The sequence below is a fragment of the Panicum hallii genome, chromosome 5, assembly GCF_002211085.1.
Source record: "Panicum hallii strain FIL2 chromosome 5, PHallii_v3.1, whole genome shotgun sequence".
Classification (NCBI taxonomy): Eukaryota; Viridiplantae; Streptophyta; class Magnoliopsida; order Poales; family Poaceae; genus Panicum; species Panicum hallii.
This window is the reverse complement of record NC_038046.1, coordinates 49550702-49621046: the sequence shown is the minus strand read 5'-3', so window position 1 is coordinate 49621046 and position 70345 is coordinate 49550702. Positions and strand designations below refer to the sequence as shown.

At 45.7% G+C, this 70345-nt stretch overlaps 6 protein-coding genes, 1 long non-coding RNA gene and 1 pseudogene across 9 annotated transcripts; 5 read left to right on the top strand and 3 right to left on the bottom strand.

Moving 5' to 3' along the window:
- The first annotated feature begins 4535 nt into the window (after positions 1-4535).
- LOC112895420 (WAT1-related protein At1g09380) lies at positions 4536-7462 on the top strand. Its single transcript, XM_025963370.1, has 5 exons — positions 4536-4711; positions 5154-5216; positions 5955-6495; positions 6611-6762; positions 6878-7462. The coding sequence occupies exons 1-5, from the start codon at positions 4536-4538 to the stop codon at positions 7107-7109; spliced, it is 1164 nt and encodes a 387-aa protein (XP_025819155.1). The 3' UTR covers positions 7110-7462.
- Positions 7463-26969: 19507 nt separating this feature from the next.
- On the top strand, positions 26970-28147 carry LOC112893960 (transcription factor JAMYB-like). Its single transcript, XM_025961499.1, has one exon. The coding sequence runs from the start codon at positions 27103-27105 to the stop codon at positions 28021-28023; it is 921 nt and encodes a 306-aa protein (XP_025817284.1). The 5' UTR covers positions 26970-27102; the 3' UTR covers positions 28024-28147.
- Positions 28148-31318: 3171 nt separating this feature from the next.
- On the top strand, positions 31319-35421 carry LOC112891793 (putative pentatricopeptide repeat-containing protein At1g56570). Of its 3 annotated transcripts, none has more exons than XR_003228609.1 (3): positions 31319-31808; positions 32388-33708; positions 34993-35421. XR_003228609.1 is itself a non-coding variant. In XM_025958753.1 (2 exons), the coding sequence occupies exons 1-2, from the start codon at positions 31323-31325 to the stop codon at positions 33573-33575; spliced, it is 1674 nt and encodes a 557-aa protein (XP_025814538.1). In that variant the 5' UTR covers positions 31319-31322; the 3' UTR covers positions 33576-34034. The 3 variants fall into 3 exon arrangements, 1 of the variants encoding a protein (XP_025814538.1); XR_003228608.1 differs by lacking the exon at positions 34993-35421 and adding an exon at positions 33850-34034; XM_025958753.1 differs by lacking the exon at positions 34993-35421 and having other exon boundaries at positions 32388-34034.
- Positions 35422-35986: 565 nt separating this feature from the next.
- Positions 35987-39643, bottom strand: LOC112891795 (probable glycerol-3-phosphate acyltransferase 3). Its single transcript, XM_025958754.1, has 2 exons — positions 38862-39643; positions 35987-37197 (listed from the first exon to the last, which is right to left on the bottom strand). Exons 1-2 carry the CDS (start codon positions 39573-39575, stop codon positions 36292-36294), a joined length of 1620 nt encoding a protein of 539 aa, XP_025814539.1. The 5' UTR covers positions 39576-39643; the 3' UTR covers positions 35987-36291.
- Positions 39644-39808: 165 nt separating this feature from the next.
- On the top strand, positions 39809-41078 carry LOC112891796. The gene is made up of 3 exons (XR_003228610.1): positions 39809-40231; positions 40308-40392; positions 40477-41078. It is a non-coding gene; the product is annotated as an uncharacterized LOC112891796 (long non-coding RNA).
- Positions 41079-44714: 3636 nt separating this feature from the next.
- On the top strand, positions 44715-47403 carry LOC112891765. The gene is made up of 3 exons (XM_025958716.1): positions 44715-44968; positions 45049-45200; positions 46979-47403. Exons 1-3 carry the CDS (start codon positions 44878-44880, stop codon positions 47057-47059), a joined length of 324 nt encoding a protein of 107 aa, XP_025814501.1. The 5' UTR covers positions 44715-44877; the 3' UTR covers positions 47060-47403.
- Positions 47404-47835: 432 nt separating this feature from the next.
- Positions 47836-50117, bottom strand: LOC112895130 (annotated as a pseudogene).
- Positions 50118-66977: 16860 nt separating this feature from the next.
- Positions 66978-68923, bottom strand: LOC112894404 (S-norcoclaurine synthase 1-like). The gene is made up of 4 exons (XM_025962103.1): positions 68623-68923; positions 68292-68539; positions 67847-68174; positions 66978-67509 (listed from the first exon to the last, which is right to left on the bottom strand). Exons 1-4 carry the CDS (start codon positions 68872-68874, stop codon positions 67258-67260), a joined length of 1080 nt encoding a protein of 359 aa, XP_025817888.1. The 5' UTR covers positions 68875-68923; the 3' UTR covers positions 66978-67257.
- Between the last annotated feature and the right edge of the window lie 1422 nt (positions 68924-70345).

The window sequence follows — 70345 nt, the reverse complement described above, 5'->3', positions numbered from 1 at the left end:
CCATCTATTAGTCACTAGTCTTTTCAAAGAAATATCGCTCACTATTTTTCCCTCTGTTTGATTTAGATCTCGATTTATGTTTTGGGGCATGTGAATTGCTATCCTCGCTATCTATCCATTTCACCAGATGTGGCACCCTATCTCACAGATAAGTGCTCTAACCTCAAGTGCCAAATTCCTCTGATTTTACATCACAACTATTTCTTGGGGTCCGTTGATGATAGTTCACTGAAATTAGAACTTATATACTTGAAAATTGACATATAAGGCAACTATTCTAGTTAGCTGCGTATATTTTTGGAGTTCAGAAATATGCCTGCTACTACGTACTATGCAAATAGCCAAACATAATATCTATCACACTTGCTCGTTACCAGTAGTATTAAGAGTGGGATTTAGGAAGACTAGCAGTAGCATAAAGTAGAAGTAGCAGACTACAAATCAATAGTAGCTGTCGTCATATTGTATGAATTTGCTATTGTTCTGAACATGAGTATCCAGTGGTATTGTTCTAAACATGGATATGGCACGCACTAAAAGTGCAGCTAGCGATGCGCTCCTCTTTAGAGGTGAGCGGTAGAAGCTAGGCTAAGTTCTTATGAAATTATATACTTCTACATTCAAGATCTTGTGAAGTTTATTAAGAAGTGAACAAAGAGTTTTGGATTGTTGGAATTGTGATAATTGGCTTATTAGGCTATGAATGGAGAAACTGATTGCGTTGATCTATATACGCTAGGTTGTAGACTTCCTTTATGGCTATAAGATATGGGATTCAAGCTCCATACATGGTTGTTTCGGATAGGGATATGGAGGCTTTGCCGTTTGGTTCAGGATAGAGACATGGACATGGTGATTTTAGTTCAGGACAAGACACAAAGGAAAGAATTCAGTGATGGTCTCAAAGTAAGTTGCTTCAGTTCATTTCCAATATTGATAGCACTTTAGAATTGGCTATGTTCTTCATGCTCAGTTTTCCCTTGCAACCTTTATTTTTCCAATTGTTTCTGCAACAAATATGCATTTCTTTACAATTATGATAGCACTTCGGAATTTGCATGTTCTTAGAAGTCAAAGAAGTTGGAGAGAAAATGAGAATAGGATTTCTTGGACTTGGCTTTCAGCTGAAATGGGCATCGAGTGATATGTTGTCTTATTTTCATTTCTGCACAAGATAATAGTGGATTTGTATAAGTTTAATAGATTAGAACTGCATTTGCAATGTATATAGTGGATAAAGCATATGAATTTGTGATGTAAAAAATGGATAAAACATGTGTACATGTGATGTATATAAGGGTATATTATGTCCTTTTTCTTTTTTTTTGTTTTTTTTAATTCATCATAGGAGACGCTGGTTCCAACCAGTATCTCCTATGTGAAGTCATAGGAGATGCGGGTTAACAACCCATATCTACTATGAGGAGACATGGGTCGGGTTATAGGAGACATGGGTTGTTAACCCGCGTCTCTTATGTGAGGGTCATTGGAGGTAGGTTTACAAACCTACCTCCAATGACCCCTCTCATAGAAGACGCGGAAAACCGCGTCTCCTATAACTTCACATCAAAGAAGTAATTTGGAGACGCGAAAAAACGCGTCTCGTATGTGAGTTAACCCGTGTCTCCTACGAGGCTGTCTTATATAGTGCCGGATGACTGTTCCATTGACCAACTAAGCAGGCTATATGAGTTGCCACATCAAAATGCTAAGGTGGAGGAGAGAGAAGAAGCGGGCTGCAAGCTTACAGCCAGCTGAGACATATGTTCCAAGATATTTTATGAGAAGATGATCGAGGTGGGCTATATAATAATCATAGAATCTATATCAACAACGAACTATTATACGAGTTAACTGTTGGATGGACTGCAAGTGATGTGGCACTAGTATAAAGCCAGTAGCACTAGTATAAAGCCAGCAGCAAACTAAATTATTAGCTTTGCTCTCAGAACGTAGTAAGAGCGAGCCCGCTTCGAAATATAATGAAAGACTGAACATAAACAAACTAAACAGCACGATATAGACAACTTAACAATCAGATCTTAAGGCAGCAGTAGAATCAATTTTCCTAAAGGGGAAAGTAAATGTAAATAGATCGTGCCAACCTCTGCCTAATTAACAAGTTATTTCAGGCATAGAACTAACCGCTGCTATTATAAGGAAGGGGATCCTGAACAGGGAGATGATTGCCTTGACGGGTGATGATGGTAAGGTGTACCAATGATATCTCCTCAAAAAAGGTGTACCAATGATAGCGTATACTAGTACAGTAGTACAGTAAGTCATAGAAATAGTTTTGGGAAGACAAATCAAAACAAACCATTTTGTCGTATGTTCCTTTTGGACTCTACAAGCATTGACAGGTGGTGAGATTAAAAGCAAATTATGGACACAACTAACATTGGTCAAGAAATGGCCTCAAGATGGAATAGGTAGGTCCGTAACTTCCTTCTGCATCTGGAAATACATTTATTTCTGATGTACAAATCTAGTTTACGTGATGATAAATAAAATTAAATTTCATACACGATTCAATAATGGCCATAATGGAAGCTAGCTAAACTTATGTACCGTTGTAGTAATTACTATTTTTTTTGAAAGGAAAGGCAAGAGATTTGCCGTAATTTTTATTAGAAGAAGAAGCTACAAACAACTCCAAACCCCCGTATGGCCACACAGCTGAAGCCATTTCAGGCTTAAGACGACTACAAAAGAATAAGAAAAATGGGTGCGGAGAAAAAAATAACAAAAAAGAGCTCCAGCAACAACTATGCTAAAAAACTACAACAAATAAAAAAATTAGGGCGATGGTCCCGTGCTCCTTCTCACACTGGTGGCCGCTTGATAAAGATGGATATCTTCTTTGATTAGGTACGCCATGTCTACAATTTTTTTGGACTCTTGTTGAAAAATTCGTCAATTATGCTCCTTTCAGATATTCCACCAAAAATACATCAAAACCATCAAATGTGAGTTTTTTTTCCTTACTAAAATCCTTTCGGCACCTTTTCCGCCATCGGTAAATTGTGCTTGTCGAATTACTGGGCTGCATTTGTTGAAGGTAGTAATTACTATACAAGTACTATAAATGAAACAATTTCTGGTACTAGAGTTTTTCCATGATTTTCCTGATTTAAGGCCATATGTTCGGTACCCCCCCCCCCAGCCGTCAAGAAACCAAACCTGGCGCACTAGCTACTTAGTTACGTGAAAATGATAGGTCAAACGGCCGTCCAACTAGGATCCAACTCAAATTTGTTTGGACACACAATCTACTTCTATACGCCACCGATGCATTACTGCTAAAACGAAAAAAAATCGTATACGTTATCGGAATAATATCGCAGGCGCAAAACAGAATCCACGATGCCTCTTTGGTTCCAGCTTTCCCTCTGGCGTTCAGGTCGAAAGGGAGATCGCAGCAACGGCATGATCAGCCCGGCTAGCTGTCCTGACCTATTCCTGAACTGCAGCGCAGTTGGATCGTCTAGGCCATTTGAAGGAACCAGCTGCTTCCAAATCGAGAGCTCAGGATCGGCGCCGGTAGATGCGTGGGTGAAGTACTAGTGGTGGCAGGTAGTGCGTTCCATCCCTCGTTCAGGATGGAGAGCGGTTTCAGAGGAGGGGGAAGAATCTTATGTCACACGCGCATGGTGGTAGCAAGGAAGAAGAGAACGAACCCGTGGCCGTGCCGGCCTCTTGGCTTCCCGAACGGTTTCGGTTGCCGCGAGAGCTGATGCTGATGATCGGGGACGTGGCAAAAGGGCTTTGCCTTGACCCTGACACAGCAGGCGCGCGCGTTCGTTTGGATGGGCGCGCAGTGGGAGAGCCGAGCAAGAAACCTGAAGATGTGTGTACGATATGCAGGAAGCAAACTTAGCAGAAGGAATGACGCTTCTGGTGTATCTTTCCGGCCATGGTACCTGACTACCTGCGCACGCGGCGGCGGCGGCATCACTGACACTGGCTGCTGGTGGTCGCCACAGCTCGCACGGGTGGATCGGCCGCACACGTTTGCTTGTTGCTTGTGACAATTAAGCGGGGCCAGCTGCGCGCCTATCGACCACTACCAGCACGCAGGCTCGCTAGCTAGCTGACGGCCCTTTCCTTCGCTTGCGGGCTCGTCCCTTCTTCGGTTACCACCTGCCAGGTTTCACTGCGGCAAGTCATCGCCACCACCACCACCACCACCTCTCTCTCCAACGCTTCGGCCCGCTCTCTCTCTCTCTCTCCCCCCGATCCCTCTGGGCTCTGGCCACCACCTATATATACGCACGCGTTCTCTCCCCTCCCCTGCACTTCACTGCGCCTATCTCCCTCGTGCTGGTAGCACCACTAGCTGGCCGGCCTCCCGGTCTCTAGCTCGTCAGTGATCAATACCACCACCGCCCCCCAAATCCCTCCTCTCAAGAACAGCTACTGTACGTTGGCGCAGCGTAGCACAGGTAGTTCGTCAGTGAGCTAGCAGGAATCTAAATAGAGGGAGAAGAGAGAAGGAGAAGGAGCGAGCTCAATTGATTGATCGGTCAGCGGCCATGGGGAAGGACTGCGTGCCCCCCGTCGCCATGGTGCTCGTGCAGCTGGGCTTCGCCGGCATGAATGTGGTGTCCAAGCTGGCGCTGGACGCCGGCATGAGCCCCTACGTGCTCATCGCCTACCGCAACCTCATCGCCGCCGCCTTCATCGCCCCCGTCGCCTACCTGCTCGAGAGGTGTGTAACAACGATTATATTCCCTCTGCATGCCGCCGATCGTTTTGGTTTGAGTGACAGTGTCAGTGTCAAGATGCATGCATGCACGCTTACCTGTTAGTTGAGGCCTTGAGCAGATCTCTAGTGGTGCTTCGGTTCAGTTCACTGGACGTTTCAGTGCTTTCTCGGATCGAGCCGTTCTCCTTTCCTTTTAGGAAAAAAAAAGTTGCTTGCTCAGTCCACTGATCAGCTGTTCTGTTTGGTGCTACTTGAGAAACAGTTATTGATCTCATCAGCATTCACTGGAGAACAATATAATCGGTGGCTTCTCGATCTAGACATTCCATGAATGGATTGCTTGCTTCTCTTTCTGCACACTGCTGTGAATGCGAGTCCTAGCTAGCTAGCTGTCCTGCCGCTCGCCACTAACTGTGCCTTGTCGTCTCGAACCCACTGCGTGCAGGAGAAGCGGGGCGACCGTCACCAAGAAAGTGCTCCTCCAGATCTTCGTCTCCTCCATCTTCGGGTACGTACGTCCTCCGCGCTCGCCCCTCTCCTCCATTCCGTATCGCTCGCTGCAGGTTCAGGCCGCGCACGGTGGCCACTTGCAGCCGCGACCTCCTGGAATTGGGTAGGCAAGGCCCTGCAAGTGTCAGCCTCACACGCCCCTGCTGCCATGCTCCAGCGGCCTAGCCGAACGAGTCCGTTTCGTGAGGGAGAAGGCCAGTTGCTTTGCTTGCAACTCCTTCGGTTCTCTGTTGCTCCCGTCTGCCACATTTGTGCGGTACACGGGCTTCGCTCTGCTTCCGGAGAAAAGGGACAGGCCTGCTTTCGGTGTCGCGCTGGCTTTGCCGTTGCCACGCTCAGCCACGACCGAATGCTGATTGTCAATACAGTCCCAGCCGGCTCATCAGCCAAAACCTAGGGGAAACTATTGCAGAGATTGCAGGTAAACAAAGCGCTTTTCAGATGAAACGGGTGTCTGCAAATTTCTGGGGGTGTTTCCGGATGTGACGTGCCACTTGATCGATCCACCACACATAACTAACACAGGGCGTCGTAGTAGTGCAGAGTCTTACCAGTGCGTAACCCATCGAAACATAGTCAGACCTGGTCGAGACAGCCCAGATTTAGAGCATGGCACTTGCAAGTTCAGTCTGAAAATCCAGGCACAGTTTTTTTTATATTTGTCGGGTCCAAATGTCCAATTATCTGTCATGTCACTGCTGACCTCGCTCGATCGCCGTGCTTCGTGCGTCCGCAGGGCGACGCTGAACCAGGTGCTCTACTTCGTGGGGCTCAAGTCCACCACCCCGACCGTGGCGTGCGCGCTCACCAACACGCTGCCGGCGCTCACCTTCGTCATGGCGGCCGCGCTCAAGATGGAGACGGTGCGGCCCGGCACGCCGGCGGGGCAGGCCAAGCTGGTCGGCACGGCGGTTTGCGTGGGCGGCTCCATGATCATACCCTTCTACAAGGGCCCCGTGCTCCGGCTCTGGGCGTCCCCGATCCACTGGAGCTTCGCCGAGCACACGTCCTCCGCGTCCGCGCCCGCGGCAGCGGCGGGCGGCCACTCCGGGGCCGTCGCCGGCGACGTCCTCATCATCGGCAGCTGCGTCGCATGGGCCGTCTGGTTCATCCTGCAGTCCAGGATGGCGGAGGGCTTCTCGGCGCCCTACACCAGCACGGCCATCATGTGCGTCATGGCGGGCGCGCAGTGCGCCGGCGTCAGCGCCGCCATGGACCGGAGCCTCGCCGTCTGGAAGCTCGGGTTCGACATCAGGCTCTACTCCGTGCTCTACATCGTAAGCTCGATCTTACTTGCCCTCCTTCTTCTTCTTGGATTAAAGCACAGAAACGAAAATTCTGCGTTGGATTCTCACACGCTGCGTGCATCCATGTACGAACAACAAAATACAGGGGATCGTGGGGTCCGGGATCGGGTTCGCGGTCATGTCGTGGTGCATCCAGGTGCGCGGGCCGCTGTACGTGTCCATGTTCAGCCCGCTGCTGCTCGTCGTCGTCGCCATCGTCGGCTGGGCCATCCTCGGCGAGAAGATCCACGTCGGAAGGTGATCAAAAGTCAAAACTTGCTCTCCTTGAAAATCGACGATCTCTGATGCGGTCGGACAGAAATTAATCGTGACGTCCCGTTGCTCATCGACGCTTTGTTCACTACTGCCGCAGTGCGATCGGGTCCGCGCTCATCGTTGCCGGGCTGTACATGGTGCTCTGGGGCAAGGGGAGGGAGATGGACAAGCCGGGCCTCGACAACGACAAGGGCGACGAGGAGGCCGCCGTTGGGCTGGCCTTCAACGGGAAGGCCGCGGTTGCAAGCAACCGGGTCGAGGCCGTCAGCCTGCCTGTGTTCTCCGCGACCAACCCCAAGCAGGAGGCGCCCCGGAACGGCAGCAACTGACCGGCGCGCGCGACGGGCGACGGCGACGCTCAAGCTGACGTCGCCCCACCTGGGCTCGGCCAACGGCGTGTCAGTTGGACGCGTCAGAGATCTCGGAGGAGGGGCGTGGGGAAAATAAGGCGAAGTAGTTTAGTGGAAGAACCGGGAGACGCCGGCGGCGATGATCGGAGGACATATAGCATACATGTATACGGCTGCAGTTTCGGCAGCCTGATCAGACTGTCAGAAAACGGAATAGGAGACCGCACTTGTGGGAGGATTGCTAGCTTGGGTCTCGTGGTGCTAGTGCTCATGGGCTTGTGCTACTTGGGTGATCTCTGATCTGATTTTGTTGCTCTTGCTCCATTCGAAGTCTTACCTCAAATTTTCACTGAATTTGGAAATTTCCCAAGAAATCCTCCTGGTTGAAGCACACGATTCTGAAGAAACAAATCATACCGAAAGCGAATCATCAGCAATTAGGAAGTAGTAGAACGGGAAGTGGTAAGTATACTTCAGCCTAGTTTCTGTGGGCCCATGAAGCACACTTAAGGAGGTTGGGCCCATGTAGGTAGAGGACCCTTTCGAGACAGCCCACGCTGGCAGCCATTCGGCCGGGTGATAAAAGAGAGAGAAGGGGTCAACACGCAAGTACGTCACTGATACGACGTCATTTAAATCGTAGCTTCACTTTGTCCAACTCTATCAAAATTTTCTAGGTGGCCTTTTTCCATTAGAGGCTTGAATTTTGTATAATCCGCTCAAAATACAGAGCCTTTTAGTTTACTCCTAGGTCTATTTTTTAAAAAATTAACTAAATTTATAGAAAAATATACTAACATCTATATCATCAAATTAGTTTCGTAAAAACAATCACAAAATAAATCTTGACAGTGCATTATTTTGGTTATAGAAACTTTAAATCAAACTGATTTAAAACTAAAATTAAAACGGCCTATGTTTCGAGACGAGGAGATTAGTATAGTACTCATCTTCATACTGCTAGACGATGAGTGAAAGCAATAGGTGCCGAGGATATCACCATCAACGATGCATCCACATCTACACTAGCGTCTGCTTCGCCAACACCACTTGATTATATTACTCGCGCTCATGCTCATTGGCTTACCATAAAGTAAGTTCACTCTTAAACTCAGATACATCATATTTAGACAATGGAGACACGTGCACTTTTATTTTACTCAGGAACAATGGATAGAAAAAGAGAAGAGGCATCGCGTAGGCTGGATTCGGACTGCAGGATAGATACGAGTTGCGACGGTCGCCACGACTTCTTCCGAACTCCGTTTTGGGCGTTCAAGTACTTCCTGAAAAGCTTATCAAATCTACTTTCCAAGGGATCTAGAATCACCTCCATATCTATTCGGAGTCAATCGCAATCGTCGATTTACTACAGTCCTTTCCAGCCCACGGTGTTGCGTCACTCTATTTTGGCCAATAGGCCGTGTATCAAGTTGAGTCTAATTCGGACGCGTCCTAAGGTTGGGATATGACCCCAGCACCCTTGTGGTCATTCTTCCACTTCCTTATAATCCTTAGCCGCCGCCAAGAACACTTGCGTTTTGTTAGATAGAAGTTTAGCTTTTGCTACTTTCTTGTAGGCGCACGTGCTGATCTAGCTGCCCGTCTACTTATTTTCGGAACCCCACGATATTTGAGATTCAGTTTGAGACCTTCAATTACATCTTATATTTTGTTCTTTTTTGATTGCTTGCAGGATAAGTGCCCTAGTGGCCGGGTGTCGTGCTCTAAAAGATCGCGGTAACCATAGAAGGTGGTGTATCGGTTGCTAAGGCGTAGAATCCTGAAGGCTGTAGTCGGGCCGTGAACGCCGTCTCCTCCATCAATCAAGTTATCTCACGTCTCTCATCGAAAGATCAGAAACAAACCCTAACGGGTTCACAGGTAAGACAACTCATATGGTATAGGCATACATCTTTCCATGCCACGCATTGAGCGAGTTGTAGGCTACTCTTCTGGGACAGGAATTGGTATCTAAAAGGTTGGAACTTAGTCGCAAAATCAATTATTATGAAGGATTTTAACTCTTTACTCATGCTCACAATTTGGAAAATTTAACTTTATTGGAATAATATAGTGTCTTCAAAGCAAAGGCCCTTAGCCCTCGTCTGATTAAGGATTTTATCCATGAAGCAAGGTGCTGGATCACGACAGGCATAGTTGATCCGTCGCTCTTTGTATCTCCAAATGGCTAGATTGTTTCCTGATATTCTGTTTGGATCAAGTGCTAATGGGTGAAAGTGCTAAACTTTAGCACCAGCCCATCCAAACAGGAGTGTGTTGATACCAAAATTTGATAAGATTCTTATAGGATTCGGTTAAGGAAAAAAGTCAATCAACTGATGGAAGTTTATCCAAAAGAGACCAAGTTAAAGAAGTAATCGCGAAGACCACATCACGACAGTTTAGATTTATCTATTAATTAGGCAGAGTAAGTTGTTTTTCCTTTTATCTTTAGAAAAGTTTGAGTCGTGTCTAATAAGTACTAGTATCCATCCATAGGTATAAATATGTACACCTAGGGTCATTGTAATTTATCTTCCGATTAATACAACACAACTTTTCGGCGCATGGCCACCCTTTTTTCCGATGTTTTCTTCATCGGCGAACCTTGGCACCTGACACGGGGTTGCATCGCTTTGATCTCCAGCGAAGGGGTAAGCCCTAAGTTCCGCCGACCCTGGCAATTGTATCGGCTATATTGGCGTAGTTGAAGGCTGCATCGCCTCGATATCTTGGATTGCTCTCATTGAGTTGGTATATTTGCCTACCAGTTATCGATTCCTATCAAGTCTTTGTAAAGGCTGCATCATTTGACCTCTTGCTAGATCTGATAGAATCAAAGTTATCTTGACTGGCTTTGTTTAGATCTATCGCCTTATAAATCTGTTGCTCAACTCCTAGCAAAAGATTGATTTCTTTATTAAAAGCATCGGATTAGTTCTTATTAGCAGATAGTTTCTTATTTTGGTCTTATTTGAGCATTTATTGAAACTGTGTCTTGTCGTAACTAGATTTATCAGTTTGTAGCCTTTAGCTTATCGCTCTGCTGTCAACACTGTTTCAGTTAGATCCGATCCGATTGGTGGTGATGGTAGATTAATTGTTATCGGTTTTGTGATTCTTTTACGACAAGGTAGTGTTCAATAATCGCTTCATCCTCATCGAACTGCTAGCCGATGGTTTTTATCGGGGAACTGGCCGATAAGTCATTTTTACATCAGATTCCCAGCCGATGTACGCTTAAACATCGAGTCTAGATTTAATATTATGTATCAATATCAGCCAATTGGTTCATATCTGTCGGTTCCGGACATGGCCAGTGCTAAACCAACTCAAAGTGTGAATTGCGCGTCGTGATCGGAGGTGGCTTAGCACACAATAACTTAAGATTTATACTGGTTCAAGCAATCGTGCCCTACGTCCAATCGGGGGTCAGTCGGTTGTATTGCTTAAGCTCAGGTGCTCTGAGAGTTTGGGAAGTTACAAGCTTGTGAGTGGTTGATATGGTATGATCGAGATCTGTCGAGGTGTCTTTCTTAGGCGGATGACCCTCCCTTTTATAGTCCAAAGGGAGGTCTCCGTTATAGGAAAATCAAAGGTAGAAAGAGTGAGGTGGAAAGAGAGAGTGTTCTTTGTCAGACGCGAGGCCACGGGACTATGTACATAATGTAGTTTAAACATGCTTAGGAGATAAAGCCTGTCTTATCTCTTATTTATGTTGTTCTCTACTCGTATGAGTAGGAGATAAATCTAGTCGGTACAGAAGAAAACTACTCGAGTTATACTCGAGTACGATTCCTTGGCTAGCAATGGGCTAGGATTCATGTAACTCTATTCTCCCGGATATATAAGTGGGGGCAGGGACCCCCTCAAAACACAACATTCTACACCCAAGGCAATACAAACCACCATACAGGACATAGAGTATTACGCATCTCGCGGTCCGAATCTGGCTAAGTCTTGTGTTCCTTGCACCTTCGAGTTCCTGATCTCGGCGTCTCCTCAGCTAAACTTACCACCTTGGGTATACCCCTCGGTGGGCAGTCGGTAAAATACCGACAGCTAGCGCGCCAGATAGGGGAGCGCATCGAAGATCCACCGGCGAACTCGATGGTATCTTTCTAGTTCACCAGGTAAGTACCCTCTCAGGGCACGATGTTTGTTTTTGGCTCGTGGGTTTGCGTCGCAGATGGTGCGGGCAGTTTCTATCGATTCCTCGTCGACATGAAGCCGAAAACTCCTGCGGCGGGTTCTCATAGCGACCTCGACAAGTCCGTTGATGATCTCGACGACTTGTCAATCCATGGATCCGCTACGAGGACCGAGGAGGAGTCTGCTACAGCACGACTTCATCCAGCGCTGCAACAACCTTCCTTAGGTTGGACTCATTCCAATCTGAGGACTCGCGTAGCCAATCACGACTTGGTCTACGCAATTTGGCCACTGATCTTTAGGAGGCCGACATATCCGAGTCCCTTTCCACATTGGAGGAGAACTTGGACACTCTACTCCAACTCGGAAAGCCCGAAGCCACCGCACGTCGGGGGGCTTCGGGTTGTTTTGGTGCCAATGGTCTGATGATCACCTCCACCCCGGAGGGGCGTTTCGTGCATCGGAAGGGCATGAAATTTTCTGATCTACTCGAGGCCGAAGACCAACTTGTGGCACACCTCGAGCCTTTGCCTTTTCAGGAGGGCAGGCCATTAGCCACCGTGGCGAAGGAGTCGACCGAGCTAGTCGACGCGAGCTCTGATGAGCTCATCTCACGCCAGGTGCTGATGGCGGAAGAAGGCGAGGACGATGGCGACCTGCCCATCATCGAATTTGATGCGGTATCTGACGATGAGGCCACAGCCAACACCGGCGATGAAAATGATGCCAATCGTGAGGCACGGAGGAGCAGGAACAGAGCTCGCGCAGCCCGCCGAAAGAGGGTCAATGAGCGTATGCGATCTATGCATCGTGAGCTTGACGCCGAATTCGTTGCCGTAAGCGAGCGAGGCTTCAGGACTCCGGTGGCCAACATCGCCAGGGTTTCGGCTATACTCGAGCGCAGTAATGATCCAAACCAGCGTCAAGCACTTCGTTACGCACAGAGGGCTTGGATTCAGCTTGATCAACAAAACCCAGCGTCTACCCTCAGGGAGGAGCGCGTGGGCGAAAGCTGAAGCCAGGCTCACAGTCGAACGGCAGGCGGCCATCCTCGACCTCAGCTCAGCAACAACGACAACGCTCACGGGAGTCAGGCCCCTGGCGGGAGGCAGCAGCCACCTCCAGGGGGTAACCCGCGACAGGCCAATCACCGGCCTCCTCCAGAAGACCTGCGCCAGCGAATCAATGAAGGACACGATGCACGGTTCGTGATCGATTCCAGGCGCAGAGAGCGCGAAGTAGTCGAGACAGAGGGCACTGACTGCAGCGACCGTTTTCCAGCTTTCTCTGCACGGTTTAGCAGTTACAAGTACCCTGAGGGTTTCAAGCCGATCGGCATCACCAAGTATGATGGCAAGCAAGCTCCTCAGCAATGGCTACGTTGCTACTCCACCGCCATTGAACTCGCAGGGGGCTCCAACATCACCAAGGTCGTCTACTTCCCGATGGCTTTGGACCCTGCGCTGCTCACGAAGCTGGAGAGCCTCAGCAACAACTCAATCGACTCCAGGGTGCGTCTCAAGAAGGTCTTCATCGACAACTTCTAGGGGGCGATCACTCGTGTAGGTACTTATCACGATCTTGCTCAATGTAAACAGGAACGTAACGAGCTCCTACGATCCTATACACGTCGTTTCGTCGACGTTCGTGCCACCATTGCGAATATCTCGAAGGAAGACATCATCGACTGCTTCTACAATGGCATCACCGACCCAGGCATCTACAGAGACTTTGGGTGGAACAGACCAAAAACTGTTGCAGAGCTTCGTGATATGATGCACGACTGGTCCGAGCAGGAACAGAAGATGCGGGAGCGGTTCCCGAGGCGCAATGATAGCAACCTGAGGTGTCCAAATGACAACCGCAGTGACAAGAGCCAGCGGCACTATTCGGGTCCATCCCGAAAGTGCAAGCCAGATGATCTCATCGTGGCTGTGGATCGTCCCTCGCAAGGCAAGAAGTCAATGATGCAGGAAGAGTTCGAGAAGCTCCTGCAGAAGAAATGTCCATGGCATCCAGATGCCAATCATGCGGCAATTGATTGCTACCACCTCTGGAGGACATTTAGCAATCCTGGTGGTGGCAAGAAGAACAAGAAGCCAGTGGATAAACAACCCAAAGACGACGACCGAGGGGACCAAGCGCACAACGCGAAGTTCCAGGATGCTTCAAAGACCGTCAATGTCATCTTCGGGGGAGATGGAGACTTCGGTTCCAGGCAAGAACAAAAACTGCTTCTCCGGGAGATCATGTCCGTCGAGCTGGAGGCACCGCGACCACTCCGCTGGTCAGAGGTTCCAATCTCATTCTCTCGCGACGATCAGTGGACAAGTTTCTCTGAGCCCGGTAAGTTCCCCCTGGTCCTGGATCCGGTGGTGGCAGAAGTCAGGCTCATCAAGGTGCTCATCGACGGCGAGAGTGGTCTTAACCTCATCTTCGCCGGCACTTTGAAAAAGATGGGACTGGACTTCACGGACATGCTAGTTCCAAACAAGTCTTGTTTCTACGGCATTATCCCAGGTAATGCGGCGTACCCACTTGGCACGGTGGTTCTTCCAGTCACCTTCGGCATGAGGGAGAACTACCGTACCGAGTTCATTAAATTCGAAGTTGCTAACTTCGAATCTTCTTATCATGCCATACTAGGCCGACCGGCACTTGCCAAATTCATGGCAGTGCCGTATTATGTTTATCTGCTTCTCAAGATGCCAGGACAAAGTGGAGTACTCACGCTCTGAGGCGACTTGAAGAAGTCATATGATTGCAACCAGGAGGCGATCCAATACGCGTCAACCGCGCGTGTGCCAGATGTTTCAGGGGAAGTACTCGCGGCTGCGCAGCAGCTCTCCCAAGCTGGGCTGGAGATCCCGTCAAGAAAGGCCAGCAAGTCGAGCATCCAGTCGACTGGTGATGTGGCCCTCAAGTCGATCCAGCTCCAGGAGGGTGACTCATCCAAGACCGTCGTCATTAGCGCGGGCTTAGATGAGAAATAGGAACTCGCGCTCATCAGTTTCCTCTGGGCTAACCGAGACATATTCGCGTGGAAACCAGCGGATATGCCAGGGGTGCCCAGGAAACTGATTGAGCATAATCTGAATGTACACCCACAGGTTGTGCCCAACAAGCAACGCCTTCGAAGATTTGCTCACGACAAGCGTGAAGCAATTAAACGGGAAATAGCTAAACTCCTCGCAGCTGGCTTCATTAAAGAAGTGATTCATCCAGAGTGGGTAGCTAATCCCGTCCTTGTAAGGAAAAAGAATAATGAATGGAGAATCTGCGTTGATTACACCGATCTCAACAAGCATTGCCCAAAGGATCACTTCGGGCTACCGTGCATTGATCAAGTCGTCGACTCGACGGAGGGTTGTGTACTCCTCTACTTCCTTGATTGTTATTCAGGATATCACCAGATTGCACTCAAGGAGGAAGATCAAATCAAAACCGCGTTCATCACCCTATTTGGGACGTACGCTTACAAAACCATGTCTTTCGGGTTGAAAAACGCAGGAGCAACCTATCAGCGCGCGATTCAGATGTGCTTTGCTGATCAGCTGCATTGGAACATTGAAGCCTACGTGGATGACGTGGTCATGAAGACCAGGAATCCCGACGGCCTGATTGCAGACTTGGAAGAGACATTCAGCAGCCTACACAGGTTTCGGTGGAAGCTCAACCCAACTAAATGCATATTCAGAGTACCATCAGAGAAATTGCTCAGGTTCATCGTCAGCAACCGGGGAATTGAAGCCAACCTTGCGAAGATTTCGGCCATCACTGATATAGGGGCTCCGGCCACGATCAAAGATGTGCAAAATCTAACAGGCTGTATGGCAGCACTAAAAAGGTTCATCTCCCGGCTCGGGGAGAGAGGACTACCCTTCTTCAAGCTCCTGAAACACCAAGACAAGTTCCAGTGGATGGAGGAGGCCGAGCGATCCTTGCAAGATCTGAAACATCACCTTCAGTCTCCTCCGGTCCTTACAGCACCATTGCCGGGAGAAGTTCTACTACTCTACATTGCAGCGACAACTCATGTTATCAGCAGTGCTATTGTAGTCGAGCGCAGCAAGTAAGGCTATGCGTTTGGAGTACAGAGGCCTGTGTACTTCGTCAGCGAGGTACTCTCCGAATCCAAGGTACGATACCCAGCAGTTCAGAAACTCTTATATGCAATTCTGATTACATCGAGAAAGTTGCGCTATTACTTCGACGAGTACAAGATCACTGTGATTACGGATTTTTTGTTGGCGGATATTCTCCATAATCAAGATGCCACGGGGCGTATATCAAAGTGGGCAGTGGAACTGGGGCTTTGTCTATCGACTTCAAGCCACGCATTGCAATCAAGTCTCAAGTTCTAGTTGATTTTATGGCTGAGTGGAGAGAGAATCAAATTCCAACTCCAGTTGATAAGCTAGAGCACTGGACCATGTACTTCGATGGGTCTCTTAAGCTCGATGGCGGCAGTGCTGGAGTCCTATTTATTTCTCCAAGAGGCGAACAATTGAAGTATGTCCTCCAGATCCTTTGGGAGGTATCCAATAATGAAGCCGAATATGAAGCATTCCTTCACGGGCTACGTTTGGCGATATCACTAGGCATCAAGCGACTTCTTATATATGGTGATTCACTTCTAGTCATTCAGCAAGTCAACAAAGAGTGGGACTGCAACAAGGAGATGATGGATGCTTATGTACAAAAGTGCGCAAGCTGGAAAATAAATTTTCCGGCCTGGAGGTTCATCATGTGGTACGGGAGCATAATGTTGGCGCAGATATACTGTCCAAGCTGGGGTCCACTCGTGCACAGGTTCCAGCGGGAGTCTTCGTCCAGGAGTTGAAGCAGCCATCCATCAAGCCCTCACATCAGGTAACCACTGATGCTGGCCTTCAACAGCCTGATCGGGAGGTTATGGTGCTTGGAGAGGACTGGAGAGAAGCTTATATTGATTTTATCCGGGATCAAAGACTACCAGCGGAGATGGATGCAAAAAGCGCAGAGGCGGCTCGAGTCATGCGTAGAAGTAAGGGTTTCGTCTTAGTCAACAGTAAGCTCTACCGGCGTGGCGCACGATCAGAGGTGCTCATCAAGTGCGTCACGAGAGAAGACGGCTACGACATACTGCGGGAGATTCATGAGGGCGTTTGCGGCAACCATGCAGCTTCAAGAACACTGGTGGGGAAAGCATACAAAGCTGGTTTCTGGTGGCCCACCGCAGTGTCCGATGCTGAGGACCTCGTGCGGAGATGCCAAAACTGCCAATTCTTTGGCAAGCAATCTCACGTCCCAGTTCACAGTCTCATCATCATACCGCCATCCTGGTCGTTTGCTTGCTAGAGCCTTGATATGATTGGGCCTTTTACAACGGTGCCAGGCGGTTTCACACATGTATTGGTGGCCATCGACAAGTTTACCAAGTGGATCGAGTACAAGCTGATAGCCAAGCTCACACCAGATCGAGTTGTTGATTTCATCTCTGATATCTTGCACCGCTTCGGCTTCCCAAATACCATCATCACAGACCTGGGTTCAAATTTCACGGCCAACCAGTTTTGAGAGTTCTGTGAAAATGCGTGCATCGAGGTCAAATATGTCTCTGTTGCACACCCAAAGGCCAATGGTCAAGTCGAGAGGGCGAACGACATGATAATTGATGGTCTCAAGAAGAAACTTTATGATGAAAACAGCAAGAAAGGAGGAAAGTGGATACACAAGTTGTCACATGTCGTCTGGAGGCTCAGGACTCAGCCGTCCAAAGCCACAGGACAAACACCGTTCTTCCTGGTCTACGGCTCTGAAGCTATCCTACCGGCCGACATCATGTGGAAATCCCCAAGGGTTGAAATGTACAATGAAGGTGAGGCGGACAAAGCTAGGCAGTTGGAGCTCGACCCTGTCGAAGAGGCTCGCAGCACCATTCTGGTTCAGTCAGCATGATACCTGCAGGGGATCCGGCGATATCACGATCGCAACGTGAGAGAACGGTCATTCAGTATAGGTGATTTGATCCTACGCCGCATCCAAGACGAGTTCGGCTTACACAAGCTCAACTCAAGGTGGGAAGGTCCGTTCATCGTCAAGCAGGTTACAAGACCGGGGTCGTATCGACTACAATACCCCGAGGACCAAGATGTCCTGAATTCTTGGAACATTCAGAACATGCGCAAGTTCTACCCATGAGGAAGCGTGCGGGGATAGTTGTTCTTTGGACGCCTAGGCGGCCCTTTTCTTCCGAATCAATTTGGAGGCTACGTGTCACAAAATACGGAACGTAAATTTTTCTGTTAACAGACGGAGGCTACGGCCATGTTCATGTTTTATATAAATCGACTTCTTGTCATGAGTTTTGATGGAGGCTACAGCCACGTTCATGTTTTATCGACTTCTTGTTATAAGTTTTGACGGAGGCTACGGCCACGTTCATACTTTATATGAATCGACTTTCGCCATGACCTTTGATGGTCGTCTGCGATGATGATCGCATTTTTCCCAACAAGTTCAATCCGTTCGATTGGTTTATACCTAGCTTGTTGGACGGGCTCACATGAGGAGCAATTTCGACTACGCCTAGAGTCGTTGCACTCGGGGTAGTTTCGTTTTTCTTGCCATAAGCACGGCAATCTCGCGACGATGCTCGCATTCTTTCCTAACTGGTTAGACCCGCTCGATCGGGTTATGTCTAACTTGCTGGATGAGTTCCTACTCGGAGCTACTACGACTACTTCCAGGGTCGCTGCACCCGGGGCAGTGTCTACTACTTAGCCTTTAAACTTGGATGACAATTCAATTAGGGCACATACAAGTGGAGACATCGAAAAAATATATATACAAGGAAATGAGTAATTTTTTTTACATCTCAATCCTGCAGTACACTTTTTACTATCTGTTCTGTTACAGGTTGGGCTTCTTGGAGGTACTCGTTGAATTGCTCTTCAGAGCATTCTGCAGCCACACCCTGCGCAAACGCCTCTAGTCGAGCCTCCGGCCAAAAGGATTTTACAAAGGAAAGAGCATGGCTGACACACGTGACCGAGGCTTCAGTGAGGAACTTGACTACCTTCTGCGGCGCTCCGAGAAGTCACTCCAGCAAGGGCCGCTCACCTGCTTCGCCGTCTTCTTGTGGGTCCACCATGTCCACAAGCTTCTGGGCGGCTCCCCTGAGGTCCTCCAGCTCCTTTTGCCGCTGCTCCTTCTCTTCACCCAGTGTCTTGATCTGCTGAAGGCAGCCTCTCAACGTCATCTGTGCAGCGATACAGCATATTCTTCACGTCAGTAAGCAGCTCTTCTTTATATGTTAAGATTTTCCTAAGCTCTGCGGTGAAGATATTTTTAGAATTCAAGATAAATTGTTAAGTGAAAGTACTCGAGGGAAGAGAGGGCTTGCCTTGGTGCACCTTCTTCTGTTCTTTGAGTTGCTCCTGGAGCTCGAAGTTGGCCTTCTTGAGATTGCGAAGATCATTTTTGAGGAGCCACATCTCTCGAGTCCGCTCCTGCTTCAACTTGTCAAGTTCTCTCTGAAGATAAATGTTCTTCGTCAACTCTTCGGATATGCGTTTTTCCTTGGCAGCGAGCTCCTGGTGGCCACTCACGACTGCTTTCAGTTTCTCGGTCTTCTTTTGTGAGTGCTTGATCACATCTTGCATAAGGGGGAAGATTAAGACAAGCAACTCGACAACATATAATGGCAGAAGAGTAATTATATCTTACCAGGGTAAAATTGTACAACTCCTTGGAGATCTTCTTGAAGTATCTTATGTTGTCGTCTGTCAGAATCAAGTCATCCACCATATCTGTGGTGATGACATTCTGGTATCCGCGTCCGGTCACCAGCAGATCTCCAGGACTCCTTGAGGTCCCTGCGGCTTCTTCAGCAGATGGTTGTTGGGCACCTGCAAGTCAAGATGCATTCAGTATATAATGTCTGTGGTCTAAGCAGGCGGTCAGACACTTACCTGTGCCATCTACAGGAGCGGCATCAGGGGCCTCGACTTGTTCCTCACCACCAGCTCTGGCTTCGGCTTGCTGGGGCTCGGGGGGTGGCAGGTCGGGCAGTGTTGTGTCCGCCTCAGGGGCTGGTTCCTTGGGCGCAGGCTCCTCTAGGGCTGGTGGCTCGGGGGCTGGGGTAGCTGCGGCAGGCTTTGGCTTGTGCCTTATGTCGCTTGCAGACCTAATAAAGTAGAATCAGTTATATTGTTACACAAGTCGAGCAGAACAGAATGTTCATTATGCAAGAAAAGATCTATACTTACAGTGAAGATTTCTTCATGACAGCTTTCCTTACTCTTAGAGCTCGTGGTGTTTCAACCATGGTACTCGTTGCTGGTGGCAGGGTCACACCAGCTGGTGGCGCGGTGCCCGCCACGACGATGGTAACCGTTCCTGTCGACGTAATCGATGGGTCTGTCCCCACCTCTTGGCATTTGGAGTCGGGAGGAGAAGCAGACAGACTGCAAAAGGACAGTGTTAGCATGCAACAATACCAATATTTGACAATTCAACAAGGTAGCAACTTCGTACCTAGAGGACTCGACTACTTGCGTTTTCCACTTGCGCACTACTCGACGACCCTGCGGGACCAAGGGCAAAGTTTCGGTCAACTCCACGGATGGTCCGGGGGAGTTGTTCCTTCTTGCCTCCCCTTCAACTTCCTTTTTCGCCAGGGGGCTCCCGCTCTCAGTGGTCTCGCTGCTGGGCAGAGCCTTGGCTGCTTGAGCCCTCTTCATTTCAGCTGCGGCGCTGGGGAGAAGGTGGTCCGGTCGAGGGATGTCGGGTTGCGGTGGATAGCTCCGGTACAACTCTGTGTGTCCCTGCAGAAGATTTTCAGTTAGCAGTGGCAGAACAGCATAACTTTTTCTAAAAAGAAGTAGTCGAATACTTACCGGTTTTGGAGGATTTTGCGTAGAAAACAACTGCAGGACGTAGGGAACAACGTCCACGTCCAGCAGCACTCGCCTGACCCGGATGAGTGCGGCGTCGTCAGTCAATTCTTCTGCGCATATCCGTGAGGGATCTTCAGCGCCTATGAACTCGAAGCCTAAAGTGTCGCGTTGTTGGATTGGCTGGATCCAGCACTTGAAGAAAGAAAACATTACGGACGCTCCGATCATCCCTATTTCTTTGTGAGCTGCTATGATGGCTAGCAACTCATCGACTTGGTCCAGGTCTGCTCTGGAGAGCTCGGTGTTCCAATCTGGCCTCACGACAGGGGGTTTGCCGGATTTTTCAGGAAGCTGGGGAGCATGGTTTTCAATGTAGAACCAGTGGTTCTTCCATCTAGGAATGTTGGAGGGGAATTTATAGGAAAGGTACCTATTACCGGCTTGCTGCCTAAGCTGGATGCCAGAGCCCCCTACAACGGATAGATTTTTGGCTGTGGGTTGTGGCTTTACCCGGAAAAGGAAACGGAAAGGATCCTAATGGGGTTCGATTCCGAGGAAAGCTTCACAGAAATGGATGAAGATGGCAATATGGCAAATGGAATTCGGGTTGAGATGATGGAGCTCAAGCCCGTAGAAATAAAGAAGGCCACGGAAAAAAGAGCAAGAGGGGAGGGCCAGACCCTGTTCGGCAAAATGGTAAAATGTGACGATTTCGTCTACATTTTCCATGGGGAAAGGTTCACGAAAAGAGGGGCGCCAGTTGATAAGACTTTTATCTTGGAGCAAACCCTCGGAAATAGGTTTTTTGAGGTCATTGTTGGAGCACTTACTGTGAGTCCACTCCCCAGACGGCGGCTACGACTCCTTCTTCTTCCCATCCTTCTCGCCAGATCTCTTGGGTGCCATTTCTTAATCCGCTCTCCACGAGTTGCTCGGGGGCTGCGGAGAAAGGGATGGAGAGATTTGGTTGGATTGGGGCTCTCCAAGGAGGTGAAGGTGGAGTGCGGCTCTGTTTGGGGGATTTGAAAAGTTCTTGGCGAATTGCAGATTGGAAGCACAGATTTTACTTGGCATTACCGCGGGGTTAAATAACCAGCGGCCGGATACAGTTTTACTATTTCAAAGTTGAAGAGTCATTTCAGGGAATATTCGGAAGATGAGGGGTTGTTTGGTGGATTGTTTAGATAAAATATTTGATTAATCATTTTTTTCAGGGTTCATTGTCCCGAAAAAGGGGTTTTTCGAATTTCAGATCTAACTTCCATCATTCGTACCATCACACCAGTGATTTATCACGGGAATATTTTTTCACTACATACCACGACCTTTGGATCCTTATTTCCAAACCTGAGAGATTTGGATTCAAGGCTCGGGGGCTGCGGGATACGTGGCATCGGCTACTTATTTTTTCAAATTTATTTGAAAAGTAAGTAAGGAAGATTCAAGACTAATATGACCCTCAGCCTGATTCTCCGATTCAACCTAAGGCTCGAGGGCTACTCCATATGGAGTGCGATTTTTCAATCGTACACCATACCAAAGAAGTAATTCGGGGCATGAGCACCTCATAGCTTCAATGCAGCCAAGAAAGTACTCGAAGAAGAACTTCAGGACGGAGCTCCAAAAGAAGTCAAAGACTACTTCGAAGGTACTCGAGAAGCCTGCAGTACTCAGCTACGAAGAGCTCGGGGGCTTGTCAGACCCGGGGCTACGGGACTGTGTACATAACTAGTTTAAACAGGCTTAGGAGATAAAGTCTGTCTTATCTCTTATTTATGTTGTTCTCTGCTCGTATGAGTAGGAGATAAAGCTAGTCGGTACAGAAGGAAACTACTCGAGTTATACTCGGGTACGATTCCTTGGCTAGTAATGGGCTAGGATTCATGTAACCCTGTCCTCCCGGATATATAAGGGGGGCATGGACCCCCTCAAAACATAATATTTTACACCAAGGCAATACAAACCACCATAGAGGACGTAGGGTATTACGCACCTCGCGGCCCGAACCTATCTAAGTCTTGTGTTCCTTGCACCTTCGAGTTCCTGATCTCGGCGTCTCCTCAGCTAAACTTACCACCTTGGGTATACCCCTCGGTGGGCAGCCGGTAAAATACCGACATTCTTTGCTTCGCCGATCGGAGTCGCTAGCTCTGTCAGTCGGGACCGCCAACTCTGTCAGTCGAGGCCTTCCGACAACCACCGTCCAAGTCCTACATCGTGGGGTGGCCGTCTTATCTTATCCCTGTGTGTAATGCTCCGTCGGTCAGGGGACGAGCGTGTGACGATAAGTACGGTACGGTAGTCACGCTCCGTCCCTGGCACTCTATCCCGTTACTCCGTTGTGATGGAGGCGTGTCCGCCGCGTCGTGATGACGTTGCGTCCTCTGCCTTAACGAGAACGGACAGGTGGAATAGTGTCCCCCCACTGTGGTGGCAACAGAGGGGACCGTAACCCCCGTGGAGGGAGTTGTTGGCCTGTATGGCAAGTTGACTCCGGCGTGTCCATCCTTATCCTCAGCACCTGGCCCCGAGACAGTCAATGTGCGAGGCCCGGCCAGCACCCGACCTCGTCAGTCGGGGAAAGTGACACGTGCGTGGTGGAGTTCGGTTGGCGTCTTAGGTCGGGACCATAGTACGGACCTAGACCTTGGTTGTCCCCTCGATCGGGGACGCGGGCCGAGGCTCCAGCCGACCGGCCATCTGGTCGGGACCGTGGGCTTGGACGGCCTGGAGAAAGTCACGGCCTAAGAGGGCACGTTTGATCCATGCGTGGTGTTAGGCCATCCAGAGTGCCAGGAGGAAGTGGGCCCACTGGAGACCCCGGATCCCTAAACCTATCAATATCATTATGTGCCAGGACCTACATCAGACATATAACCGATTGTTTAAAATCCTATCGACATCGGCGGATATCGCTACATCGGCCTATCGGCCGATCGACTCTTTTTATCTATCTTATCAGTTACAGGATTAAACTGACTGGCACGCTAGGAACCTCAAGATCCACGACCTGTTCTGGAGCTAAGCAGATCTTCCAGGAACCTCATCATCATCCGATCGATTTTTTGGCGGCAACAAAGTGCTAATGGGATGGACTAAACTTCAGCTAAGATTTAAAAACTTTAGCAAAGATATAAGTGCTAATGGATGCTAAAGTTTAGCACACAACTTTAGCCCATCCAAATAGGGTATTATTAGACATTTTTTCTTTACCTTGTGCTGTAGTTTCCCTTTTATTGCTCGGTTTGTGGTTGTGTAATATTTTGAAAAACTCTTTACTTTTTTCTCAATAGAATGATTGATTAGACAAGTTTTTGAAATAAAAACCTAATAACCTCCCTCAAGTTCCATCAAAACACAGTTACGTAGAATAATCAACTGATTAAACTTCGTGTAACAGTAAAGCCATGTGCCCAAATGTCAATCTAGCTAATTGAAATCAAGTCGTACAAGCTTCAATTTCCTTCTCTCTTCCTAGCTAATTAAGTAGCTCCTGTTAACTTAGCATCTTGGAAGATCTACCTCTAGTTTCAGGTCATCGATCGGCTTACCATTATATGTTTGATTAGTGAACTTACCGTGTCGATCAGGATTCGCATACCGTTACGGATCGTCGACAAAGCTACGGCTACGAGCAGAGAGGGTAGGCGAGATCTCCTACGCGTTAAAGAAAAGTCGGGGCCCTATCGGATCAGACGCACATCTGTTTGCCGTCACTTTTGCTATTATTATTTGCACCAACCATTCGAGTTCAGTTCTTCCTCCCTCCTTTGTTTTATCTTAACCTAAGCAATTTAGGCTCTTTTCCTATTAACCAAATCTGATTAACCTCCTAGTATAGCTCCTATAGCGAAAGGCACAACGATTTGTGGAAGGAGTAGTGGGGCGACTAACTTTCATTTTCGAATATTCAAATTTTGGCTATGCTCGATCGAAAAGGAAAAGAAAAGAAGTAACAAAATCGCCTTTCTTTCAAACCTTTTCTTGCTGAAATAAAGACTTGCACAGCGAAAACGGCCATCATATATATGCAAAGTTCAACGAACCCTCGTTGATAATGTATATATGCTTCTTGTCATGTCTCACGTTGCAGCGTCTTTCCAGAAGCACAAAGGCAGCTTTTTCTAGAACCGGAAGTGTGAGGGTACACTGACCTTAGTAGAAGCATACTTTGTGGACCAATGATAGCAAAATTTCACTGAAATTACTGAGGTAAATGTTATGCCGACAGACTGAATTTCCTCTAAATTTACACCGCTAAGAGTTCATGATCTAGCTGCTCCTTCGATAGATGTCGCATTTTCTCTGAGAGGCAAATGGTCGATCGTGCACTGTACCAGCAGTTTTTGCAGTGGAGTGTGACAGAGAATGACTGATGTGACAGTTCCATCATCTTCAGATATTATTTTCTCTGGAGTCCTCTTCATTCTTTTTTTGACCCTGGCCTGTGACTGATTAAACAATAAACTAGCTTGCTAGAAGTTAAACTAGATGCATGAACCGGTGCGGCACAATTGAAAAAGCACTTAGCTTTTAGGCTAAAGCCGGTCCGGTTGGAGACCCTGCGTTAATCATGTTTGAGTTGGGGAGGGATGTTCAAAAGAGAAAAAGTTTAGACCAAGTGAAGCACGTTTCGTTTCTACCTTCTAGTGCCTAGCTAGACAGAAAGGGACAAGGATATAGTAGATTTATGCAGCCGAAGACAAACTGTATGGCGGCATGGGACAAGTCAATCTCATCATCTCGTCAGGTTGAACGTGATATTATATTGGTCCTGTGTTCTCAAACTTTTCTTTAAAATTGTTTTAGTTTAGCGTCAACTGAAAGGATTGGTCTGCTCGCCATGGAATTAAAAGACGGTTGCATTGGCACTTCAGACAATTAATGGCCTACTCAGCTCCAGCGTTGCTAGAAAGAGAGACACAGAGCAGGCAGATACCTGCCCCCACCACGCGGGCGGCCTCATGGCAATGCAATTGCGATGGTTGGGTGCCATTTTTGTCTCTAGTACTGCTGGACTGCTGATGCCCCTACCCCAACTCACTGGTACTATAAAGAAAACATGCATGTGTGATGTGTCCCTCTCCCTCTTCTCATTTTTCATGTCGTTTGAACTTTAATTTCCCCAAAATTATTGCAGCTAGAGTATTGTCTGTATTTAAGTTGAAAGACTATGTGCTTAGTTGTATCATTACTACATGTTTGTGTCAGACGAGAAGTTGTTCAGTTTTTCTCTCTCTCTCAAATACGCAGGAGAACGCCTTTATATTAAAAAGGAGAGTATGTGCTGAATAGCTCATTAAAAAAACACAGAGTGCTAACTTTCTAGCTGAAAGTTGCTTTCATAACTCATTTGAATGCGGATATGGTGCTAACTTTCAATATGCTTGGTGATGAAGGGATGCAGAGCTTGTGAAAGTTTCCCTAAATGTTTTGTATGTCTTTCACCAATGCAAAGAAACCCTAAACTTGAATCCATATGAAAATTCACGCACCACATAACACATTTTTCTAGCATATATTCTCTCATGGAAATATCACTAAAGCACACCTCGCATCCGGACTCGTCTGGATACCAGGGAATATGTAGTGTCATACCCGGGAAAAAACAAAGTAGTACTTTAATTTTGATGCATTACATATGTCAAATAGATGCAGAGAGCACAATCACAATCAATTATTTAATTGGCATCTATTCATGAGTTTAACCCAAAGTGCTCTCTCCTCTTTGGACCAACTTTACTTTTACTTGGTTCCATGGCAAATAAGTGACGTCGTCTTGGATTATGTGCAGTAAAATCATTTTAAAGTTTGGTTGCAAATTACCTTTTATGCATTGAGCTTGAATATTTGAAAATACTGCCACTACATTTGCCTTGATGATTAGTTTTCATTAAAAAAATCATATTGTTGTGTCATATAATTATATTAAAAATTACTTGGTTAAAATTATATTTCGAGACCATTTATTTGTTGACGCTGAAAAATGCCTCTTAGTATGTGTGACCTGTGGCCGGTACACTGGAGATGCCCAGGGATGGTAACGAATCATCACCTCTAATGCTCTCTTTACAATTCAACTTAATATTTATATATTTTTTACTCAAAATTATATAAAAATTATATAAGATTAGAGTCGACCATTTTAGAACCCGGCTCTTATATTATTTAGTATCTTTTAGATTATTTAGGCTAAAATTTTGAGATCCTTACCACCCCCTGGAGCACAAAGATGCCCTCGCAGAACGCACGAATGGAATGTAGCTGTAGATGCTCGATTTGAGGACACTACGCTGGAAAGAACGACGACGACACCCCTGTGAGTTGATCCATAACAGTTTGGAGAAGAATCGATTCCACAGCACTAAATTGACTAACCCGGGTGGCCGAGCCAGCCAGATCCCTGTTCCTCATCACCCCGACGACCAAACCACGCCGATGCATTAAAAAAAAAACACCCGCGCCGGGAAAAAGCGAGGGAGAAAGAACAAAGCCGAGCTGCATCCCGCGCGTCGCCGGAGAAAGGTCGTCGCACCGGGTCAACGTTCAAACCTCCGCCACGCTGCCTCCGCGATTAAACAAATCGCCTCGTCGGCGACTGATGCAAACGCCACCGCAATCCAATCCGGCAACGCGCGCACCGCCTCCCCCTCCTCTCCTGTGCGCGGCCGCGCTAAACTATCGCCATTGCGGCCACATGCCTGATTATTCCTTCCCCGTTTGACCACCCCACCACGCGCCTCCCCCGCACCCCCACTATATAACCCCCCGCGCCCGCCCTGCCCCTCTCCCCATCGACAGCCTCGCCACACGTTCACACGCACGCACACAGCTCCCGTGATCATCGAGCTCACTCCCTCACTCACTCAGTCACTTCCAGTCTCCGGCTACCTGTCCTGCAGCGAGCTCCCTTGAGCCCGGTCGCTCCGGCGTCAATGGAGATGGACGCGCTGTGGATGTCTCCTTGCGGCGGCATCAGCTTGCCGTCGTCAGCGGCGGGGGTCGGCGAGGACGAGGCCGCGGCGGCGGCGGAGCTGCGGCGGGGGCCGTGGACGGCGGAGGAGGACGCGCTGCTGGCGGGCTACGTGGCCGCGCACGGGGAGGGCCGGTGGAACGAGCTGGCGCTCGCCGCGGGGCTGCGCCGCACCGGCAAGAGCTGCCGCCTCCGGTGGCTCAACTACCTCCGCCCCGGGGTGCGCCGCGGCGGGTTCACCCCGCGGGAGCAGCTGCTCATCCTCGACCTCCACTCCCGCTGGGGCAACCGCTGGTCCAAGATCGCGGCGCAGCTGCCCGGGCGCACCGACAACGAGGTCAAGAACTACTGGCGGACGCGGGTGCAGAAGCACGCCAAGCAGCTCGGATGCGACGTCGGCAGCGGCCGCTTCCACGACGCCATGAGGAACCTCTGGATGCCGCGGCTGCTCGAGAGGATCCACGCCGACGAGTCAGCCGCCGGTGCTTCTCACTACTACTCCGCCGCCAGCCCAGCGCACGCGCCGTCCTCCAAGCCGGCGTACCAAAACGCGGCCGCACCCATCATCAGCAATTGCGCACGCGCAACTTCACCGGAGGCCGCGTCGTGCGTGACCGGGTCGCCGTCGTCATGGGAGGCGTCACCGGCAGCGCAGTTCCAGACGAGCAGTCCGACCATGGCGGCTTGTTGGTCTACCGGGCAATGCCAAAACGGCTACTCGAGCGCGTCGAGCGGCGACATGTTCGAAGAGAGCTGGTCGGAGCTTCTTGCGCGGGCCAACCACGACGACGCGGATTCCGCCGGCCTGCCGGACTTCGGATTGGGAGAAACCGGAGACAATTGGTGGAGTTTGGACGATATCTTGCAACAACCGCTTTACTGATCGAAATACTGTACTACTACATAGTATGCTGCTACTAATGACCCAACTTTTTGTAGTGTGATCTGATTGACAATTGATTAATCAGCAGAGTTAACAAATAAAAATGCATGATTAATTTCAATGATTTGCTATGCTCAGGTTTTCCTTGTTCCATTCTGAAAGCAGTAGGTGAACCTCATGTGATTTATGCGGACTGCTTCTATCTTCTTAGCATGCACAGTTAGTTGCCCTGTAATGTGAAGCGAGCAAACTAACCTAGATGAGATCGACTATGCAACCACTTTTAACCTAGAAGAAAGCCTAGATAATTTTTTGACACAAAAATTTGAAGACATAAATGTAAAAGGTCAACATGAGGCGCATACATATACCTAGATGCAAATTTGGTTTGGCCGTCTTAAACACAGTTATTTTTTCCTGGTAGTCTAATACCGACGATCTCCTAGTGTAGAGATGGCTCCTGTTGTACATGCGGTATGTTTGCATGTTCAAAACCTTTCAAATGTTACTACAACACATTTATTTCGATGGCAAGAGGGAAACGAAAAAGGTACCAGATCAAAGTTGAAAAGTTGAGGGGGCAACGAGAAATTTTGCAAAAATACGTGGAGCAGAGCAAAACTCACCTTAGTAAAAGGAAAACTACTAGGGACCAAACGACTGAAATTATTTAATTTCCCTTTTTTTTTCCAAAAAAGGATGAATCAAATTTTAAATTGGAGAGCAAGTGTTTCAAAGTAGGATTGGGGTTCCCCTTTCGTACTCGTACAAGGTTTCGATTTTGGTTTCCATTCATTCAACCGGAGGTGAGGAAGAGGACCATGTTGTAATTTCTTTATTTTTGGGGAACCCTGATGTAATATATGAGCTATATCTATTTTCTGCTATGGACACGAAACCAGCCCTGTTCCGTGCCACGTATATTTCTCTAGCGTCATAAAACCTCTATTCGGCAAATAAAGTTTATTTTTCACTCTGAAAAGGCTAACGGAGGAATTTAGGATAATGAGTGAACACTAATATGGAGTTAGCAGCGCTGCAGGAAATAGGTATTCCCTACTGCCTGAATGGAATTTAGCTGTTACAAATGAGACGGTAAAAGCTTTGATTGCGTCGATGGCTTCGCTTGTATGCAATGGACACTTGACTATTTTATAGCAGCGTGCAGTGCGTGCCGACCCCGTGACCCATTTTGTGATTTCTTTTTTCTTTTTTGTCACAACCTACTTGGACCTGCTTGAAGGATTAGCAGTGCAGCTTTATCAGCTGCCTCCAGCGAGGCGGGTGACCTGGCAGGGAGGCCAGCAGGCTGCGCGGTCCAGCTCAGCCGCGGGGTCAAACGTGGTCGCCGGTCTCCGGTCGCCCGGTCAAACGCTGGTCAGCCAGCCGTCAACGTGAAGACCGGCTGACGTGCGCAGCGCAGCCGCTCTGGCCCCACGTGCTCGATGCCCCGGCTCTAATCACTCGTTAATTAATCCTTTATAGTGTGCTCTAGCTAGGCCTGGGCCACCCAGAGCTAATTAAACGAGTGGCCGTCCGAGCCTCGGATCCAGCGGCCGCGACGGGTGGCTCGAGCCGCTGCCGCTGGTGCGCGCGAGCGTCACCAACGCAACCCATTGTTTGAACAGTTCACAAGAGGCTTGACACGTAATACGGCATGTGCCACAAAGCAGCAGCAAAGGAAAGGGAACGTGGTGTGCTCCGGCAGATTGGTCCGTTGCTGTTGCACACTTGCATGGGTTGGTTCAACGGGCGTTGGCCGGTTTTGGACTCCCCGTGGTACATTGAACGGAAGCGCAGCAGTCAGAATGTATTGGAGGGGTTTGTTTCGAACTACTTTGCATAATGTGGGACTTTTGAAAATAATATTTCCTCCGTTCAAAATTATAAGTAATTTTAATTTTTCTAAATATATAAATTTTGCTATGCAATGCAATTAAAATACATTATATCTAGATATAAAATGAAAAACTATAAATATAGAAAAGTCAAAACGATCTATAATTTTAAAATGGAGAGAGAGTAATATGGAACTCTTCGTTGCATTGGCACTATTCTCGTTTGGATGCCATTATGACAATTCCTAGGTAACTAGGGCCAGATAGTCTATTAGGAGATCAGCACGTGGAGAAATTGGACGTGAACGAGGCTTAGTAGTAATTGCCTACCATTACACTAGCAAACCTAGTTACACTATCCAATCTTTTTCAGGTCAGCTGTGGTACCAATTCAAATAAGTAAGAATGGGGCCATCGCACTCAAATCAAAAGGGTGTTGTTCGAGAAGGTTAGAAGGGAACCACAGTAGCATGAGAAAAAAGAGCGGTCCTAAGGAAACATGTTCTTTTGATCTAAATTAAACTTTTCTAACTTTGATTAAATTTAAATAAAAATATCTTGACTTCACAATACCAAATCGATTTAACTAAACGGATTGGTGTCTATACGTTGATGTATTTTTCCTATAAACTTAATCAAAATTAGAAAAAAATTAACGTAGTATAAAACTTAAAGGACTTAAAATTTTTGAACGAAGGGAAGGGATGGTGCTAGCCAACTCACTCTACCATACTTCTCGAGAATAGCAAGCCGTTTTTGTTTCCCACCACAGATTATATGTCCAGCTTATAATCATTAACTTGAAACAAACATATCCTAGATCATAACCAAATTATAATAATTCATAGGTTAGATTATTATAATCCTATAATCCACTTTCCAGTGATTATCAAATGAATTATATTATCTGGTTTTCACAAAAAAAAATTATATTATCTAGAGTGACAAACAGATAGGACCCAAGGTGATTAAAACCTTATATGCCCCTTATTACAATCTCGATGCGTGCATCATTTTCCGTGGTTTTTGGCAGTTGAATATACATCCATTTGTTCTATCATACTTGGGCATTTCAAAAAGTTCACTTGTGCATCATCTTAAACTATTAAGATATACTAAATCTCTATAAAAATCAAGATTTTAAATAGCTGGCTATACCTGCTAGGGAGGGCAGCCGTTATAATATTTAGCCCGCTAAATGCCGGCTATAGCCCGTTAAACACCTAACGGCAGACCTGCACTAAACGTCTTAGCTGTTAATTTAAAACTATGATAAAAATTGCAGAAAGAAAGAATTCCTTGATGTTGGTAAACTAAAAACGGTCAGAAGGCCTGGCCTACAGAAAATTCCCGATTCCCCAACCTCTTTTGTTTTTATTTTTGAGCACCAGCTCTATAGTAACCCAGTGACCCGCAGGCCGCAGAGGAAGCCCAAGCCCGAAGCGAAACACGCACAAGCCCATGTCGCTGAAACACGCGACCACGCTCATCAAATCCCTGTGCGCGCGCGGCGTGGTCCGCCACGCCCGCGCCGTGTTCGACGAAATGCCCGACCGGGACGTCGTGGCGTGGACGGCCATGCTCTCCGGCTACGCCTCCAGCGGCTGCCACCGTGAGGCGCTGGACGTATTCCGGCGCATGCTCGCGGCCGGCGTTGTCCCCAACGAGTTCACTCTGTCCAGCGTCCTGACCGCGTGCCGTGGCGGCGGCGGCGCAGCGTTGATCCATGCCGTCGCTGTGATGCGGGGCGTGGACCACATGCCGTACGTAGTGAACGCGCTCATCGACGCGTACGCGTCCCACGGGGACGGCCTCGTGGACGCGAGGAGGCTGTTCGAAGCGCTGGGAGGACGGCGCACGGCTGCGTCGTGGACGTCCATGATAGCCGGTTATGTCCGTTGGGGACAGGAGAATACGGGGCTACAATTGTTCCAAAATATCATTCAGGTTTAGTTATCTCTTCATCTTTTAAATAATGCTCCAACGAATTTATAGACTTTATTATTTTATTTTACGATTAAGGAGATAGCAGAAGAAACTCTATACTTTGTAAACTATAGCCAGAGGTATGATTCGTATGATTATGATTAAAGAATAAGGAGGCAGCAGAGGAACCATCTATACTTTGTAAACTGAAGCTGAAGGCAGGATTCGTATGGTTATGAAACAAGGAGACAGCAGAGGAACCATCTATACTTTGTAAACTGTACCTAAAGCTAAGATCCTTATGACTTCAACAATATGCTAGTTGTTCATTAGGTTGAATCTTAATACTGGATCAACTTTTCTATGATGCTAACTGTTCTTAATACAAGTAGGAAATGATGATTATTAAGTATTCACCTGTCAAATATTAACATGCTCCTCTGTAGTGAGAGCATTATTTACACCTTAGGTAGATCGTAAATGTGTCAGGAGATGTCGTATTGTCAGATTTGCTTGAATTTTTGCTGTACTCACATGTTTAATCTCTGTAAAGAACATATCTGTTTTCATCATCCATTAGCTTCTGTTTCTCCAGTGCAGGATGATGTTGAACTGAGTCCATTCACCTGCTCTATTGCAATCCATGCATGTGCTTCAGTAGGAAACTTATGTTTTGGACAGCAAATTCATGTACTCTCCATAAGGAAAGCTCTTGGAGTGAATCTTGCTGTTGCAAATTCTCTGGTCGACATGTACTGCATTTGTGAAAGCATACTGGAAGCTAGGAGGCTTTTTGATGAGATGCCTGAAAGAAACTTGGTCACCTGGAATACCATTATTGCTGGATCTAGCCGATGTGATCCTCTAATGGCCATGCAGCTGCTTGTTGACATGAATCTTGAGCCAAATTGCTTGACTCTAACTAGCATCACATCAGCATGTGCTGGTCTTGCAGCTCTGAGATGTGGTCAGCAGGTCCATGGGGCTGTACTTCGGAGAAACTATGGCGATGACCTAAAGATTTCCAATGCCCTTGTGGACATGTACTCCAAGTGTGGAAGCATTTCTAATGCTAAGAAGGTATTTAACATGATGAATTGCAAGGACATAGTATCATGGACATCAATGATTGGTGGGTATGGGACGAATGGGTGTGCGAATGAGGCCATCGAGCTGTTCAATTCCATGGTCCATGCTGGGGTTCATCCAGACCATGTTGTGTTCATGGGCCTGATCAGTGCTTGCAGCCATGCTGGTTTAGTAGATGAAGGATGGAACCTTTTAAGGTCAATGTTATTTGAGTATGATATTCAACCTAACAAGGAGATTTATGGTTGTGTCACCAATCTTCTTGCTCGTGCAGGGATGCTGAGAGAAGCCTTTAACCTCATTGATACAATGCCACTCACTCCTGATGAACCTGTCTGGGGAGCATTGCTTGATGCTTGCAAGATGCACAAGAATGTAGACCTGGGCAGACTAGTTGCAAGGAAAATAATTGAGATTAATCCTGATGAAGTGAGGGCTTATGTCCTGCTTGCAAACATATACGCTGCAGATAGCAAATGGGGTGAGTGTGCTGTGACAAGGAAGTTATTGAGGGGCACAGGAAGCAGTAAGGAGGTCGGAATGAGTTGGATAGAGGTGACAGATAAGGTGTATAGTTTTAGCACAGCTGACAGTAGTAGTCCTCAAGTTAGTTTGGCAGATGAGGTATTGCAGATCTTAGCTCAACACATGGATGAAACTGGAAATGATTTTGTTGACAATATTTCCAGAGCTGTATGATATTTTTTTTCTTAAATGGTTCCTCCATTCTTAGTCAAATATTTCAGAAGCTGATTCTGGAGGTTTGAGTTCTGATAGCAACTGCCCAGAACTAAACAAATTGTTTATGCAGTGTAAAGAGAATTTAACAGAGGTAAGACTAACTTAAAGAAACAGTAATGCAGCCATATCTATTTTCTTTTGTACACCTCCTTTTCAGTTTCATGGTTAACTCACTTGCATTTGTGGAGAAAAGTATTGTGACTCATGTGTTTTCTTTTACTTCCTGTCGCAGAATTTCTGTCTCAATTTTATTGGCAGAAAAATTTACGGTATTCTTTTACCAGTGATCAACCGTCATATGATTCCTAAGAATGAGAAAGTATGTGTTTAAAAACCGACTTCATTTTTTTTGGCCAAACTCATTTAGATAGTTCTGATATAGGATTAAATTGATATCATATTTTTTGATATTTCATTGACTGGACTTTTGTAAGGCCCAGGCGTGTCGCTTTTTGTTACCTGCCTGCTGAAAATCTTAACATATTTATTGTTAAAAGTGTGTTCTTTTGTGCTACGCACATTACCGCAAGTTTATTTCCTGCTAGAACTAGAAGCCATTACGATATCCTATTGGTAAGGGTAGTGCATCTGTATCTCCAAAGGTTTTAATGGTTGTCTATACTCCTGTCGGTGACAGATATTTATCACTGGCTATCTTTTTAAGGAAGGGACCAACCTACGAGCCAATGTCGACATCAGAGCTTCTTGTGAAGCTTCAGTTATCAGTTGGTAGGCATCGATACATTTGAGAGTTAGTGTAACTAAAAGATTTTAGTCCCCTGATGACATCATGGCATTTGCGGTGATAGCAAAAGGTCTTACTCATATTTAGTGGGTCCCCATACTGCTGCTTTAGAATCGTAAGATGCACAGCAGCTTCCTCATCTCCTAAGGTGGTTGCTATTGTAAGGGGCCGTTTCTTTCTCTCTATATCACAAAGATACACAGCCCTCCCGTGTGTTAGAGGAAAACACAGCTTTAGGATTGTTGATTGAAGATCATAAATAAATTTACAAGAGCTGTGTATTTGTATATGTATCTTACTCCCTCCGGCCTGAAATGTAAGGCATTTTGATTTGTCTTAAGTCAAACTGTTCTATGTTTGACCAAATTTATAGAAAAGAGTGATAATATTTTGAATGTCAAATGAGAATAATTAGATCTTTTTGAAATATATTTTCATAATTTACTTATTTGGTGTGTTAGATGCTAATATTCTTCTTTGTAAATTTGGTTAAACTTAGACTACTTTGACTTAGGACAAAGCAAAATGCCTTACATTTCAGGACGGAGGGAGTATGTTTTAAGCTATCCCATATTATTTTTTGTTCATCTGATAAACATGCTTTTTATTATTGACTTATAGCTAATGCAGATATACGGTTTACTAGCTTTGTAAGGCATTAAATATCTGAAAAGTTCTTCAGGTTGAAGAAACAGGTATGATAAATTTTTAAGTAAATCACAGTTTTTTTCCAAATTTTTTTACAGACGACCTTGATTATATCATGCCCTTCTATTATAATTTTGTCAGCTTATTTTGAACCCAAAACTGAATCTTTGGACACGTAGCTGAAAGGTTTTGAACAAAAAAGAATGACTAGTAAAAATGAGCAAGGAATGGTAACCTGTAGTGAGATTTGCTCATGACTTTTGTACAATTACTTGGGGCTGATATCCTCAAAGACCAGCTTTACTCACATGATGTTATTATTTCTGCAATTTTATTCTACATTTCACTGCCAAATAGTCAACACGTGTATTTTTGAGGGTAAGAATGGTAAAACATCACATTTTGACTATATTGTTTCAATGGCATCCCTTCTGATTGACTTTACTAGGTTTTTTCTGATTCTTTTATAGTTAATTTTTTCTGATCCTTGTATAGTAAGTTTTTTTGGGTACAATGCCGCCAGCCTGCCATCATTATTGTTTCTGTGCCCTTCCAATATGAATAAACCTAACTTCATGTAATGTGATGTTGTGTACTCATTGACCTAGAGAATGATGGTTTAGATGAATGCATGGGACTCAATATACTTGCTTGCTATTTTGATTGGTTATGTTCTACTTTTTCACATAGAAGACTGGTTTTATTTAGTTTGGGTTCTGGCTTGCAGTGTATTACCAGTGGTTGTTTTGCTAATGAAAGAAGAAGTGGCTGCAACCTGAAATGTATTGGCACTCGCTCCATGGCTTGACATTCTCATATGATGAGTTATGCGGTAAGTGCCAGTGGTTTATGCTTGGACTTGCATTATATGCAATTATACATATGAAAGTATGGCACAATGCTCTTATTGGCTGTCAGAATGCACTTGATCTGTATTTCTACTTTAAGCACGGGATACACATAGAAACAACAGCACTGATGCAAGAATGGTGCAATACATTATATTAAGACTAGCCCATGCTTCTTTTACATATATAAGTTTCTTAATTATTGAAAACTCAGCTATATCACTTCGGATACATACTAAGAGATTAGCTAACATTAGACACATGTACAGAACTTAAACAACCTATAATTCTCACTGCTGTACATGACAGACAGACATGTTGACACGTGATAGGGTACATATATAACCTTTCTAAACAATCGATCAGAACCCAGCTAGGAATCGTATTACCATCAAGTTCCTGTAGTGTGATATATTCTCATCTTACACGATGGTCATATGTACTGCTTTGTATCCACAACCCCTTCATTTCCTGCTAGAATTATGTATTTGTCCTTGCGAGTTAGTTTAGTGGGTTCAAACCCAAGAACCCTACCAATCTCACCCTGCACCATATTTGCCACCTCATAGCTCTCACATCTCCTACCATTGATTACCACAGACGTTGGCATCCTGTCCATGAACTCGATGACATACGCTGGATGCGGGTTCATGAAGTAGTAGAAGTGGTCCATGTATTTAGACCTGCCAGTAGACGTGCCGTAAAACATATTGGACCAGTTCGTTAGTGCCACTGGGTAGACCTCGTCGATGAGCTCGACGAAAAGCGGGCTGAATCGGAGCAGGTATGGCTCCCTGCACGTGGTACCCTCAGGGCAAATCACCAGGTCCCCTTTCTGCAGCCAGTGCTCCATTCTCCTCCTATCCTCATCGCGGTTTCGGGTCAGCCGGATGGTCTGGATTGGTGACAGGAGCTCACTGACACGACTGACACTATATGTCACTGCTGATACCTTCTTGTTCAGCATCACTGAGATGTAGACTGGGTCAAGGAGTGTGCGGTGGTTGCATACATACAGGTGACCACGTGGATTGGGTGGGGTAAGTGCTCCATGGTTTGCGTTACCAGTGGCAGAGATTGGGGCGTTGATGACCCGGGTTGTGACTCCGGACGCACTCCCAATTGGGAAGGAGATAAAATACGGAAGGTTGACAAAGATGAGTGTTCGGAGCACTGTGAGGGGGACAGCAAGCGGGAGCCACATGAACATGGCGAGGGTGGCTTGAGGAGTAGGCCTGAAAGTCAGCCTGCCATCATGGAAGATCAAGGGCCTTGGGTACTGGTCTCTTGGCAAGGTTGACCATTGTTTCTTCTGTTCTGGGGTTACCAAGTAAACCTCCTGAAAAAAAAAGAAGTGACACTTGATTAAGACACTTATGCTGATTTTTAGGAGTATGTAAATAGTTCACGACTGACGTAGAATGAAACATGGTTTAGTTTCAAAAGGTCAATGAACTTCCTATTAATAAAGTTAAATTGGAGATAAAATTCTTAACTAGTTCAAAGATTTTAGCTTAATCTCCAGGCATTAAAATTGCTTAGGATCATCACTTAACAATAACAGGTACATTCAATGCATTTCTAGTAGGAACACTATTTTGATTATAAAGCATTCATGGTTACTTAATAATGTTTATATGAAAAGCAGCAGCCGTTTAACACTTGTAACATACTAGTGTTAGGGACACAGGTTTCACTTCCTCTAGAGCCATAACATTTTACTCTGAATATTCTCACTGGAACATATATTAATCTCTGAGTATCAAAATTTAAATCATACCCCCTGTATTTGAATCCCCTTTTTTATCCTTCTCTAGGAACATATTTTTCTCTAATACATAGTTATAATCAAAATATTCAGTGGCACAAAGCATATATAGCTAATGATATGGGTTTTCCCCTTCTGAGCAAATGGGCATTTCAAAGTTAATCGTGCCTTGTACTTGTTTGGGTCTGAGTGTCTGATCAAGTAGTGTGGTTAAACTGACTAATCAAACAAATTCTATGTGTAGCTTCCTGTATTTTTGTCAGTGATCTTGAGCGAGAAAGAATTGAACTATCCCTATACATATATTGTCATGCGATGAATTGTCCTTTAAATAAAGGTGAACAAATTGCAAAGCTAATGAACCTAAATGATACTAGTACACCACAGTATTGTCTAGTCATTTCAGTCCAGATATGGACATCTATGCATAGATGTCACCACCTTGCACTATCACAAGTTATTGTATCTGATACTAGATACATGATCCGTGCATTTATACTAGTTTAACAATATTTTACCTTTTGGAATATATGTGTGGTCCTGCCATCAACAACCACTTGTGGTACAAAAATGCCTACCTAACTTGTGCAAGTAAGATGTCACGTATATGATGGAGGGAAGTGTAACTGTGCTGAATTAAGAAAGATAAGCACTGAAATGGTACATGTGATGTGGTCCTGGTTTACAGCTGTTCAAAAGTGATACTTAAGAAAAATATTACTACAATCGAGGAACGTACGTAGCTTTGAGCCCATAAAATGTGAACTAGTTTGGTTCAGTTATATTATTCTAGTGCATGAATGATTGTCTTAGTGGTTAGGTTTTCAATTCCATGTATGCATGCAAATGTTACTTGAGGATAATGTGTACAGATGTCTCATGGATAATATGTTTACATACGAGCATACATATTAAGAGTTAGCTATATTATTTTTAGCTGATATCATGCTATGCTTGAGATGATGATAAATCTACAGATACTTTACTTATCTCTTTTCTTTTGTGGATGCATATAAAAAAACTAGACTCACATGTACATGCAAGGATGATTAGTACCAAACAACTGAACACCTTATCAGATGCAAAATAAATAACAGTCAAACTGAATTTAATTGGCTCAAAAATTGCAATAAAACCCATCAGGTGGGACAATAAATGACAAGATACAGTATCTTTACTGACATTGATGCAGTATGGAAAACATAGACAAATCATGTCAGTGCTCAGCATCGAACCTTGCAACCAGTGAAGAGCTGGTGATGATTGTGGCTAAAATAGCTGGAGCTGCTTCCAAACCCTACCATCTCTGTCCCTTCAAGCTCATCCAGCTGTAATCTTCTCTCACCCTCCACTTCCAACAGACCAACATAACGCCCTCTCACCAACTTCACCTCCCTTCCCACCACCATCTCCAAGCCTAAGTACTCCTTCAGGAAATCCTCCACCATAACCCTAGGGATCATCCTACTGAATCCCACCACCCTCTTAAACCCTCTCACCACCTCAAGCCCTTCCTTCCCTATATCCTCTAGAAAATGCTTTGGCAATGTTGCCCGAGCGACCCTTGTCACCTCCTCCTCTCTTAACCCCAAGAAGCACACCATGACCATGACCCTTGATTGTACTTCTTTTGTCAAACAAGAGAGAAGAGGGTAAAGGCATAATAAGATGAGACCTCTAAGGAAACTACCTGCCTCTATTGCAACAAGGATGAAGTAAGGGAAAAGAGACTGAGACCTTAATAGTCCTCCTTCAATATCTAGGATTAGAACTTGGTTTCGAAGCAGATCATCTTGGGAGGCTACTGGACACCCTTCGATGATCTCAGCATAGGTAGGTATCCTGCTTGTGCTTCGTCGATGATGGTGTTGGCCTTGTGGATTCCCTAGTCTCCAGCGAACAAAACGGTAGAAGGCGAAGAAGGATTTGGAGAATGGTTTGGACGCCATATATGCGTGCACTTGGACACCCAAAGAATTCTTTGTGCTAGACTGCTATGCTGGTTCAATCTAGTTCGTTGCAAGCCTAGACTCTCCTCTATATATATGCAGCAAGTTCATAGCTGATTGAAAAGGTCATATATAATTGTTACAAGGAAATGCAGTTGTGGTGCCAAAGTAGCTCACAAGTTTGACTTGGCCAACTAGTTTGACATGCTACTCTTAGCTTTGTTTCTAGCACTCCGTAAAAAATAAAACAGGGTTGCTTAAGCCTCATTGAGCAGTTAAGGACCCTGATTTGTAAAGAATGGTGAACCTAAACATTATCCAAGTTTACCAAATTCTATGTCTAGGATAACAGAAAGTGACAAACAGTTGATAATAATTTGCACTAGCCAACTAACAGAATACTCGACCTATCTTGAGGAAAGGTTCGCTTTCTGCTATTTCTTAGAACTCATTCAATTCCTCATAGTGGTAAACCAGTATTGACTGTGGATGGACAAGATTATTTGGTAATATTTTGATTTTATTCTGAATACCTGTGTATACAGAAGCTACACCAAAGTTTGAGTTCTAGCCAAACTCTCTTTGCTTGGATGAAATAGAAATTGCAATACTTCAAGGATGATAGTGAGAAACGCAACAATCAATTTCCTACAGTGGTCAGTGGATGTTTTCATCCTGGTAATATTTCAGCAGAGGCTGTAAAGAAATAAAATGGTATTATATTTTGTGCAGGTCTATCTGTTCTTTGTTCAACCCTGGAAGAAACCTAGCTGAGGATGACCTCTCACCTAAAATCCGAAGGATCGAGATACGCGAGGTACGTGTGTTGCCGATATGATATTACCTTGCCATTTGCTTCTTGCTTATGTGTCCAGCAAAGTTAATTTGTTCTTTTATGCAGAGGTAAAATCTTAGTTTTCTACATACTATCGCCAATGTTGCAGAGATCTGTTAGGGAACCTTTTTATTTTTTTGGAAGCAAGGTAAGAGGATAAGAGCACTGCTAATTTCATTAAGAGAGTTAAAGTTTTTTTCGAAGCGAAAGAGGAAAAGTTTTTCTCGAAGCAAGAGAGGAAAGGTTTACAAAGTCTTTTAACTATATATGGGCTGAGAAGAAAACCGGACCACCAAGTCACTAACAAGAATGATAAGCTAAACATCAGGCAACTTCTAATCTGGCAGAAACCAACCATCATTTCTTCAGCACAGCTTGCTGGTTGGTGATGAACAACCGAGTTCCTCCTGGATGGGAAGAGCGACCTGTTGGTGATCAAGCTCCTGGCAATGAAAATTCAAAGATCTCTCTCTTCCGAAATGTTCAAGGAGCATGTGTATATTAAAGCTCTATTTAAATCCCAGCGCTTTCCCTTCGGAACATACACATACATCTCAATGCTGTATCCAATTCCCACCACTTGCCAATCGTGTTGGTTAAATCCTGAAGGTTTGGTATCTGTAAACTGTAGCACCCGTTAGCCAATTGCCAAACTTGTTTTTTGTGTTCATAAAATCCCAGCAAAGGGTATTCTCATTCGTCTTCATTGTTCCCTCATCCTGATCTGAAGGTTGTTCTGCAAGAGACAAATGAATTGAATTTAATGCAAAGGAATACACGTTTTTAAGTGCTCCTGCTCAATCCGGACCTTGTTGTCGGTCATATGATTTTAGGTTTTAGGGTGTACCAATCATCAAACTTTTCTAAGAAAAATTCAAAATCAGTACTATCTGTATGAAGATCCATCACAAAATGAATAAAAATAATAAAATAAAATAAATTTTGTAAAAGGCCAACAATAAATACATAATAGAAAGAACTTCCAGAAATGTGCATTCCTTAACAGATCAAAATCTTAGATAATATGGTCACCAAATTTATGACTAGAACACTTTTAGAAGGCATTATCTGTGTTGACACAGCTTCAAAAAATTTGCAATGATAATAGAGTAACATGTCGTAGAGCTCCAAGTGTCTTAGATGTGGACGTTGGCTTGTCAACGTCTTCAAGTGAACAAGCTGAGCAAACAAGTCTCACGTCTTAGAGCTTCAAAATGATAACAAATTCAGATGGAGGCCCACGGGCTTCCTTCAGCATCAAGAATTCAAGGTCCATCCCAACGTTGTGGTCATGTTTGCCATCTTGGTGACATCACTAATCGGTGATAGGAGGTCGACCATGTTCTGCACCTACCGCAGGTTGTATGACAAGTTTGTTCAAGACCTCTCACGCCGGCATTGACCCAGTTTGTGAGCAAGTGGGCCTTGTCACGGTGGACGATGCATGAGACCATGCAGGACCTACGATGGATCCAGGACATCAAAGGCGGGTTGTTTGTCCCAGTGATCCTTGGATTAGCTACAACTCTGGTCTCTGGGCGCACTGCTTCAGGAGCAGCCGCCGAATCATCATATCTCGACGACCGATGCCTCCGATATCTATTCTTCGCGTTCAGCTTATGGGAGATTCTTCATCAGCTCAACCAAGTTTGAGCCATGCCAGCAGTTATGGAAATCTTGGGCGTCCTTGAAGTGCAAGATGTTCCTTTAGCTCCCTGCTCACAATGGATGCTGGCGCGATGAGGCATGCAACACCCGGGTAAATGCCTCCTTTGTGGCCAGGAGGAGGACACCATACAACACCTCATGCCTTGCGTCTTCTCTCAGCAAGTCTGGGCGGTGTCACTCGACAGGGCTGGCCTCCAGCATCTAGCTCCATCACAACGCGATGCTGATTTCCAGGTCTGGTGGCGGAAGGCATCGCGCAGGACGGCGACAACTCTGAGGAAAGGATTCAACTCCCCGGTGACCCTCAGGGCTTAGGGCTTGCTCCATTTGAAAATTCCGCAACCGTTGCGTGTTCGATGGCTGCCATCTGAGGTCTTAATTGGTGCTGCAGGAGGTTGCTGAACAAGCAAACCTTTGGGCCATGGTCGGACGGAAGGTGCTAGGGTACATGTTGAGCTGATGGTACTTAGCGGGTAGTAATGTAGAACCATGTGCATGTAACAAAAAAAACTAACCCCGACTGTGGATTCAACATGTTATGGAACCACTTTCTTCATATTAATATAATAACATGTAGCTCTTCTGCGTGTTCGAGAAAAATTAGTACAACGAAATTGCTGACATGAAAATATCTTACCCTTTTATTCAACATGTGGATGCAATTCCGTCAGATATTTCCTCTCAAAATCGAACCAACTTTCTGCCAGATAGTACAACGAAATTGCTGACATGAAAATATCTTACCCTTTTACTCAACATGTGGATGCATTTCTATCAGATATTTCCTCACAAAGTTGAACCAACTTTCTGCCAGAAATAGGATAACCAAGCTTCGGATCTAAGGGTCAAATATATAGAAAGCCTAGAAACTTCTCATATCTCTTAAAGTATGCAGCCATTTCACATGAATGCAGTAGTATTACGTCTCATTCTGGCAAATTAATCTGCCGTATCCTGAATATTCTGCACAAATTATTCTGCATGTGCATATTATTATTACACACTAACAATAGTATGGCTATCAAATAACCAAAAAGGGGACTGGTCATTGCAGCTCCAAACTAGAGATAAAAGGGGAGTGGTTACTGCAGCTCCAAACAAGAGATTTCTGTGATCTTTTATCGGCTTTAGCACAAACATATAAGATGGTAGTGGAATCAATGCAAAGAACAAGGAGGCACCAAATTAGTGCTTCTTTCTAGTCTAGCACCATGTGGAATTGAAGAAAATACATAAAGAAAACTTTGCCCAAAAATTATACACTAGGAGTCTGTTTGGTTGGCTTTCAATTTTTGCCCAGTCCAAATCAAGATATGTCCATAAAATTTGGCTACCAGTTGATTCATGTCCAAAAAATTGACACATCAAAATTTTCAGCTAAAATTATAGCAAGTTAGTAGAAGTTGTTGAACCTTACAAAGGATGAATTGGTTATCAGATTTTGTCGCTAAACCAAGTGAACACCTAAATTTTTTGCCCTGACTTTAGCATGCCCTAATTCTAGCAAGCCATGGCTTGCTATGATTTTGGCTGCACAAAAACTAGAATACAACCGAGTAGACTCTACATTTCAAAAATAAGACACTATATTACACTTCGATCTATATCTAAGAAAACATGAAAAGAGCTTAAAAGAGAGGAAGAACACAATAGACCTCATCATTTTCATGCTTGGCCAGCCCTGGCTAGAGCCTGCTGGGTTTTGGCCCGTCCACGCCTGCTATAGGATCGGGCTTGGTAAGAGACTAAGAAAAATTTAGGCTAGCCGAGCACGATCCAACTATGCAATTGAATTAATTTTCTAAAAACAATATAGTTAGGAATGATTTTTAGATGTAAAATCAAAATGAATCAGGTATTTTTTACCTAGTCTAAAATTGTAAATCTATATAGCTTCCGAAGTATTTTTACATTACTTCCCGTGTTTGAGATCGTGCAAATAGCTTCTATCCGTCTAACTTTTTCCCCTCGTTGCTTGTCTCCACCACTCATATGCCTCCGCCTCCGCCATGGCTACCGTGCCAGGTGCCCGCCGCCGCCGCCTGCTGCCCCTGTGCCTCCACGTGCGTCGCCGCTGCGGCTGCTACTTGGGGCGCCCGCCACTGCAACCGCTGCCCCTGGGGCCACATGCTGTGGCCGCGGTTGTCCAACTCCCCTATCGCGTGCTGTCGTCGCCCTGTGCACCACTTTTTGCGTTGCCCCAGTTGCCTCCGTTGCGCACCACCGTCGTTGTCGGAGAAGAACCTGCCTCCATCATTTTTTAAGAAAATGTTGATTTAGGTTTTGGTAAATATTGAATATATTTTATTAAGATATTGAGATAGTTTGAAAAAATTGTTGAATGTAGTGCTTTTTTAAAAAAGTTGCAATATGTTTTTAAAAATGTTGGATATATTATTTTTAAATGTTGAAGTATTTTCAAAAAAATATTGAATTTGATCTTTTAAAATTTAAAACTTAGATCTTTAATTTGGATCTAATGGATTTTACAGTTATATTGCTCAAGGAGCTTCCATAAATTTTATAGAAGCTCCATCCGAAATGTCCTCACATCTACCTCGATCCAATTGACGTCGGTCGTCGCCTTCTCCTCGATTCCTCTATCAAGGCCCAATTTAGAGTTCGTGTTGGGAAGGCCCGAAAGGCTAGAGCCCAAGTGGCTTTGACCAGTCGAGCAGCCTCAATCGAGCAGCTTCACCTTCGTCCTCCCAGAAATAGCGTTCCGGCGCCGCCGCCGCTGCCCACCGCCGCCCCGTGCGTCTCGCCATCCCATCGATTTCCCCCTTGCTTCCCCATCCCATGGCTCTCGCGTTCGCATCTCACGCGCGCCGCCTCGTCCTCGCCGGCGCTGGAGCTCCGGCGAGAGCGTTCCACGCCCAGCCCTACCAAGGTACGCCCTCTCCTTCTCCGCCTCCTTAATCTCGTGGTGCTTCTTTCTGGTGACTGGAGTTGGATCCATGCGGGACGCAGCCAAGGTAGGCGTGGTGGAGTTCCTGAACGGCGTGGGGAAGGGGGTGGAGACGCACGCCGCGAAGCTGGAGGAGGCCGTGGGCGGCGACCTCCAGAGGCTCCTCGAGGCCCGCACGCTGCGGCTCAAGAAGCTCGGCATCCCCTGCAAGCATGTAAGTCGCTAATTTACTTCTTCGTGTTAGTGCCTTGGTTTTTTGAGCATTCCGTCATGGGGACATATGGTCGGATTTTGTTGTCTAGTGTTGTGATGCTTCAGTAGAATCCTTGGATTGTTGCGTCCACTCTGAATTTTTTAGATCGTTGTCGAATGTTGGTAAGGAGTGTTACTGCAGTATTTTCTGGTTGAATGTGTAGCAGTTTTCTCCATATACCTAGGTTGGCGAAAATGCGAGGTAATTTTCATGTTTGGATGTGAACTTGTCATGCTTTCAGGATAAATTGGCCAGGGCTAGTTGTTGTGATTTATTTTGTTCCAATGGTGCCCCCCCCCCACCCCTCCCCCCCTCCCTAGTGAGTGGCTACGAAAATTGAAAAACTCCAATGTTGTTTGGTTATCGTGAAACAGAAGCCTGCGAGAATTTTTTTTTTCTGATCAATTATGGTTCCAAGTAGTAAGAGCTAGTCCATGGTTTGGGTGCAACTTATCACTTTGAAATTTTGACAAGCCCAAGCCATCAAGATACTAGAACTTGTAGTGAATACTCAATGATGAATGGAAATGTGATAAGTTGTTGTGATTTTCTTATCACTAAGAGCAGTTTTTTTATCTTCTCCACTTAGTTTTTTAATTAACATTTTTATGTACTTTTCTGAATGCTAAGATATCTTGAGAGGGCACAGGACCCAAATTTTGGATCCAAGGAATATATGAGTGACAAGAATATGCTTTGTTGTTGTACTGTCACTTTGAGGTGAATTTTGGTTCATGTGGACGTCCATTACCATGACCAATCTGGGGATGCATAGTGATAGTTTTGAAGCACAGTTCAATAATGTCACAGTCTGGGAAATTTCCATGCATTTTGTTTGAGGCAATAGGAACTTAAACTAGAATTTGAAAGCCACCATCAAGGCAGCAGCAATGTTTCTAGGATTGAAGAAGCAAGTTCTAAACCAGGCGGAAGCCATTTTTATGCTCTCACTTTTAACTGCAAGGAAATCAGCCTAGTCAGTTAAATTCTTGCATACTGAAATGTGTGTGGCGCTCCTTTGGTTGTTTAGGCTGTTTCCTAGGAAATGGTCTACCTATACTCAGAAAGAATGGAAATCCACTACTTTATAAGTTAGTCGGTGAGATTTAGCACCACTAACTTACAGTACAGATGTTTGTCAGATGTTTTCAGTTCTGAATAGTTTGAGTGATGTGTTCTGAGTAGTATCATCTACAACTCTATGTGTACGTACTGAAAGTTTTAGTTTTAGTACACATATTGAGTTTTAGTTCTAGAAATGCTAATTATATGTTTTAATTCGGTTGGGATAGTATTTAGAGAAAACAATGTTTGACCTCCTCTCTAGTGTTTTTTTGTACATATTGTACATAGTTTTCTTATTTGTGAAACCCAGGTAGAAGTTGGTTTCCATAGAGAAACCCATTATTCGAGTTCAGGAAAAATGGCTTTTAATGTCCAAGTTCGTTACTATCTATGTATCCAACTAAACTATGATTTTGGCAGCTAGGCTGTAAATCAAGTTAACCAAATCTTTTTTTATTTGGACCCGGCGCTGAAAGAAAATCCGGTTGACCTCTTGCTAACTGCTTATTTCTATTTGTAACATTTACTGTGGTCAAGACATGTGAGGTCTTAATCACAAGCAGTCTTTTCTTGATTGGATAATGTTTAACTGTTTAATTCTCTAATATTGTTTTTTTGCTAATCAAAATTCTTAATTTATTATATATATATATGATTCCCCTCCTACAATGCAGAGGAAGTTGATCTTGAGTTTTGCTCACAAGTATCGTCTTGGTCTCTGGAAGCCCCGAGCAGAACCAAGGAAAGTTGAATGAAGTTGGTTTGTTCTTGAAATGCTCACATTGAAACAATCTGTTGTTGTTGGCCCCAAGCATGTTGGAGACACTGATTAGTTGCTTTGTACTTTGGAGGCCACAAGGCCACAATCTTTGTTCTCTGCCCATGCTCATTTGCAACCATTGCGCAAAATCTGAAAAAATATTAACTACCTATGGTGTGGTTTTGCTCCTTTTGTAACAACAAACCTTACGAATAATACCCGCAGTCCCCTCTAATGGTTTCTCACTTCATTTGTATTGTTACTTAGGCATTTCTTGTACCAACATTGGCGTTTTGTGAGTGTACTTTAAAGAAATTGATTGCGTTCAGAGTTGGATCAGACAGTTCCGTCACTTTTCAGTTTCATGAAACCAAACACCCCATCAAATTGTGGAGGCAAATGTAGAAAGAGACATTACTGGCCCTTAGACTTGTTTCAATCATCAATTCATCATGTATGTAAACAAATCATAAAATCAATGACAAGGTCCGAAGTTTTTTTGTGGCACTACAGTGTCCTTTCAAGTTGCAAATGCCTGTTTGGGACGCGACAACTTCAACTAATCCAGTGACAATCCATCCGAAAAAAGAAGAAAAAGAGAAAAAAAACAGGCAGCTTTCAGGCGTTGGCCTCTTTGACAGGCACGGACCCTTCTCTTTATTTCGGAAAGGCATTAGTTCATTAGAGTCATGGCGGCTATGAAAAGAAACAAATGCACGTTTCATTTCATCATGCATAGCAGTTCTTTTATTATTTTTTCCTGGGGTCAAACAATCAAAAAGTTTTTCTGATAACTGATTCCTCATAACCAGGCCAGGGCATAATAACACAATACTTCACAACTAACATTTCTTTATTCCCCCTCTAAAAAAACATTTCTTTATTCCCACTGCTTGGGTTGGGACTTGGGATCTAGATCCTCAACGCGTTCATGTGGCTCCTCCGTCCATCCAGCTTCACGGCGAAGAAGCTCTTCATAAAATCCACGTACCCATGGATTCGTCATTGAGAACATAGGCAGATGCAATATTAAATTCCGTATGAAATAAATTATAATGAATATGGAAACTAGCATGTATAAATCTAACATACTAGACAGTATAAACAGCATAGTTAAGAACTCAGAATATATATAATTGAGGATATATGCTTAAGATAGAGATCAGATCACAGAACACGTAAAGACAGAGTTGGGTGGAAGACGTGGAACCACCGCTGCTGGAGACGACGAAGGCGGTTGGCCCGTGAGGCGACGGAGTTGGGTGGAAGACGTGCCGTGGTGAAGATCTTGAGCAGTCGCGCAAAAACGCTTCCTAAAAACCTTATTCGTCCTCTCCCGGTGCAGGATTCCAAAGACGAAGCGTTCCGGAAACTTGCTCTTCCGTTCGCCGATGCACGCCGGCGCTCGGGATGGAGAAGGTGACACCCGCAGTCATATATATAGGGAAGTCAAACCAACCTCGCGTCGTGATCGGGATCTAAACCGATTAGGTGCAGACCTAGGGACAAGTCACAAAAGATTCAACGGACCATTCATGCAGATGGCGCGCGCCCTTCGCCCTCCCCCGTTACATAGTTTGAATTTGAAGGAGTGGAGACAAACTATATATTTATATTGGTTATCCCACTCCTCCACTAGTAAGGTGGAATTAAATTTGAACCACTCCCTCGCACGAACTTTTAAGATTTATTATAATTTCTAAATTTATTAATGGGTCAAACCCACAAAAATTCCCGCATTTGTACGGTGCCCGGCCGCCGTCTTTCTTGACGAGCTCCAGCAGTGGCCCGACCGTCGTGTCGGGGCACGGCTGATGAAACATCGCCGCCGAGATGCGGTCCTTGTCCGGGTGGACCACGGCCCTGTGCTCAATCTTCTGTATCTCCGGTTGCTTAATTAACTACTCATCACACACATTTGTTAATTAACTAGTACCATAAACTAATGAAAACGAGATGATTTATTTAATTTAGTGTTAATCACCTCGAGTATGTCGCCGATGCTGACGACGAAAGCGCCCTCGAGAGGGTCAACGGCGAGCCACCGGCCGTCGTCCCTCCTGATCTGCAGGCCCTGCACGTCGTTGACGTGGAGCAGCAGCCTGAGGCCGGTGGCGTCCGTGTGCGGCGACAGGCCGAGCACGTCGCCGGCCTGCCTGCATGGCGGGTAGTAGGTCGCCCTCATGCTCTGCGGCTGTCCCCGGAACGCCTCCGTCAGGTGCTCCGGCTCCACGCCCAGGTCCGCCGCCATGAACCGGAGCAGGCACGCCGCCACCCTCGCCGTCTCGGCCGAGTACCCGTCGACGGAATCCCTGAACGACGGCGGCCGGGCGGGCCAGAACCTCAGGTCCCGCTCCTCCCTGGGGCTGATCATGAGGTAGATCATGTCCGCCCAGTCCAGCTTCTGCGCCTCGGAGAAGACGAAGGCCTGGCCGTACCCCTGGATGCCGCCCGGAGCCTGCGCGTGCGCCTTCTTGGCTTCCAGCGGGAGCTTGAAGAACTCGGTGATGTCCCTCTTCACGTCCTGGATCACCTCGTCCGGCACCCCATGGTTGATGAGCTGCACGCAATCTTTGACAGTTTGACTTCCATTCACGCCAACAACGATTCAAGTGTGTATGCTGGAATGCAGGGATCTCATAGGATTTTCGTAGTTTTTCAGCAGAAAATCGATTTAGTTGCCACAATAGCAGAAAATGCTGCCGATTTCCAGAAAATGTAATTATCCTACTTTATAGATCCTAATCAAGCTGCAGGTCAATACATGCATAAACAGGTGTAGATAATGCATAGCAACCATGAACGTACATGAAAGAAACCCCAGTGGCGGCAGGCAGCTCCGAGGTTTGCGAGCTCCTCTTCCGACGACCTGGGTCAAGCAGCCGGCTGAGGTCGACGACAGGGATGGCGCAGCCAGCGACGACCTCCTCGGCGCCGGTCTTCTCCGTTCTGACGTACCGGTCAGGCACCTGCTCGCCTGATCCGTTCCAAGTCTGCGCGAGTGCCTGCACGTTGGGCACGGGCAGAGACTCCCCTGCTTTCGCGTGCGCCATTGACGATCTGATTCCTCTCCTCCTGCAGAAGCGCAGATAGATAATAGTGGGCAGCTGGCATCTTTTCACTTCAGGGGACGTGTTCTTATATTAGGAAGATAACATGGAGCGACATGATTCCTAATACTCCATAGGGACACCGGGAATTGTTCAAGCACTCAAGCTAATTATATTCTGACTTATTATGTATTTATGTAAACTTTGCTAAAAAATCTAAAAAATTGAAGTTAATACTTGTCATGGACCTCCTCTACAAATAAAATATGCCAATGTGATATTTTTGGGGACACTGCCGTTATCATATACGCCACATGTTTATTGATTTACCAGTGGCATATATGGGATTCTAAAAACTAGTGGTATAGGAGAAATTAATCTAACATATATAAGGGTTGTTTGGGAGGGCTTTGTCAAACCGAGGTCACAGGACTGCGCATATGATATAGAATATTCTGAAACAAGAGATATGATATATCTCATACGTTATATATGTTGTAAAGTAATGGGTACGACTAGAGTAGGACTTCTAGGCTTTTATTCGGCTAGGATATCTACAATCCTATCCCCAGACTATATAAGGGCGGGCAGTGAACCCTCCAAAGGGACAATACATCAATCCACATTTAAGGTAATACAAACCACTTACGCGCATCGCAGCCCGAACCTGTCTAAGTTCTTGTGTTCTTTGCATCTTCGAATTTCTGATCTCGGCGCACACTACCTGCAACCTACTACCCTCAAATGATTTCACCGGTGAAGAAAAAACTGCTAGATCCACCCGATTTTCAGTTTAATTTATCATGATTTGTCAAATGACTTTGGGCTACGGTATCTCGAGATTTGTAACTAAAAGCTTTCCCAAACAGACCCAAATATTGCTGGCCGAAGGTCGCTCTCAGAAATTTTGTTTATTAAAATTTTTCACTTATTTCTTCACGAAATGGTGATATAAGTATTACCTACTGCATACCCATATGGTTCCAAGTTCAATGTTCAGTTCACGCCCCAAATCCGATTGATGACTCTTATATTATTTCTTTACGAGAACTCGCAATATTCATATTATAAAATGCCATGGAAGTTGGAACTAACAACCGTTAAGACTATAGATGGGCGTATTTAATAGACATTAGGCGCCTCGCGTGACTAGGCATTTAATGATTTCCAGAGCTATGCTCAATATTGCCAGGAGCAGGAGAGGCAGGAACCTTTCGTTTTCCTGTGAAAAGAAGCAGGAAGCCGTTGTGGTGTAGGGCGGGAACTGACAATGGACGGTGCGTCGTCTCTCCCAAGGCGCCAAAATACCGGGTGGCACTGGCTGTCGAGCGTGGGATGCTAGCCACACAATCACTGACTCGTGGTGCCAATATTTTATACCATTTTGGTTTTTATCCGTTAACACCTGTGTTGTGGTAAAAATCGGATGAGGAATCTTACGAAGCATGACACGATAAAATATAAAACACATTGGCTAGAATTCTGAAGGGTTAAAAAAAACATCGGCCGGCCGTAGAGTCCCATACATATACAAAACTATCGGCTATAAAGCCGATCCATGGGAGCAAATAAAGCTAAAGATAAAATTCTTTATGATACGCATTAAACTAATATAACTTAATTCAATCGTCACTATCAATCAGATCGAACTCAACCGAGATAATATTGATAGCAGGACGATAAATTAAACTAAATTAGCTGATGAATCTAATTAAGTCGATGAATTTAATTAAGTTGAACGATATATTTATCAATATTTGTCAAGATTATCTAAATCAAGATTGAATCGGCTATTAGATGTACAATAAGTTCTTCGATATATCAAGTTGACAAGAACTTGATCAAGATAAGATAACTTGTGAATTCTATTAAGAATATTACTAGAAGTTATCGAACAGCAAGAGATCGGACGATGCAGCCTTACAAGATTTTATTAATAGTCGATAACTTATGAGATCTAATAAAAATAAGAGATCAAGATGATGCAGTCTTGCAAGATCTAAAAGAACTCGATAAATTTGTAGATAATTAGACCAAACTATAGCAATATGCCGGTAATTAAAGCCTAAAAAATCCAATAGAACGCAGCATACAAGCAAACCGGAGATTGAAGCGATGTATCCTGTTCACCAAAGAAGTCATCGAAAACTACTGCTACGAGTTCTGCTAGAGTTTTGGCGATGTGCTGAAAAGAATTATATTGATTGATGATTATTCTTCGTAGACCCTGACTGCTCCTATTTATATTCTGAAAATAAAGACTTCTAGTCGACTGCGACATGCTAACTTTGCCTAACCGATAAGAACTACTAAAATTTACAACACCTTTTAAAAGAAAATCGGACTACCGTTGCCTTGACCAAGTCTGCATCGCTCTTGACTGACGCCACATCATCTTTGACTGGAATCTCTGAAAACTTTGGCCCAGACGCTCAAACAGCTCTCTCTAGGATTATCCATCGGCTTCATTTTCTCTCTATTAAATATTTCTGAAAAAATTGGCGTCAACAACTTGTCTTGAAATGTAACTACTGTAGTACTGTCTTACTATGATTGCTGAAATCTTATACTACAGCTGTATCAGATGAGAGGTGTTAAAAAAAATGATGGCCAAAATCTTAAGAGTATTTTTGTGAAGGAACAGGAGGGGCAAGCCCCTACTAACACTACGCCAGAAGCCCTAATCTGAGACGCGCCCTAGGCAAAATGCTAGACGCGCAGGGGTCGCGTCCCGCATTACCGCGTCGCAGATTAAAAAGTAATCTGAGACGAGCCTCACATGCGTCTCAGATTACCAAAATGCAAGACGAGCCTCAATTACGGCGCGTCTCGCCTTGTCGTCACACAGGCTTCCCTGGGAGCCAAATGCGAGACGCGCTCTTGTTTAGGCGCGTCTCTCTTTAGTAAAGATGGGAGACGCGCCTCACTTACGGCTCGTCTCGCCTTTGCTTTACAAAGGCGCCCCTGGGAGCCAAATGCGAGACGCCCTCTAGGTTAGGCGGGTCTCGCATTAGTCACAGATGCGAGATGCGCCTCACTTACGGCACGTCTCGCCTTGGCTTCACACAGGCGCCCCTGGGAGCCTATTGAGAGTCGCGGCCTAAGCGAGGCGCGTCTTGCATTAGTCTACCTCCAACAGGGGTCTTTTTTTTCCCCAGCTGCATCCTGGAACTAGCCAGGATTTGGCAGCTGCAATCAAATACCTGCAAAAGATTTCAATTCACAGAATTCACCGCAATCATCGCACGCATCCATACAATTCACACAGTGCGATACACACAAGGAAAGATAGTATTATATAACACATGTACAATCAATTAGCCTCGTCCAAAACTCAAAACAAGGCTCAAGCTAACTCAAAACAACAATGATCGATAAGAACAATGGAGTACATGCAAAGCAAGTCTCTCAATCTAGCTCAATGTCGCCTGCCGTGCTATCATGAATGGAACTCCCTCTTTGTGTTGATCACCTCCATCATGAGGAACCCCGCTAGCCTCTCTCGGATATCCTTCATGTTACGAAGCGTCGTTTGATTGAAATAATTAACTTCGTCCTTCGAAATATAATTACAAGCAGTTAGAATACAAGATGAAGACAGATATTTTTTAATTAGAACACGTGAGAATTCTTACCGTGAAATCCGGTTTCTGTGCAACTAGAAGCATGTTGTGGCAAACATAGAACCCACATGAGTTACCCGAGGGTTGCCGTGTGCACTACATGTCAAAGATAGATAGAAATTAGCATTTTGCGACACTTAGAACCAAGAAAACATCGTAATAGTAAAGCGATTTAGTTATAGTAGTTACCGTCCACGCGGTGTGATGTGTAAACGCAGCTTGACGTTGCTCTTTGTACCCTTCTTTGGCCCTAAGATGCCTGTCAAGAGACCTAAACACAGACATCCGGATGTTATATTACAAATGCTTCTGAAATGGGCAAATGATAAAAAACTAAAGCAAACAACAAACTTACTCGTCAAGGATTGAGATGATCTGAGAATAATCACGTATCTGAGGCGCGCCCGACTCATCTGATGGAATGCTCGAGTCAAGGTAGAAGACTTGCTTGCTCCTGACATTGATGATGAGTGTAACCCAATGGTTGCCTGGGTTGTACGGCACCACAATGTGCTCCTTGTCAGCATGTACTCGCATGCACTTCACCATGTACCTAACCAAGTTGAAATGGAAACAAGCGGTTACATGTGTTAAATGGAAACAAGTGACTACATGTGGCTACAAGTTGAAATGAAAACAAGTTTAATTGTTGCATGTGCGCACCTGACCAAGCTATCTCTATCTGAATTCAAAAATGTCACCGTCATCAACTGTGGGTCAATGTACCCGCACTTCTTTCCGGTTCGACGCCTTGTCTCTTGTTGCATGTGCCTACACGATCCATATGAATTGAAATAGAAACAACTTAAATTGTTGAACGTGTATCAAATGCATTGAAATGGAAACAAGTTTTAATCGACTTACAATGCAAAGCACCGAATGAGAGAAAGATCCAAAGCGTCGAGGTTGAAAAGATCGAACAAATCGCTCCAGGCAACAATAAAGATGCTACGACTGCCCTCAAGCTGCAGAAAGTGCCGCTCCTCGAATGACACCATGATTTCCTCGGCTTGATTGACATTTTGCATGTAGTAGTTGTGCAGGTCCAGACAATATTGACCTGCTTCCCGAAGCTCAGAGACACTAAGCAAGGCCTTTCCAACCCTGTACTGTGGATTCTCAGAAGTGTAAGCCCTTGTGACCGGTTGTTTTATCTGCTCCACCTTTTTCTTACCCTCTGAGATCTCCCGCTTCTTCGCCATCGGCCTACTCTGCTTCTTCCTCACAGGATTAGCCTTGCTTGGCTTCTTGGGAGCGGTAGCTAGCTCTGTCGGAATAGGTGGAGGGGGGGTAATCTGAGGCTGAGTAGGGACAGGAGGATGCGGATCCGGTAACGCTTCCCATGTATCCGGCAGCTGTGGGCATGGCTCAGAAAACGTCGGTGGCACTGCAGGACTCTGTGGCTGAGGTTGACTGGTCGGTACTGAATCTGCATCTGCTGGATCAATATGAATACCAGCTCTCCGCCACTGAACCCTTCTCGCAACTGCATCCCGCAAAGTGGTGGTCATGTCATCTGGTGGCACCTCCAGCTTGATATTCTTAGCAAACTCATGCACGTAGTCAATCTTGACCACAGCACAATCAGCCCTGACCTGCAACAACAACAACAACAACAAAGCCTTTAAATCTCAAGCAAGTTGTACATACCAAAAGAAAAAAAACAAAAAGAAATAGGAGAAAAGAAAAGAGAGGCAAAGACCAATGCACTGACCTGGACACCTTCAAGCTGGGACATACCGGGATACACAAGCCCTTTCCCGACCTCCATGAAAGATGAATCTCCGACCAGCTGCACGAGAAGACTGCATCGGGTCGGACGAGCCAAGCCATCTATCGTATCCGGCTCCACTGATGTAGGCACTGATGGCCTCTCTGTCCCTCTACTCTGAGAAGCACCCGCTGCAGTACAAGCGAAGCTGTCCCTTCTCTCTTCACTCGTCCTACTCCCTGGCAAATCAGGGAATGGCAATCCCTGAGACTCGAAGATGGTCTTCAGCTCTCCAAACATCTCCATCTTCACCTGCTTTTTGATCTCATCTATGTCAACCTTTGATGAGGAGTCTCGAGTCCGCTTCCGGTATCTGCCTTTGTGTTCAGGGAACCCCTCCTTCCAGGTCAACTGACTGGAAACACCACGGACACGACCCCGTTGCTCACGGGTTCCCAAAGCCCTGGTGAGCGCATCAAACTCCCTCACTCCTTCATTTGAACCTTGGCTGCTCTCCATCAAAGCCCTTTGAGCAACTTCCTCAGCGCTCGTGCTGTAGAAAGTGATATTGCCATCCTCCGTCAGCTTTGACCTAGCACGCATAAATGGTGCCAGCCGTCCCTCAAACGATTCATAGGGATTCTCAATGCCCCTCTCTGCCAGCATCTCATCCTCCTGCTCCCACTTGCGTTGCTTTCCAGCATATCCCGCTGAGCCAAGGTGGTGGTCAAGCTCGTTCCGCGCTCGGAGACCCCGAAAATACTCACTTGACTGTTGGAACTCGGGAGTATTCCACTTTTGAACAAGCTCGTCCCAGGCTTCTTTGGTCAAGTCCGCATACTTGTCAAAAGGGTTCTCTTTCTTCTTCCAACACTTTAAAAGCCTGCACGACAAAACAATAAATCTGTATAAGTGACAGTAGGATAATGAAAAAATTAGTAAATGACAATTGTAAGTGACAACACTTTACTTGTTCTTGTAGCTCCTCCAAGCTTTAGAGATGATCTTCATAGCATGCTTCGTAGCCTTATCGTGCAACTCTATCGGATATTCAACATAGGGTTGAATATTGCTTTCGAATATTCTCTTTTTGTCATCCCAAGACAAGTCATCGAAATGTTCCAAGGTGAGTGGCACCCTTTGCCGGGCAGTGAGGCCACAAACCCGTGCTAATCTCACCATGATTGACGTGTCTTCGGGTGCTGCCTCAGAATTGAGCCGGCCACAACTTTTCACATCTGTTGGCCACGTTGTCTGTGACCTTTTCTTTCTGCCAGCACCAGACGTGCCAGCTCCTGACTGTGACCGTGCCGGCCGTCCTGATGATGCTCCATCATCGGTAGGTTGCTGCACACTGTCCGGACCACTGGACATCGTGCTACACGAGAAAGAAAAACAAACAGATACAACCATAGAGTAAACGCTCCGAATCAGATACAACCATAGAGTAACCGCATGAATCCCATACCTAGGCCTAGACATGCTTAATGCTTTAGTGATACATATTCTCGCAAAGTAATCTCCATTTTTTGAAATATATGAACACGGACTAATTAGAAAGGGGGAAAGCTCACCTACGGCGGCAGTGGACGACGCTACGGTGGCTTGGGGCGGCGCCGCGGGGCCGGGGACGACGGCGCGACGGCTCGGGGAAGGCTTGACGGCGGCGGCACTCGCGGGTCCGGGGGGCGCCGATAGCGCGGAGCGGCGCTGCGGGGCCGGGGACGACGGCCGCAAGGGAGTGACGGTGTGGCTCAAGGACGACGGGCGGCGCGAGAGGACGGCGCGGCGGCGGGGAGCAGAGAACGGGTGTGAACGATTTGAAAATTTGACCTAAGTCCCAAGAAAGCCGAGGGGCGCGTTCTAAATGCGCGACGTGCTCCCGTGCCTAAGGCGCGTCGCGCATCAACATGCGCGACGCGCGTTACCTACGGCTCGTCGCGCACTGCTGTATGCACGACGCGCCTTGTATACGGCCCGTCGCGCATTACTGTATGCGCGACGCGCCGTAGGAATCACGCGTCTCGCCTTTGATGCCCACTAGCTGGTTGCCGGATCAGGCGCGCGTGGCGAAGGAATTTTGTCCCACCTCGCCAACGGAAGGCGAGTGCGTCCAGCTTATAATGTTGGGCGATCCCTGCTGTTTCGAAATTACGATACATGTACCTTTGAGCTGCTGTGTCCTCTCTTTGCCCATGCTTACGGTGGTGGTCTGGGCCCGAGGGCTCCCTGCGGGTCGAACCCGTTCAATCTGTTCGTGGTACCCTGCTGGTTGAGCCCGGTGGCCCCCGACCCCCAACCCCGGGGTTAACTTTTTTTTGTTTTCTCTCTTTACGCACAAGTGTTCCCATAATTATGTGTAACTTCCATCAGAATCAAAGCTTAAAAGTTTGCATGTTACTTAAGAAAAAGTTATACAAAATAGAATCTTAGAAGTTAACAAAAATTGAAGCCACAAATAGAATATAAGAGGAAATAAGAGGAAACTTTACAGAACATGTTGGTCTGCGAAAAAAATAGAATCTTAGAAGTTAACTAAAATTGAAGCCACAAATAGAATATAATCACGAAACAGAAGGTACATAACAAAGAAAATGATGTTATTTTAACCCGTTAACATATATCAAGTTGGAAAAAAAAATCACCAACATAAAGTCCCAAGAAGGCCGAGGGGGCGCGTTCTAAATGCGCGACGTGCTCCCGTGCCTAAGGCGCGTCGCGCATCAACATGCGCGACGCGCGTTACCTACGGCTCGTCACTACGGTATGCGCGACGCGCGTTGTATACGGCTCGTCGCGCATTTCTGTATGCGCGACGCGCCGTAGGGACCGCTCGTCTCTGTATGCGGAAGTGTCTTGACATGCTCCTGCCATAGGGAATGCGAGACGTCCACCTTTCATGGTTGCCTGTATTTGTTCAGTTTCAGAACTGAATGGTTCAGTTCTGGAACTGAAAATTCACACATATTCATATCTCACAAATATGAATTCGTACTTCACAAATATTCACACATTATCATATCTCACAAAGGCACAATTAAAGTCACACAATTACCATATTTCACAAAGGAACAATTAAAGTCACACAATTCGCCTACTTGACAAAGGAACAATTAATATACATTGTGTGCCCAATCATTTTGCTACTTTCCGTTGTTCCCTGGGTTTTTTGAAATTCTTGACTTTTTCTTTATGGTCGTTGCGCAAGTAGGGAGTTTCGTTGGCCGATGGTATTCTTGGCTTGATCATTGAGGTGGCGAAAGGAGGTATCTCATCAAACTGATCAAACTCTTCCTCCTCGACCGCATTCTCAACACCGACGATTCGCCGTTTTCCAGGTATAACCACCTTGAGTCTTTTGTTTGTTGTGTCAGAAACATAGAACACTTGAGCCACATGTTGTGCGAGGACGAAAGGGTCTGTCTTGTATCCGTGACGGCTAAGATCGACACTAACGAACCCGTACTTGTCTTTTTGTACACCTCTATTTGCATCAACCCAATTGCAACGGAAAAGAGCAATTTTAAAACCGTGAAAGTCAAGCTCCCATATCTCTTGTATTTGACCATAGTACGCAGTTTTGTCATCTCCGTTAACATCGTAAGCATCAACACGTACACCACTATTCTGATACATGCTTTTCTTATCTTGTCGTTCGGTGTAGAACGTGTATCCATTTATGTCATACCCTTGGTATGTCATAACGGTGAATATAGGACCAAGAGCCAAAATTTTGAGTTGTTCACTTATAGGAGTATCTGATCGTGAAATTCGATTCCGGAGCCAACCACAGAATTTGTTCATGTGTTCCTTTGCTAACCATGATTCACTGTGTAGAGGATTCTCTCTAAGCAACAGCTCCTTGTGCTCATCAAAGTACTCAGACACAATGTCCATTTGTTGCAACACGTGGAAATGAGCCCTATGAAATAAATCTCGATCTGGAATTATAGCCTTCTTCCCGATCGTCCCCGTGCCTGTGAGCCTCCCCTCATGACGAGACTTGGGGACACCAACCGGGTTACTCGGGTCAGCGTAGTTTATGGCCCACTCAATGGCTTCCTCTGTACAATATCCTTGTACCATGCTGCCCTCGGGGAAAGCTCGATTTCTTACTAGCGACTTCAAGATGCTGTTGAATCTCTCGTACGCATACATCTGGTGAAGGAACACAGGACCAAGTAGCTTTATCTCCTTGATAAGATGGCCCGTGAAATGAAGGCTGATATCGAAAAAGGCAGGTGGAAAATACATCTCAAGAACGCACAAAGTTTCATAGTGCTTCTTTTCCAATGACTCAAGATCTTCTTCACTTAGAACCTTTTGACCAATTGCATTAAAGAAAAAGCAAACGTTCATAATAGCCTCCCGAACATTGACCGGTAGGATATTCCGAATTCCTACGGCAATCATCTGCGTCAGCAATACATGGTAATCATGAGACTTTATGCCGGGAGATAGCTTTAGATCAGGCATTGATACAAGCTTCGAGACGTTGGTTGAGTAGCCAGTTGGAACTTTCACACTTTTCAAGAACTCACAAAACTCCTTCTTCTCATTCTTCGAAAGGGTGATGCATGATGTGGGCAGCTCCATTCCTTTAACGGAGTCATCATTGAGCCACAACTCTTCTCTAATTTTCATTTTCTTCAGATCAGCTCGTGCATGTGCGTGATCTTTCGTTTTTCCGTCCATGTTAAGCAATGTGCCGAGAAGGCTCTCACAGACATTCTTCTCCACGTGCATCACATCAATAGAGTGACGGACGTCTAAGTCCTTCCAATACGGTAGCTCCCAGAAAATCGACTGCTTCTTCCACATGTCATCTTCTTCAACAACGACCTTCTTGCCCTTCTTGCCTTTCTTCTCTCCTTTCCGCTTACCGAGGACAACATGGACATTCTTAACCATTTCATAGACATCATGACCTGAGAAATGCGGTGGAGGACACCTCTTCTCGGCCTTACCGTTGAAGTGATCACACATGTTCCGGAACGGGTGTTTCATTCCAAGGTAGCGTCTATGTCCCATGTACACTATTTTTTTTGACTCACTCAAGTACTCAGAGTCTATCTCTCTCAAACAATGTGGGCACCCGCAACCTACTTTCTTGCTCTGTCCGGACAAGTTCCGTGCCACTGGAGAGTCACTGATAGTTGCGAACAAAATGGCTCGAAGCTGAAAGTACTTACGCTTGTACTCATCCCAGACCTCCACTCCTTTACACCACAGCAACTTCAGATCGTCAACCAAAGGACTGAAATAAGTGTCGATGTCATTCCCAGGTTGATGTGGCCCCGGTATCAAGCCCGACAGCATAATGTACTTCCGTTTGTTACACAACCAAGGCGGAAGGTTGTATATCGTCAGAACAATTGGCCAGGTGCTATGTGTGCTATTGTTCATGAATGGGTTCATGCCATCTGTGCTCATTGCAATCCTAATATTCCTCGGATCTTCCGCAAATTTAGGATATCGCAAATCTATGTTCCGCCATTGTGTGGCATCAGCAGGATGTCTTATCAACCCGTCCACCTTATGCTTCTCCTTGTGCCATCGCAACAATTCTGACTCCTTTTTGTTTGCAAACCAGCGCACCAATCGTGGAACAATTGGAAAGTACCAAAACACCTTTTTAGGTCCGCCCTTTGTTCTGTTGCAGTCCTCATCATCACCACCATCTTTTCTACGGTTGAATCGATCGAGTCCACAAACAGGGCACTTCTCAAGGTCCTGATAATTCGAGCCACGATAGAGAATGCAATCATTCTTGCACGCATGGATCTTTTCCACCTCCAATCCCAACGGGCAGATAATCTGTTTGGCCTAATAAACGGTCTCAGGGACGGTGTTGCCTTGTGGAAGCATGTCCTTAAGGAGTGCTAACAACTCCTTGAAACTGCCATCAGTCCATCCGTGGATTGCTTTCAACTGGAAAAGCTTCACCATTGCAAATAGCCTTGAGTATTTCAATCCACAACCAGGATAAAAAGGTTTCTTAGAGTCTTCGATCATCCTCTTGTACTTTCCGAATTCGCCTCCTTTGAACTCATCGTCGCCGTGTCTGTCAGCATTGCAAACCATCTCCTCTATGTTATCAACCTGTCAAGCCAGACATGAAAAGTCATATTAGCACGATCTTATTATACTAATTGTAAGCTTTATTATGGGGCCGGGTTTGATTAGTACCTGTTCCATGATGTCGGCATTGCTCAACCCTAGTATATCCGCCTCATCCACATCGTCGTCCTCTTCTTCGACAACGCTATGGACGACCTCCCTCTCCACATAGGAATCCCTACTCTCTGCTTCGTTAAGTCCTTCTTCACCGTGTTTATTCCAACATCGATAATCCTCCATGAATCCACGTTTGATCAAGTGTGATTTCAACACGTGCTCTTGAAGATATCGCTTCTCATTTTTGCAATTTTTGCATGGGCAATAAAGATACTGTGTACCATTGTCCACCATATCTTTCTTCGCGTTCTTAATGAAGGCTTGAACACCATCCATAAACTCCTTGCAAAGGCGTGGACCATACATCCAACGCCGATACGACATCTATATAGAATATGAAATCAAAACGTTAGGATTCTCATAGTTTGAGGCCATGCACAACTAGTGTTTAAGTTCAAATATTGTTAGATGGCAAATGACATGATATCATGTGGTAGAAAAAATATCAAGTACGACGGTCATTTAGATCTAGAGTTGCGCTAAATTTTATTAGCCCAAAATAATCGATATCATGTCGGAGGTACCTTGCCACTGCCCCCGCGACACACGACAGCAAGAAGAGGCACGATCGTGCTCCAGCCGCCCGCCGCGACACGCTCCCCACGAGATCTCCACCGCCCGCCGCGGCAGATCCACCCAGCCGCACATCCGCCAGCACCACTTTCCCCAGATCCACCCAGCCGCACCACCAAAGTATCAGACTGCAAGTTCGGACAGCTTGTTCGGACCTCCAGACCCCCAGGCGGGTCTTGTCTGAGGTGGGAAAAAATGCAAGACGCCCATGATCTGAGACGAGCCATCCAGTGGCGCGTCTCCCATCCGCATGATCTGAGACGTTCCATCCAATGGCGCGTCTCCCATCTTCATGATCTGAGACGCGTGTTCCAGAGGCGCGTCTCCCATCTGTAGAGCGCCTGGCCCTCGAGCCCGCATGATCTGAGACGTTCCATCCGATGGCGCGTCTCCCATCTGCACGATCTGAGACGCGCTTTCCAGTGGCTCGTCTCCCATTTGTCTCAGTAAAGTAAAGCGAGACGCGTCCCGGCTATTTATCGACAGAAAATTATACACGAGATGTACTGCTGAACGAGATGACCACGGCTGAAATCCCCCTCCCCAGCGTCCCGGAGACCGAGGACCTCGCCACCACCAAAATCCCCCTCCCCAGCGTGCCGGAGACCGCGGCGCTCGGCATCAACATTTTCGGCGCATCCTCCGAGACCGCCGCGCTCCCGGACTGCACCGCTTCGGAGACCACGGCGGTCGACACCGGCAGATCTGCGGCGCCTCCTCCAGCTGGCTTCTCCACCACCAGCCGCAGATCTGCGACACGGGGAACACAGCTCCCTTCACCACCAACATCCCCGGGCTTCTCCACCACCAGCTGCAGATCTGCGACACGGGGACCACAACGCCCTTCACCACAGACATCCCCCATTGTTGCAGGTATTTGTTGTAATCATCGCATTCTGCCTGAATCGGCATCAGCAAACCCACGGAGAAAGCTTCTCTTTGTTTGCTTTAGTGGTAGTACTCTATCGATTTCTATTGTCTCACGAAACCCACGAAACACGAGCTGGTCCAAGATGAAATTTCCGAGCTTGTCGAAGCTGTTTAGCTGCTTCGGCGGCTGCCTCCCCTGCAACGACTGTTCAACCAACGTCACACTAAACTGCTGTGTCTCGGGGAACAACAACGCAAACAGGGGGCAGGACGTTGCTTCAGGAGCTGCTAGCGCTCCTAAGCCAGATCCAATGCCTGATTTAATATCTATGTAATAATTGATGTCGATGTAATAATAATTGCTGGATTTAGCCTAGACATTGTAATGTATTGTGACATTATTCGTATTTGAGACAATGTAATGGAATGTTCGTTCGGTTTCAAGGGATTGATTCCATGTACGTGTAATGTAATTGTATTGTACGCTACAGACGCGCCCCACAACGAAACTTTACGACAGCTTTTTCGTACGCCTTTTTGGATCAATGCGAGACGAGCCTTAGTAAGGCGCGTCTCCCATGAGAGACGCGCCTTACTAAGGCTCGTCTCGCATTACTTTCAAGCCCTCCCATGGCGCATTGAGGTGGGAATAAATGCGAGACGAGCCACGTTAAGACGCATCTCAGATCTTAAAATGATCGGAGACGTGCCCTCCGACGGCGCGTCTCGCATTTGTCTCCCCCACACCACAGCGCCGCGCCCGCATTTTTAGCTCGACTCTCTTTCTGTAATCTGAGACGTGCCCTTAGAGGCTTGTCTCAGATTGCTTGCTCCTATTTGCTGTTTTGGCGTAGTGTAATTATATTAATTAAAAAGGAGTATTTACACAAAATAGCAAGAGAAAAAAAGTTGCAAGAGAGACTCTAGCCACATAGAGATTCCTGGGGATATATTTTCTTTGCCCTATGAAGCAGCATAGCAAACTCATGCTTGAAGGAATTTTGACAATTTTGCACAAAGGGGGTATTTTGATTGAACTCCATTCCTTGTGTTCCAAATGCACCAAGACATTAGAATCACAACTTCCATGAAGAATGGACGGGATAATTGTCTTCTGAAGTATTCAAACAACTCATCATATGATTGAAGGTGATCATTTACTTGTAGCCCTATGGAAGCCCAACACTGCTTGGAGAATGGACACTGTATAAAGAGATGATAGAGAGTTTCCTCCAGTCTTGTTATGTTTGTAGAAATCCGATATACCTGTACTTGCTGAATTTTTCTCAAAAATACGGCAAAAGCTTTGCCATAGATCCACTAGAAGAAAAAAAGGACCAAATTTTTAAGTGAAAACTGGACCGAAAATCTTAGAACTTTATACGGTGGCAACTACTCAAAACAACTAAAAAAGCAACTAGTTCAAAGCTGCAATATTGAGCACAACTAAACAAACCTACACCAAGCAGGCAGGCAACTCGCTCACAAACAAAACCATTGAACAAGACTACCAGGGCACAACAGTTGCACCGGAAGGCTGCAGAAAAAACAACTAAACTCAGCAACTAGCCAACAACAAGGTCACCGACTGCAGGAAAGGAAATTGCCAAGTGACAAGCAGCTAAACAACTCAAGGATTCTAATTGGCTCACTGATCGCCACAGGTTAATATGGGATACAATTATCACAAAATGCCCCTCTGGTAGTCTGGTGAGTCATTGCGAGGAAGCTTCTTGGTATAGCGAGAACAACCACTTGTCCACTTAAAATTGTAGAGACAATCCACATCAGTTCTTCATGTCACGACAGGTCTCCATATGCATTAGCATAAACACTTTCAATACGAACTCATTAACATTTTCTCTTTTGTCAACGGTTGCTCAAAGTGTTGAGCAAAGTTGTTGAAAAGCTCATCCTTGGATACGGTTGCTGGTGGACATAAGTCCCCTACCATAACATCTTGTATTGATTTGGGGGAAATATAAATTAAGTACAGGCGGACTTATTTGAAAAAAAAGGATTTTCAGAGACTGGCTTAAGAAGACCACATTGTAGAAATCGTTTTCTACATGCGGTCGACGTAAGCGACCGTCCTAGGTGGCTAAAATAACCGTTCGCCTGGGCAATCTATTCTGCACATGTGGACAATCATCCATTTTTTCAAGCCTTCAATTAGATGGATAAATATCTATAGAAATATGTTACCGCTCGCCTATATAAATCGTGGTATTGAGGAAAAGTAAATTTTGACATTTGGTATCTCTTGTAAGATATTGTCCATTGCTATAGAATATAAATATCTTCTTAAAATCTGTTAGCTAGAAAACAAAAGTATTGGTAAACTTTTGTAAATTAACACGTATATAATTTGGCTAATGGTTGGACAAAATTTAAAAATATACTTTTGAAAATAAAAATATGCCTTACATTATTAATAGTCCCCATGGAGTATTTTAGGTAAACCTGGCCTAGAAATTTTCAGTAGCATAACCCTTTGACGAGTGTGTAAAATTGAAGGAAACATGGTTACCTATCTTGGCTGGCCACGGGTGCATGTTTACAGGCCACGGGTGCATGTTTATATATGGCAATTGCCAAGAGTTTTATAAAGATACGGTAGCAGTTACAGATTCGGTTTGGCTTGTACAAAATCAATCTATGTCTATATCTAAGAGCTTAACAAACCGAGTATGATACAATCTACCACATCTAGTTCCGAATATATCTGTTACAAAGACCAGATTATTCTAACATCCTCCCTCAATCTAAACTTCGCTTCCTCTTAAGATTTAGATTGTTCTTGAACTCTTCAAGTTTCCTGACCGGTAATGCTTTGGTGAAGCCGTCAGCAACCTGATCCTTGGAAGGAATTAATCTTACTTGCAGCTGCTTCTTGACCACACGTTCTCTGACAAAATGAAAATTGATTTCTATGTGCTTTGCTCGCGCATGAAAGACTGGATTAGCTGAAAGATATGTAGCTCCCAAGTTATCACACCACAGAATTGGCGGTTTCGCTAACTGAACTCCAAGCTCAACTAACAAAGACTCAAGCCAAATCAACTCAGCTGTCGCATTTGCCATTGCCTTATACTCTGCTTCTCTACTTGATCTTGAGACAGTAGCTTGCTTCCTAGCACTCCAAGAAATAAGATTTGACCCAAAGAATATCGCAAAACCGCCTGTTGACTTTCTATCATCAACACTTCCAGCCCAATCAGCATCAGCGAAAGCACTTAGTAACATTGAGCTTGACTTTTCAATTTTCAAACCAACATTCAAAGTATTTTGCAAATAGCGAAGAATTCTCTTCACAGCTGACCAATGTTCAGTGGTGGGTGCATGTAAGAACTGACACACCTTATTAACTGAATAAGCCAAGTCTGGTCTGGTGAGAGTAAGATATTGCAATGCACCCACTATACTCCTATATCTTGTACTATCTTCTGGTCCCAACAATTCTCCCTCATGACTAGAGAGTTTTTCCGAAGTTGACAAGGGTGTTGGAGCAGCTTTGCATTTGATCATGCCAACACGAGACAATATTTCTTGAGCATATCTTTCTTGAGACAGCAGCAGCTCTTGTTTGTCTCTTTGAACTTCAATGCCCAAGAAATAATGTAGATTGCCAAGATTCTTTAGTGCAAAATCCTTCCTTAGATCATGCAATAGAGCTGTCACGGCTTCACTAGATGAACTTGTGACAATAATATCATCAACATATATAAGCATATAAATGACAATTCCTAATCTTTGATATATAAACAGAGAAGCATCTGACTTAGAAGCCTTAAAACCAAGATCAATAAGTTTAGAACTTAATCTTGCATACCAAGCCACCATGTAAAATTGAAGGAAACGTGGTTATCTATCTTGGCTAGCCACGGGTGCATATTTATATATGGCAATTGCCAAGAGTTTTACAAAGATACGGTATCAGTTACAGATTCGGTTTGGCTTGTACAAAATTATTCTATGTCTATATTTAAGAGCTTAACAAATCGAGTATGATACAATCTGCTCCGAACATATCTATTACAAAGACCAGATTATTCTAACACATTGTTGTCTGATCATATCTGTTCGGCTGTTCGACATTTTATTTGCCTGCTTGGAGGATGGGAGTCGACTAATAAATCCTGAAGTGGTCGAGGTGGCTCTTTCGTCCGTCGAGCTTCGCAGCGAAGAAATGCCTCATGAATTCCGCGTACCCCACAGATTTGTACCGAGCTCCGCCGTCCTCTTTCTTCACGAGCTCCGGCAGAGGTTCAACCATTATGCTGTGCAGCGGCTGGTGGAACATCGCCGCCGCGATGCGCTCTTTGTCCGGGTGCACCACGGCTCGGTGCTCAACGCTTCTGTACTTGCCGTTGCTTAGGATCTGCAAGTCGCAATCGCTCACCAGTCAGCAATGTAGCGGGCTACAGAATTTAGCGGTAGAGTCTTGGCGCCGCTATGACATATCGTAGCGTATATCTTTACTGCAGTGGGCATAGCGGCAGCTCCGCGAAACTACTGTAACACCGCTATAGTTTGTTATTTAAAATATTATCCGTCAGAGTAAATATAATATGGGAGTAGAGTAACACTCATTCTATTTAATTTACTTGTTATTTAGGATATTAAATAAGTGTTAAATAATGCATCATTTTACTATTACTTTTGCTAAGCACACACCATAAGGATTAATAAGGAATAACATAATTAGCTGTACTTTCCTCGATTACGTCACCGACGAAGACAGTGAGTGCGCCGTCGAGAGGCTCAACGGCGAGCCACTTGCCGTCGCCTCTCCGGATCTGCAGGCCCTGCACGTCGTTGACGTGGAGCAGCAGCGTCATGGCGCAGGCGTCCGTGTGCGGCGACAGGCCGATCACCTGGCCAGCCTGCCGGCACGGCGGGTAGTACGTCACCTTCATGGTCTGCGGCTGGCCGCCGAACAGCTCCAGGAGGCGCTCCGGCTCCACGCCCATGTCCACGGCCATGAACCGGAGCAAGCACGACACCACCTTCGCTGCCTCCGCCGAGTACCGATCCACGGAGCTCCTGCAAACGTATCCGGATTCGCGGTAGACACTCAAATTAGCACCCTGCAGCAGCCAGCAGATCGGAGAAACGGAGTGGGCTGCCGGCGACCGGCCGGCGCACATCATGAGTGGCGACCTGAAAGACGGAGGCTGGACGGGCCAGAACCGCATGTCGCGCGACTCGACGGGGCGGAGCATGAGGTAGAGCATGTCCGACCAGTCCAGCTTCTGGGTCTCGGAGAAGACGAAGACCTGGCCGTACCCCTCGAGGCCGTCCGGCAGCTGCGCGTGCACCTTCCTGGCCTCGAGCGGCAGCTTGAAGAACTCGGCTATGTCCCTCTTCACGTCCTGGATCACCTCGTCCGCAACTCCATGGTTGATGAGCTGTGAGTGAGTGACTCCAACACGAGAATTACAATTCGGATACCAAGAGCTCGACAGGAAATAGCTTTACTCTGTTCTCGTACCTGAAAGAAACCCTGCTGGCAGGCAGAGCCGAGGTTTGCGAGCTCCTCTTCCGACGACCGTGGGTCGAGCAGCCTGCCGAGATCGACGACCGGGAGCGCGCAGCCGGCGCCGGCGGCGACGACCACCTCGGCGCCGGCCTCCTCCGTCCTGACGTACCGTGCTGGCACCTGCTCGCCTGATCCGTTCCAAGTCTGAGCGAGTGCCTGCACGTTGGGCACCTGCAGATGACCTCCTGCATTGGCGTGCGCCATTGACTGATTTGGTTCCTCGCCTTCCTGCAGCGAATCTCATCTTTTGAATAACTAACGATGATTATGCTGGCATGTATAGGCTAATAATCGGTCTCTTTCTCTCTGCTGTATTTTACGTTTAGATCCTATAATCAGTCAAAGAAAGATAAGAGGAAGTCATCTATATGGGTGGGTCAAGCACTCAAGGTAATATTATTGGCGTAATTATTAAAATGTACTACCGTAGACAAAATTTACATGATTCCACTAGAGATTGAAAAGAAAATTACTTTCCTGGAGAGCAGGTGCAAGATTGCTTTCTGACATAGGTGGCTATCCATTCTGTACCCACAATGCTTCAAAGTCAATGTAATACCCTGTATTTAATTGTTATAATTAAATTATATGGAACAACATGTTAGCTTAATAAGAGTACGTAGCTATCAGTTCATTTAGGTTACTTGTTTTCGTAGTAAAGAGAAAGAAAAGAAAATCGAATACATATGTGTATGCATTTGGAACACGCATGCACACATGATGTGCACATGCACGTGTTAATAAAAAGGTTGTGGCTGCTGGTTTTATTTGAAGAGCCCTCTGTCATTAGGCATGTCATTAGTGGAGACGTACCCTTCTTCCCCATGCCTGCTAATGCGCGCGCGCGCGCCAGGAGTATATATTTTCCCTTTTAAGTCAACCGCACCTATACTTGACCTATGCGGAACGTGCATTTCCTTTCCACGCCCGCGTGGTTCCACTGTGACCGATCCACCGCGCCTATCCAAATCGTATGCATAATTTATATACATAAAATTATAAACAAAAAATTATGCACAAATGTTATAATAAAAAGTATTTATATGAAAAATTATGTAAAATAATAATGCTAAGCGTACTTATATAGCAAGCTTATATACATAACTTTTATAGAAACAAAATGTACAATTAACTTTTCTGAGAAAAAGGTGTAACAAATAAAATTGGAGAAAAAGTTGTGCAAATGCAACACTGAACAAAAATTGTTGATATAACTTATGCGGAAAGATGAAAAACTTGAGCGAAAAGAAAAGGTTAGAAAAGTTTTCCTACGAGACAAAGTTATCTAAGTTATATTTATAACTTTTTCAGGACAAAAACTTTTCCAGATTAATAGCAAAGAGAAAAAAGGAAAATGGACAAACTTGAAAAAAAAAAAAAGTAGGCCTCGCCGCGTGCCCCCGACTGCCAGGGCCGCGCTGTCGCCGTCGCCGCCGCGGGGAGCTCATGGCTGATCTCGTTTCCTGTAGGCTCCGACGCCAAACCGGCGGACGGCCTTGCGCCATGAAAATTAAAGCCATCACCATGGCTTGGCTCGTCGTTGGCGCCACCGCAAGCAGGAGCATGCGGACCCCGCGGATACGCCCCTCGCCATGGCGAAGAAGAATAAGAGGAATGAGAGCCCTCACCACTCCGAAGCCGTCACCCTAGCTACCACTAACTAGTCCGGCGGATC

Coding starts and splice junctions, on each gene's coding strand:
- LOC112895420 (XM_025963370.1), top strand. CDS start 4,536: ATGGGGAAGGACTGCGTGCCCCCCGTCGCCATGGTGCTCGTGCAGCTG. Junction 5,217..5,954: donor TTCGTCTCCTCCATCTTCGG/GTACGTACGTCC, acceptor GTGCGTCCGCAG/GGCGACGCTGAACCAGGTGC. Junction 6,496..6,610: donor TCTACTCCGTGCTCTACATC/GTAAGCTCGATC, acceptor AACAAAATACAG/GGGATCGTGGGGTCCGGGAT.
- LOC112893960 (XM_025961499.1), top strand. CDS start 27,103: ATGGAGATGGACGCGCTGTGGATGTCTCCTTGCGGCGGCATCAGCTTG.
- LOC112891793 (XM_025958753.1), top strand. CDS start 31,323: ATGTCGCTGAAACACGCGACCACGCTCATCAAATCCCTGTGCGCGCGC. Junction 31,809..32,387: donor TGTTCCAAAATATCATTCAG/GTTTAGTTATCT, acceptor TCTCCAGTGCAG/GATGATGTTGAACTGAGTCC.
- LOC112891795 (XM_025958754.1), bottom strand. CDS start 39,575: ATGGCGTCCAAACCATTCTCCAAATCCTTCTTCGCCTTCTACCGTTTT. Junction 37,198..38,861: donor AGCTCTTCACTGGTTGCAAG/GTTCGATGCTGA, acceptor TTTTTTTTTCAG/GAGGTTTACTTGGTAACCCC.
- LOC112891765 (XM_025958716.1), top strand. CDS start 44,878: ATGGCTCTCGCGTTCGCATCTCACGCGCGCCGCCTCGTCCTCGCCGGC. Junction 44,969..45,048: donor CCACGCCCAGCCCTACCAAG/GTACGCCCTCTC, acceptor TGCGGGACGCAG/CCAAGGTAGGCGTGGTGGAG. Junction 45,201..46,978: donor TCGGCATCCCCTGCAAGCAT/GTAAGTCGCTAA, acceptor CCTACAATGCAG/AGGAAGTTGATCTTGAGTTT.
- LOC112894404 (XM_025962103.1), bottom strand. CDS start 68,874: ATGGCGCACGCCAATGCAGGAGGTCATCTGCAGGTGCCCAACGTGCAG. Junction 68,175..68,291: donor GTCCAGCCTCCGTCTTTCAG/GTCGCCACTCAT, acceptor ATACGTTTGCAG/GAGCTCCGTGGATCGGTACT. Junction 67,510..67,846: donor TCGTCGGTGACGTAATCGAG/GAAAGTACAGCT, acceptor TGCGACTTGCAG/ATCCTAAGCAACGGCAAGTA.